The following is a 72,089-nucleotide window of genomic DNA, read 5'->3' on the forward strand; positions in this document are numbered from 1 at the left end:
TTTGGGTTTTCATGTTTAGGTTTAGGTTTAGGTTAGGGAGTTGAGATTAGGATTAGGTGTAGGGGATTTGATAATACATTTAGGTTTTATGTTTATGTTTAGGTTTAGGTTTTAGTTTATAGGTTTAGGTTATAGGTTTAGGTTTTGGTTTTTGGTTTAGGTTATGGGTTATAGGTTATGGGTTATAGGTTATGGTTTAGGTTAAGGTTATAGGTTTTGGTTTAGGTTTAGGTTTAGGTTTTAGGTTTAGGTTAAGGTTATAGATTTAGGTTATAGGTTTTCGTTAGGTTTAGGTTTAGGTTATAGGTTATGGTTATAGGCTATAGCTTTAACAAATTAAGAATAGGTTTAGGTTTAGGTTTAGGAAATCGGGATCGGGTTCGGGATCGGGTTTAGGTTTGGGTTTTCAAGTTTAAGTGTAAGTTAAGTAGTTGAGATTAGGATTAGGTGTAGGTTTAGGTTTAAGGATTTGAGAATGCATTTAGGTTTTAGGTTATAAGTGTAAGTTATAGGTTTAGGTTTAAGTTAGGTTATAGGTTAAGGTTTAGGGAATTGAGAATAGGTTAAGGTTTAGGTTTAGGAAATCGGGTTCTGGTTCGGGTTTAAGTTTGGATTTTCAAGTTTATGTTTAGGCTAAGGGGTTGAGATTAGGATTAGGTGTAGGTTTAGCTTTAGGGATTTGAGAATACATTTAGGTTTTAGGTTTAGGTTTAGGTTTAGGTTTTAGTTTATAGGTTTAGGTTTAGGTTAAGGTTAGATTATAGGTTGTAAGTTTAGGTTATAGGTTATAGGTTATAGGTTAAGGTTTAGGTTATAGGTTTAGGTTATTGGTTTAAGTTAGGTTTAGGTTATAGGTCATAGCTTTAGGGAATTGAGAATAGGTCAAGGTTTAGGTTTTGGAAATCGGGATCGGGTTTAGGTTTGTGTTTTCAAGTTTAGGTTTAGGTTTAGGTTAGGGAGTTGAGATTAGGATTAGGTGTAGGTTTAAGTTTAGGGATTTGAGAATACATTTAGGTTTTAGGTTTAAGTTTAGGTTATAGGTTATAGGTTTTGGTTATAGGTTTAGGTTTAGGTTTTAGGTTTAGGTTATAGGTTATAAGTTTCAGTTATAGGTTAAGGTTTTGGTTATAGGTTTTGGTTTAGGTTTAGGTTTAGGTTTAGGTGATAGGTTATATGTTATAGGTTATAGCTTTAGGGAATTGAGAATAGGTTAAGGTTTAAGTTTAGGAAATCGGGTTCAGGTTCGGGATCGGGTTTAGGTTTGGGTTTTTAAGTTTAGGTTTAGGTTTTGGTTAGGGAGTTGAGATTGGGATTAGGTGTAGGTTTAGGTTTAGGGATTTGAGAATACATTGAGGTTTTAGGTTTAGGTTTAGGTTTAGGTTTTAGTTTATAGGTTTAGGTTATAGGTTTAGGTTTTGGTTTAGGTTTAGGTTATAGGTTTAGGTTTAGGTTAGGTTTAGGTTTAGGTTATCGGTTATAGGTTTTAAGTTATAGGTTATAGGTTTAGGTTTTAGGTTTAGGTTATAGGTTTTGGTTTAGGTTATAGGTTATAGGTTATAAGTTATAGGTTATAGGTTTAGGTTTTAGGTTTAGGTTTAGGTTAAGGTTATAAGTTTTAGTTTAGGTTTAGGTTTAGGTTATAAGTTTTAGGATTAGGTTAAGGATATAGGTTTAAGTTATAGGTTTTGGTTAGGTTTAGGTTTAGGTTATAGGTTATAGGTTATAGGTTTAGGGATTTGAGAATAGGTTAAGGTTTAGGTTTAGGTTATAGGTTATAGGTTATAGGTTTAGGGATTTGTGAATACATTTAGGTTATAGGTTTAGGTTTAGGTTATAGGTTTAGGTTAAGGTTAGGTTATAGGTTATAAGTTTAGGTTATAGGTTATAGGTTATAAGTTTAGGTTATAGGTTATAGGTTATAGGTTAAGGTTTTGGTTGTAGGTTTTGGTTTAGGTTAAGGTTATAGGTTTTGGTTTAGGTTTAGGTTTAGTTTTTAGGTTATAGGTTTAAGTTATAGGTTTAGTTTAGGTTTAGGTTTAGGTAATAGGTTATAGGTTATAGGTTATAGGTTATAGCTTTAGGGAATTGAGAATAGGTTAAGGTTTAGGTTTAGGACATCGGGTTGGGGTTCGGGATCGGGTTTAGGTTTGGGTTTTCAAGTGTAGGTTTAGGTTTAGGTTACGGAGTTGAGATTAGGATTAGGTGTAGGTTTAGGTTACGGAGTTAAGATTAGGACTAGGTGTAGGTTTAGGTTTAGGGGTTTGAGAATACATTTAGGTTTTAGGTTTAAGTTTAGGTTTTAGGTTTAGATTATAAGTGTAGGTTATAGGTTTAGTTTTAAGTTAGGTTATAGGTTAAGGTTTAGGGAATTGAGAATAGGTTAAGGTTTAGATTTAGGAAATCGGGTTCGGGTTCGGGATCGGGTTTAGGTTTGGGTTTTCAAGTTTAGGTTTATGCTAAGGAGTTGAGATTAGGATTAGGTGTAGGTTTAGGTTTAGGGATTTGAGAATACATTTAGGTTTTAGGTTTAGGTTTAGGGTAGGGTTTTAGTTTATAGGTTTAGGTTATAGGTTTAGGTTTAGGTTTAGGTTAGGTTTAGGTTTAGGTTATAGGTTATAGGTTATAAGTTATAGGTTATAGGTTTAGGTTTTAGGTTTAGGTTATAAGTTTTGGTTTAGGTTATAGGTTATAGGTTATAAGTTATAGGTTATAGGTTTCGGTTTTAGGTTTAGGTTATAGGTTTAGGTTTAGGTTTAGGTTTAGGTTATAAGTTTTAGGTTTAGGTTAAGGATATAGGTTTAAGTTATAGGTTTAGGTTAGGTTTAGGTTTAGGTTATAGGTTATAGGTTTAGGGAATTGAGAATAGGTTAAGGTTTAGGTTTAGGTTATAGGTTATAGGTTATAGGTTATAGGTTTAGTGATTTGAGAATACATTTAGGTTATAGGTTTAGGTTTAGGTTTAGGTTGTAGGTTTAGGTTAAGGTTAGGTTATAGGTTATAAGTTTAGGTTATAGGTTATAAGTTATAAGTTTAGGTTATAGGTTATAGGTTATAGGTTAAGGTTTAGGTTGTAGGTTTTGGTTTAGGTTAAGGTTATAGGTTTTGATTTAGGTTTAGGTTTAGGTTTAGGTTTTAGGTTTATGTTAAGGTTATAGGTTTAAGTTATAGGTTTAGGTTAGGTTTAGGTTTAGGTCATAGGTTATAGGTTATAGCTTATAGGTTATAGCTTTAGGGAATTGAGAATAGGTTAAGGTTTAGGTTTAGGATATCGGGTTAGGGTTCGGGATCGGGTTTAGGTTTGGGTTTTCAAGTGTAGGTTTAGGTTTAGGTTACGGAATTGAGATTAGGATTAGGTGTAGGTTTAGGTTACGGAGTTGAGATTAGGACTAGGTGTAGGTTTAGGTTTATGGATTTGAGAATACATTTAGGTTTTAGGTTTAAGTTTAGGTTTTAGGTTTGGATTATAAGTGTAGGTTATAGGTTTAGTTTTAAGTTAGGTTATAGGTTAAGGTTTAGGGAATTGAGAATAGGTTAAGGTTTAGGTTTAAGAAATCGGGTTCGGGTTCGGGATCGGGTTTAGGTTTGGGTTTTCAAATTTAGGTTTATGCTAAGGAGTTGAGATTAGGATTAGGTGTAGGTTTAGGTTTAGGGATTTGAGAATACATTTAGGTTTTAGGTTTAGGGTTAGGGTTAGGGTTTTAGTTTATAGGTTTAGGTTATAGGTTTAGGTTATAGGTTTAGGTTTAGGTTTTAGGTTTAGGTTATAGGTTAGGTTATAGGTTATAAGTTTAGGTTATAGGTTATAGGTTATAGGTTAAGGTTTAGGTTACAGGTTTTGGTTTAGGGTTAGGTTTAGGTTATAGGTTATAGGTTATAAGTTATAGGTTTTGGGAATTGAGAATAGGTTATAGGTTATAGGTTTAGGGTGTGGTTTAGGTTAAGGGTGTGGTCCTTGCAAATACAGATATAAACACGGCCTGCTCCAATTGGCCAGGCCCCTCCAATGCTGTCCATAGGAAATGACCAGCTTCATCATGGTTATAACAGCGGTTCCCATCTTCCAAGGACCCCCGCTCAACATCCGGATAGCTCCGACGCACATCCGGGTCTACTCCATTAATTTTGAGCAAATACAGATATAAACACAGCTTGCTCCAATTGGCCAGGCCCCTCCAATGCTGTCCATATGAAATGGATAGCTTCTCATGGTCATAATAGCGGTTCCCACCTTCCGGGGACCCCCGCTCATCCGGATAGCTCCGACGCACATCCAGGTCTACTCCTTTAATTTCAAGTAAATACATAAACACGACCTGTCTAAATGGCCAGCCCCTCCAATGTTGTCCATAGGAAATGGACAGCTTTATCATGGTTACAACAGCGGTTCCCACCTTCCAGGGACCCCCGCTCATCCGAATAGCTCCGACGCACATCCGGGTCTGCTCCATTAATTTCAAGCAAATAAATATACACGGCCTGTCCAAATGGCCAGGCCCCTCCAATGCTGTCCATAGAAAATTGACAGCTTCATCATGGTCATAACAGCGGTTCCCACCTTCCAGGGACCCCCACTCATTCGGATAGCTTCGACGCACATCCGAGTCTTTTTCATTAATTTCAAGTACATACATAAATACGGCTTATCCAAATGGCCAGGCCACTCCAATGCTGTCCATAGGAAATGGATAGCTTCATCATGGTCATAACAGTGGTTCCCACCTTCCAGGGACCCCTGCTTATCCGGATAGCTTCGACGCACATCCGGGTTTGCTCCATCAATTTCGAGCAAATACAAATATAAACACGGCCTGTCCAAATGGCCAGGCCACTCCAATGCTGCACATAGGAAAAAGACGGCTTCATCATGGTCAGAACAGCGGTTCCTACCTTCCACGGACCCCCGCTCAACATCTGAATAGCTCCGACGCACATCCGGATCTGCTCCATCAATTTCGAGCAAATATAGATATAAACACGGCCTGTCCAAATGGCCAGGCCACTCCAATGTTGTCCATAGGAAATGGACAGCTTCATCATGGTCATAACAGCGGTTCCCACATTTCAGGGATCCCTGCTCAACATCCGGATAGCTCCGACGCACATCCGGGTCTGCTCATTTAAATAAAATGGATTATCAAGATCATTTAAATAAAATTAGGTCCAATCAACAATCTGACCTGGAGGATTCTGTTAGTATTGTTGACGGCACCTCGAATCTTATTTTAGGGCCTAGAAATTCAAAATTAGATACAAAAATTAGAAAACCCAAAGAAATTTAAGAAAGATAGTCAAAGTCCATGTGCATGAGCACAAGTATGCACCTACATATGAATTCTGAAAAGTTATTGCATATAACAAAATAATAATAATAATAATAATAAATTAAAAATAAAAAATCCTTTCATTTGGATATTTAACAAAATGGGTTAAAATGAATTCATTTGCTTAATTCATGGAAACCTTGCGTTTGGATATTCAACAAAAATTGAATTGTAATAATTCAATTCAGTTCAATAAACTCAGATTTTTGAGAAGGATTTAATGGTTTTAAATCCATGATTTTTTAGAAAAGGTCCATTTCCTGGATGTCAAATTCAACGGGGAAAGTAAGATGGTTAATATTACTTTTCACAGTGCAAAGTTTCAGTTATGTCTCTTCTTTACCTTCCATTTTCTTCTTAACAAGAAAATCCATATTTACTAATATTCCCATTTTTTTATTTTTCAAAAGAATGAGTTTGGACTCCGAAAGCGTCGGCTCCAGCACTCGTACTTTCAGCCCAAACCCTAACCATGGACTCTAAAATTACCAAGTACTCATAAACATTCATTGCAAGCATTTTCTGTCTATGTGCATGATGACCATACTGTTAAGATCAATCCTCTTATTTTCTTTACAGAAACTAGTGGATGACAAATTATGTGTAACATACAGAGATGGTTCAGCCACTTGTGCAATTAGGGAAGGTTCAAAAGGACATACATATTTAAAAGTTGGTCAAATCATAAACAGACGTATTATGGACGGAGACATTGTTTTCATTAATAGGCTACCTAGTACTCATAAAAATTCAGCATGTAGTGGGTCAAAATGTAGCATGCATGTGATATTATTGTATATGTATCAGCCTCAATAATTTAAGCATATCATGGAATTTGAATCCTTGGGCATTTGATATGTATGCTTACCCTCTAGAGTGCATATTCTCTAAGATTTGATATGTGTTTGTTTTATTTGAATCGTTTGGCATACATTTCTAGGTTTGGAACTATAAGAAAGAGGTTCTCCACAACTACGAAATTAAAATGACGTATGATAGTGAAAATTTTAGCCTACCAACAGCTGTTCAGGCAAATAAATTTCTCGGTGTGTAAAGGTACTTGTGGAGAGAAATACCAATTCTACCATTCCCAAGAAACATAAAAACCAGGGAATGAATTCCCTGGCAACCAAACAGGCCCTAAGGGGCACTTCTTGCATTTATATTTTTTACTTTTCTATAACCAGACCTTTTTTTTTCTGGTTATAGAAAAGTAAGTTGACCTTTCTTTTGACCATAGAAAGCAGACCTCTCTTAAGCCTTTGACTTATAAATGGTGAGGAAAGTCTGGGGGTTTCTTCTTTAAGTTACTCAACATTCATGGTCATTACAAAGTAGATTGTGGATCTTTTAAATGGTGGATTGTAGGGTCCTTCCAATTGAGTCGGTGAGTTGTATGGAGGTTGCTCCCTTTAGCTTGTATGTGGGGAATATGGAAAGAAGAAAGTAGGTGAGCTGCTGGTCGAGCAGAAATTAATAAACAGAGAGAGAGAGAGAGAGAGAGAGAGAGAGAGAGAGAGAGAGAGAGAGAGAGAGTGAGTGAGTACCAAAGTAAGAAGGAGAGTGGATGAGTTGCTAGTCGAGCTTTGAAAGATTCTGTTAGCATGATAATCTTTCTTCACTATATGGATAGACCATCTCCTTTTCAGCTTGCTGTAGCATGAGATGGAGAGAGAGAGAGAGCTCTCCATCTCATTCTCAGATTTTTATAGCATGAGAGAGAGAGAGAGGGGTAGAGAAAGGGAAGAGCCCGCGAGAATGAAAATGAAAAGGAGAGTTTTTGGGCGTAGACGGGGTATTACACCCACCGCACGGAGCTAGAGACGAGCGCTCCTACTAAGAGCTCTGTGGGTCCCATAGTGATGTTTGTGGTGTATCCACGTTGTCCATTAATTTTGACAAGTAATTTTAGGACATGATCCCAAAAATGAGTCATATTTAAGGCCTAAATGGGCCACACCATTACTAATAAAATTTTAACGGTAGGTGCTTAATATCCACTGTTTCCTATAGTGTGGTCCACTTGAGCCTTGATCTACCTCCTTTTTTAGGCTTATGTCCTAAAATGAGCTGTTAAGATGAATGGATGGCTTAGATAAAACATATACATTGTGTTGGACCCATAGAGCCCCTTATGGGACCGCCCACCTTTAGATATGACTCGTAAAGTGAGATAGACCGCTACAAAATCAGCTTAAAATAAATTTGACTAAAAAAGAAATATTATAATAAGCCTATGGCTCATCCTTTCACAACCATACATTTGTTCGGTGATCATGAGGCGAACGACTTAATTTTTGCGACAGGGACTCTTTGTATTTTCCCTTCATATAAGTTTGGTTGACCTTATTACGGTCTGTAAGCCCTAGGAAGTTCTTGGCTGGTGAGCATTCGATCATCACAATTTCCCCTAGATGTGGAACCATGTCTTAGAATGGACTGGTAATACCACAATTTCTCTCGTTATGTGGTCTACCTGATATTTGAATCTGTTCAATTTTTGGAACCAGAATGGACTGGTAACACCACAATTTTCCCCTAGATGTGGTCCACCTGATATTTGGATCTATTCAATTTTTGGAACCACGACCTAGAATGGATTGGTAAAATGAATGGACGATGTAGATATATAACCCATCTTCAAGGTGGGCCCCACACTAGGGCCGGGTCTGTTTAACATTATGATTTTGGTTGGCACGGGCTCGGATCAGTTGAAAATAATGCAAGAAAACCTCACAGAGAGAGCATAACAGATATGAGAAACTAGGCTGACCGATGCCTTGAGTACTTGGTATATGCCCTGAAGAAACTCCTCTCAACAAATATAGAAAATCCACATGATTGTAGTTTTTCAAAGTATGGAAAATCCGCATGATGGTAGTTTTTCACAAAGGGTGATCAGAAATGCAATAGTTAGTCACTTGGATGAGTATGACTTGGTATATGCACTAGTTAGTGACTTATAACAGAGTTCATGTTTTCTTTCATCCTTATATTGTGTATGGGAAATGATTTTCCCCTGTAATTCCAACCATTTATTTTGGTGGGTCTCATTGTGAAATAGCTACAGAAGCTACCCTAACCAAACAATCCTGACCATATCAGAGTTGATTTCCTTCTTATTTGTTATATATGTGTTGGTGATTTTTGTTTTTAAATATCCATTTTCAACCCATAATATGGATATTTAGGATAATCCAATTGGTGTTTGTTTTTAGGTAATGGTGCATTTGGTTGCATCATGAAATTTCTTCATTAATTAGCATAATTTTGTGTAAACACCCACTAAACTAAGTTAGTAGCAGTCCACTCAATGAGCTCATCATTCATCTGTAAAATGTGAACAGCAGAACCAAACGATGGGGTGCAGAATGTCCTGTTTTATATTGTTTGTTACAGGTAAAAAAGAAAGTAATGGGCTGGCATTTTAAGTCACCTCCCAACAGATTTCAAAAAGAAACAAGAGAATTGCAAGACTACAAATCTTCGAAAGATAAGGAAAGTTCACAAGTCAGCACAACTATTAGCAAGAAAATCTTAACATATCTTAATTTCTTGTCCTTTGGTGGTAAACTAATTATATAGTTCCGAAACATACTCCGATAGTTTTGCTAATTATATAGTCACAAAACATTTCTTGTGGTTTTTACTTGAACCCTTTGACCAGCTTTACTATTCAATTTCATAAAACAAGTTGTTTTTTGTAGTCTTTTTAACATGCTAGACTTACCAAAGTTTATGTTTATAGAGCTTAATAGCAAGACTTCTTACATTCCTGGTGTGTAGCATCAATATAAGAAAGCGTGAGGGTTTTAAAAATAATAAACTCTATACGACATCATTTGGTTAACATAATAGCAAGACTTCACAGGAGGTCCCCCGCATAAGTTACAACACTCATTGTTCCTCTTCACAGTTCCAACATTCATGCTAAGATGACTGTGAAGGCCACATTGTCGGGTATCAGTCCTTCCCCTAACATCTGTTGGAAGAGCCTGACTGCCTCAGCTCCACATCCATAGATTGGTAAGCCTTGTCTCACTGAATTATTTAAACATGAATTCCAATTTTCATTCCTTATTAGAATAGGTAGTGAAAATCTCATATTTATCTCAAAATACTCACTTAGTTTGGCATTCAAGCAATATAAAGAACTTGAAAGATATAGTAAGGGCCAACATTAAGAGAGAGAGAGAGAGAGAGAGAGAGAGAGAGAGAGAGAGAGTCAGGGCTGGGATCGAAATGAGTTGTAGGGTTTATATATATATATATACACACACACACACACACACACACACACACACACACACACAATCAGAGGCATTGCATCCTGAGAAAAATTCTGAATGGTGCCTTATGCTTTAACAACACTCAAGTTTTGGGCTCAAGCTCATAGGCATTGGGACCATCTGCATGCCCTTGTCTTGGCCCTAACTGTAAATGCCATGGCCCCAAGAATCAGGTTGTGGATTAATCAGGTGATCCACAAAGTGCAAACAAAATGGACGGTTTAAATCAATTGGCAAACAGCCCCTATTCAACACAGGTGCTTAACCCAATTCTTGGGCTATGGCATTTAATTTCTATTTCATACATTAGGAAAACATGGTACAAAAATCAGTTCACTGATGTAATTGGAAGAAAGTGAGAAATACCAAGTGTAACCCAAAAACATATCCAGATCCTAATCTCTTTGATTCTTGGAAGTTTCCAAAAGCTGAGACAAACTATTAGCTACAATTAAGTCTCATCAAACTTGAGGGTTGGGTTGCTATAATTTCCAAAAATTTTCCATGAACCAAAATGATTCTATCTCAAGCCCCAAATCTGCATCTAGCTCTCAACAATTTTTCTCACAAACAGATGTTAGTCACTTAAACTATTGACAATCAGTGAAAATGAAAGGATCTCATGCAAATAGATCTATTGAACAAAATTGAAAAATTGAAATGAAACTATACTTAAAAAATTCTAAGAATTCTTTAGTCATATTTGTGCTGATTTTGATCTGCTGATTTAATGGCAGAGTGATGTTATCACTATCTTTTTTTTTTCTTCGAACGACAACGCCTCATCACCACTATTAAGTGCTAGGCACGAGTGACCTTACAGTCAATTAGATGGCAAATAAACATCATGGTGGGCCCCAAAGGAAGATTTAATGATGGGTGCTCCTCCATCTTGGTGGATGTTCCATCAACATTATTTCTTGGGGCGGGCACACAGCGGTTTTGGATCAAGCTGATGGTTGTGTTGTCCCTTCTACCACGTTTATGTGACCATAACAACAGGTGGAGGGCACATCACCATCACTATGGACCCCACTAGAAGATTCAACGGTGGGAGTCAATCACCGTAACTACCTATGGTAGGGTCCATTTAAGCTTAGATGAAGCTGACATTTATGTCTTCCTTTATTATAGGTCTGATTGAAGAAAGAAAACAACAACAGCATGGTGGGCCCTATAGAAGGGTTTCAACGGTGGACAGAAAAGCACTGTAGCTTCTGTGGTGGGGTCCATCAAGCTTTAGATCTGCTCCATCTGTGGTCCTTACCCCCACATCCAGGTCCAGGTGACCATATGGACAGGTTCGATGACAGATAGACATCACAGTGGGCCTACCGAAAAGGTTTCAACGATGGAAAACCCAACACCATTTTCTGTGGTATGATCCATCACACTCTGTAAAATATTTCAGACATGATGAAACTAAGACAGAGAGAGAGAGAGAGAGAGAGAGAGAGAGAGAGAGAGAGAGAGAGTAGCATACTGCTGCAGCTGTTGGAGAAGGGGAGTTGCGGCTGTTGCTGGTGCTTCTTCCTCTTGCTGGCAGGAGTGGAAAAGGGAGATCGAGAGACGTTGGAGAGAGAGAGAGTCTATTTCGGGATTTGGGGATGAGGCGCGCGATTTGGGAGAGAAGAGGGAAAAAAAGGTTTTGGGAGAAATATTGGCGTGCGTGATTTAGGGATGGGGTGAGGCAAAAAGCCCTGATAACAATGTTTCTAGTAGTGAGAGAGACTGAGAGAGGACAGTAGAGAGATCAGAGAGAGAGAGAAAGAGAGAGAGACAGAGAGAGGGAAGGAGAGGATGCGTGAGAGACAGAGAGGAACGGGAGAGCTTTGGGGAAAAAGAGAGAGAGAGGTGTAGGGCCTCTTAGACGGAAGCGGATTGCGTACTGAGTAACTCAGTACGTTAGTGTACTGAGTAAACTCTGTGGGGCCCACCATCATTCATGAGTTATATCAACTCCGTTCATTTGTTTTAACATATAATTTTAGGGCTTTAAACAAAAAATTAATCATATTTAAAGTTCAAGTAGACCACACCACTTGAAACAGCGTGAATTGAAGTCTACCGTTGAAAAGTTCTTGGGGGCCCACAAAAGTTTTAGATTAAGATGATATTTGTGTTTTCCCTTCATCCATTCTAAGTGTGATATTATGAACAGTTTGGATGACAAATAAACATCACTGGGTGCCTTAGAAAGGTTTCCAATGGTGAAAATCCATCCTTCCACTGTTTGCTTTAGTATGGTCCACTTGAGATTTTGATATACTTCAATTTTGGGCTCAACCCTTAAAATGATATGCAAAAATGGATGGATGGCATGGATAGACTACATGAATTCACAGTTGGCCCAACAAACTTTTGTGCCTTATAAAGTTTTTAATGGTGGGCGTCACTGTCCTACTATTTTTTGTGCTGGGTCCACTAGAGCTTTGGATTTAACTCATTCTTTAGATATTGCCCTAAAATGATCTCTCTAAATGGATGGAAGGTGTGGATATAAAACATACATCATGGTGGGGCCCAAAAATGAGAGGTATTTGAATATTAGGTGGACCATACCACATGAAAGCAATAGTGATTGGATATTCATCATTAAAATTCTCATAAGGCCCACTGTACTGTTTGTTTGGCATCCAATTTGTTTATTAGGTCATAAACAGGAAAAAAAGAACCCCACCAAACATCATATTTTAGACTAACAACGGGTTGGATGGCAAATAAACTCTATGGTGGGCCACTGTCACGTGGGTTAGTGGGACCCACAGCGTATACATGTATTGGCCCCACCGTGGCCCATTCCATTGATAGCCGTAAGGTCCATGAACACCATTAAAAACTTCCTAGGGTCTAATGTAAGGTTTATTTGCCATCTAACCCTAAATCCCTAAATCCTTACATCCCTAAATCAGTATTGAGATTGAGAGAGATTGAGAGGGAGAGAGAGAGATACCTCACGGTCAACCGAGCTTCAGAGAGAGAGAGAGAGAGGGCGTGCGTGGGTAGGGCGTTCGGCAACGGTCAGCGAGAGAGAGATCAAGGAGAGAGGAAGAGAGATACATAAAGAGAGAGAGAGAGAGAGAGAGAGAGAGAGAGAGAGAGAGAGAGGAGGTAGAGGACAGCATGGATTAAACACATACATCATGGTGGGGTTGATTTCAGCCTGGATTTTGAACCTGTTGAGCCAGACCTATTCAAATTACTGATTCTAGCATAGTATTAGAGCTGTCAATGGGCCCGGCGCAGGCATGGCCAGGATCTGTCTAAGTATGGCCCACAAAGTTAAAACGTTGGCCCCAAGCTAGCCTGTAATGACTGTGAAAGACCCCAGCCTGAGGCCAGATCATCTAATTTATACAACATCTGAGCTGTTCATTAAGTGCGACCCATGACAAAAACACATTTGAAATCGTAGATAGGCTGGGCAAAACAAACAGGCCGGGCCGGTAGACAGACATGGTTAATGAAATAAGCTAAACTCGGGATTAGATCCTTAATTAGCAAGCTATGAGAGTAAACTAAAGCTGGAGTCCTTAGCCCACAGGCAATGAACAGACAGACATTGGCCTGGCTCAATTGCAACTTTGTAACAATGGACCCACAAATCAAAGAAATGGAGAGAAGATACCACCATTTGTACTAAAGTAGCCCATGAGTGCAAGATCTAAGCTGTACATCAGGTGAGTCCCACCGTGTACGTCTCTGATTCCAGCCTACCACTCCAACTTTGAGGTGCTTGATAAGGAGGTTTATTCTATTGATACTACTATTGCTTAGGAGGTAGAAGACAAGACGCTTGAGTTATTTGCCCTGACTGCTGAGTTGGTGTTGGAAGTTATAGTCCAGGGGATATCTATTGAAGAGGCATTTGACCTATATCCCTCAGCTTGGTTATGCATACTTGAGCCATATGACCATACTTTCCACAACATGCACAGTTGCCTAGAAAAGGTTGTTCCTAATTTTCTGGTATTGACCATTAAATATTATTTTTCTCTTTCTTCTATGATGGTTGTTGCTGACTAGGTGCTGGTCTACTCCTCTACCTTGTCCTTTTAACTGCAAACAAGTCTTGAGGAAGCATTGTATGTCTTGCTTAACTCATAGAGCCTTGTCCACTATCTTTAAGTATTTCTTGATATCTACACAACATAATTTTGTTCGGATATTCTATCGAAGCCCTTATTCGAATATTGTTAACTTATAATCTTCATCTTCCATTATCTTCTGAACATACCTTTACAAATCTGTGAATTTCACCTCATATTAGGCTATAGACATGGAACCCTATTATAATTTCATAAATTCTACCATCTTTTGGGTGTAGTATGCTTTCAGATAATGCTTCTCGTAAAATTTATCCTGGAATTCATTCCAGGTCTAAATATGTCCAACTGGAACCATCCGCTTAGCTACTCTCCACCACACACCAACTTCACCTTGAAGGATAAACGTCGTAAGTTTGACCTTCTGACTATCAGGGCAGTTCATAGCTTCTAACATCTTCTTAATTCCTTGTAGCCAATCCTCAACAATCAATGGATTGGAAGCTCCATTAAAAATTGGAGGATGCAGTTTAGTGACTTTTTTAAGTAAATCCACTTCTCATGGTTGTTCGGGTCTGAACGGTGAGGAATTCTAATGATTATAGGGTGCCTGCTCAAATTAGTCAATATATCCCACCGGGTAGTCAACTGGTCTAGTTGCTCCATCATTGCTGCAATCTGACTTACTAGCCCAAAGATAGTGTCCTGGGGCTGAGCTCTAGGTTCAATGAAATTACCATGCATTATAGTAAGAGATAACGGGAATTGTGTGCTTGGTCCATGTTGAGTGTGAAATATAGTTTGAATAAATTGACAACTTTGAAAAACAAATAAATTTTGGAAAAGAAATTGGGATTTTGTATTTTGAAAAAAAATTGAAAAGTTCGACAACAAAAATGAGATTTTGAAAATAAAATGGAATTTGAGTAAAGAATTGACAAGTTCGTTAAAAAAAAAAATTGAAAAAGAAAATGGAGAAGTTCGAAAGATTAGAAATTTTGAAGAAAAATTGAGATTTTGACAAAAAACTAACTTTTGAAAAGGAAAATTGAGAAGTAAAAAAAATGGGATTGTGCAAAAGAAAATTGAAAATGTTTGAGAAAAATAGAGAGATTTTTTTTTTAAAAAAATAGAGATTTAAAAAAACACTGAGATTTTGAAAAAAATAATTTGAAAGTTGAAAAAAAATGGTGCTTTTAAAAAAAATGGCGTCTTGAAAATTTTGAGAAAATTGAATAAATTGATAAGTTTGAAAACAAAATAGATTTTTGGAAAAAAATTGAGATTTTGAAAAGAAAAATCAGAATTTGCGTTTTGAAGAAAATTGAAAAGTTTGATAACAAAAATGAGATTTTTGATAAATTTCTTGAAAAAGAAAAAAGAAAAATTAAGATTAATAAATTGACATTTTGACATAAAATTGACATTTTGTAAAAGAATATTTAGTTTTAAAAATTAATAATGATTAAAAAATGAGATTTAAAAAACACTGAGATTTCGACAAAAATTTAACATTCTGAAAAATAAAATTGATAAGTTAAATTTTTTTTTAATGCATTAGCCCACCACAATGTTTGTATTTAATCTAAGCTGTCCATCCATTTTGACATTAATTTTCATGCATTAGCCCCAAAAAGTAGGTAAATTGAAAGCTCAAGTGGACCACACCATGGGAAACAGTGGAGATTAAGTGCCTTTCGTTGATTTCTAGTGTGGTCCATGTGCCTTCTATTTTTCATTTTTTTTGGGATAAAGCCCTAAAGCATTAGTTGAATTTAATGAATGGTACAGATAAATGATATATATTAGGGTGGGGCCGCATTTCATCTCAAATGGGCGGCCACATTTTCTTCTAGCGCCCACATTTCGTGCCCACATTTCATTCCAGCGCCCCACCAAAAGGCCTTCTCATTCCTTTCTCTCTATCTTCTCCCCACCTCTCTCACTCTCTCTCTCTCTCTCTCTCTCTCTCTCGCTCTCTCTCCATCTTGACTCCCCACTTCTCTCAATCTCTCTCCATCTCGACTCCCGACAAAAGCAACCCCATCCTCGACTCCCCATCTCTCTCCCTGCCGATCCTCGTTTGGCCAAGCGGTGGTCCAAGGCCCTCCCTATCCACGCACCACCTTCATTCCTCTCTCAATCATGACCTCCCTTTCTCTCTCTAAAGCTCGATTCAATTAGATTCACGAACCCGAGGTATCTCTCTCTCTCTCTCTCTCTCTCTCTCTCTCTCGCCCTCTCAATCTCAATGTTGATTTATGAATTTGGGGATTTAGTGATTTGTGGATTTCCAATTCGAATGTGGACACTGGGGATTTTAGGGCTTACAGATTTGAATGTGGATCCGGAATTTGGTTTTTCTGATTTTACAAATTGGGGATTGGGGGATTTTAGGATTTTATAAAGGAGACAAACATGGGTTTCATAAATGGAATGTGTAGATTCTTTAAATTCATATTCTTTTGTTCCTCTTTGTTCGGAAATTGATTTTGTGTAAATTAGGGTTCTATTTATCTCATTTTGTAGATTTTTTGCTCAGGGCGTGTTTGGTTACAACAAATATCATGAAATTCAGGATATTTGTTGCAGCCAAACGCACCTTTCAAAATTGGATTATTTCAGTTGCAATTAATCTAGGGCAGTCGTTATTGTGATTAGGGATGTCCATGTTATAATTTCTAGAAATTATGATGTTTCTCAATGTAGGTGAGTATAAGATAATTTTGTTATTGGTGGTTCCTTTGTGTCTATGGGTGTTAAGTGCCCGAATTCAGGCCAGGCTGCCACCTGTTATTTACTTGGTCCTGAAAGTCAGGCCTAGGCATGGCCTGTAGATTGATTGAGCCTGAATTGAGGTCCTATGTCTGCTATAAATGGTTTATTGTCTGATGGACCGAATGGATCATGGGTCGCGGACACTTTCAAAGCCAAGAGGGATAAAAAATAGTCCCGACAAAGTGGGTATTGAACGCCCACCATTAAAAATAACATTCATAGAAGTTTTGTTGAATGAGTGCAACCATTTAAAGCATTCAATGTTGAATGAGCACAACCTCACATGCTTTGACCTGAAAAAGAAGCAAATCATTCCATATAAATGGTACCATTTAACAAGAGAAGCTCTGTTTCTTACTTGTTTTTTGCTAGGAACAAATTGAAACATGTGAGGTCTTTCCTGCATAACAAATGGTAAACAATCTTGAAACTAGACCAAGGAAGATGATCATATAGTGATAGTCAACACAAATTAGTACATAAAGATGATGCAAGTATATCATGTAACTAGCAATTTGGCAACTGAATAAAATTGTTTATGGAACACAAAATCTCATTTTCTAAAAGACTCTAATTGTCCAAAAGAAAATAAATAGTCTTGCAAGTCTGCACCGTTCAAATACTAACTGATACTACAGTAGAATTATAAAACTGTAACACCCTGAAATTCGGGGGTCGAGCATAACTCAGCTCCCGAGTTCCAAAACATCACTTATTCAACATATTTAATGATGGATGTATGTTGTCTATATTAGTGTATAAAACATGGAATAGATTAAGCCAAAGCATAGATATAATTCAGGGATAAGTGAAGAAAGCAAGCGGAAGACTTATAGAAATATATGTGTACAAGTGCAAATCCCTGAAGTACATATACATACCAGGTCGTAATGAAAGTGTTACTTATCAAAATTTCAAGTATTAGATTACATCATTTAATTTTCCAAAAGAAATCCCAGCATCCCGCGCATCAGAACGGGGCTCACTAGAACCTGTCTGAAAACTGCATAAAAGAGAAAGCAGCCTCATCATCACCATCTCCCGCTCTACCTCAGAAGTCGCATCAACATCTGCAACATCAGAACCTAAGACAGAGTCTGGTGGGTGTTTAACACCGCCCCAGAACATGGGAGTGAGTGATCAACTCAGTGGAACAATAAGGCAAAGGTTAACATGTTATCAGTTCAATCAAGCAGTAATGATAAAGCAGAACAATTAAACAAGTCCTAAGTACTCTTGTTAATGCAAGGATGCATGCAGAATGATGCGTGCCCTCACGCGTACACCCTCAGCGTCTTCATCTTACGTTACGCATGACACCACCTCAAAGTGCGCCATGTCTACAAAGCACATGCAAATGCGGTGCATGGATATGATTACCAAGTTATTATTAGTCTCTTTCATACAGCAGGATTGGGAAGCTAAGGTACCTTCCTCATATCACCATCCAAATAGTGATCCATTCTAGGGTCGTCAATCCTAGACATCTCATACGATCATATGATTTTAGGTCGTTGCAAAGGGCTTGTCACCAATCAATGCACGCCTATCACACCTTTATTACCAAAGTTCGGCTCGTCACCTCAATGCGGTATTCAGGTATGCTCGAGGTCACTACAAAGGGCTCGTCACCAATCAATGTAGGCCGACAGCACGAATATAGTATCCCATACCACCATAATCGACTCAAGAGTTTAGTTGCTCACTGGTCGCTACGGGGAGGCTCGTCACCCCAGCGTAGGCCGCCAGCTCGACCACGGTGTCCCATACCACCATGTCCGACTCATGGGTCTTAGCAGATCAAGGTACCATGGTTAATAGGATTCCATTGGTAAGTTCGGTACCCTAGATTCATACAGTAGCGTCCATACATGGTGAACATACATCGGACAATCGGGTTACTTGACGAACTCGACTAGCACGAGCACACATTGGGTTGAACGACATAGAGTGCGCAAACACTCCGCGTGGCCAAACCATTGCCACCAACTCTAATACGACTCGGGTTCATCTAATACGTCCTACGTGGCGAAAGCAACCTCAGCCACGATCTTAAGGTCGATTACCGATTCCCTGGACTAATACATAGTCCCACACACATAACACTACAACAGAGATTCGTATTAAATGTAGAACAGTAATGGAACAACAACTTCAATCAGGTGGTACTCCAGCATTTGAAGAATATCAACTTAACATAAATGTAAGCATAAGTAATGCTTGAATTTAAACAGCAAGGAATGTAACTAGCAAGGAGGAAATCATACACACTAGTGGGAGAGTTGAGAATCGCTCCTCAACACCCATACTAGGTTCAAATATCACACTTTAGTTCATTCAGACATTTCTACAAACACTTAGAATACATAATACAACATACATGACGTATGTTGAAATACACACACTTGGACAATTCCTTTTGTCAAGGAGTTGTCGTACATACCATTAACATAAGTACACGACAGATAATCATGGCAATCACATGTTCATATTTTATACACATACGGTACTTTATACATACACATAGAATACACAAATCTCAATATAACACATGCATATCAGGAACGCAAAGTAAACACAACATTTGGCATGTGAAATCTCATCCATAACAAGAATAAATCATTCACTGGCATTGAAAGCCTTGAAAACCATAACCTATACACTTAAAGTCCTCACCTTAAGCCAGAAAAGAACACCAAATTGACTTCAGATGAGTTGTCTTCGTCAACGGCGATAGAATACCTTAAAGCAAGAATAGAAATGAGATACAACAACACCAAGACTATTCTAAGCTCTAACACAGATTAGGGTTAGGTTAACTTACCCAAAGATGAACTTAGAATCACCGGAATAACGATTTAAAGTGAAGGTTAAAGGATGAAGAAGAACAGGAAAGAATCTAAGATGATTCACCAACTTCTCTCTCACTTTCTCTCTCTTTTCCACTCTCTTTCTTAGGTAGGGTTAGAGAAAATTCGTATGGAGAAGAGAGCTAGGGTTTTAAGGACTATAAATAGGCCTAACATTGATGAAAATAACCCCAGGGCCAAGGTATACTTAGGGTATAACCAAAACCTGCCTCTCGCGATCCAACGAAGCACTTTTGGTGGGCCTATTACCACGAAAGGTCGGACTTAAGCTCACTGACCATGGATCTAGGTCGAGCTGAGATTTCGTACCAACCAGATCTTCAGATCAGCCGTGGCGGACCACACTCAATTTAACGGTCACTGAATCTCGATTAGGTCCACAACCACAAGGATATGCCCGGGCCACCTTCCCTGATCAGAGGGTGAATTAGGTCAGAATCCAATGGTCAGATAGCTTAAAATTGTCGTGCAAGCGACACGACTCAGATTTCATAAAAGCTTAATAAATTTCCAACCGTTCTCACACCCTTCACTCTGAACTCAATCAAATCGACCCAGAATATCACATGGACTTGATTTTCGAGGTGATAGTCAAGTCCAACATGGTGACCGCAACAGCCTAAGATCATCGCTATCGGACTTTCGACGCGCGATCCAGGTCTGATCCAGAACTTTCAAAAATTTCCAAGAACAACTGGATTTAGCGATGAATCCCAGATTTTAGAGTAACATAGCGCTAACTATTCTATAGGTTTTGAGTCATGCAGATACAATTTAAAGTGATTGATGCAGATTTCACAAGCAATCGAGTATAGCGCTAATTACCCCAAAAGCAACTACTAGGGAAAGAATAGCACAAAATTTTCAGGGTCATTACAATACATGCAGCTTTGTTAGATAATATGTACTATAGGGAAGGTGGAAGAGAGTCAATCATCTGCACATAACTTATTCTACTCACAACTATAGAGTCATTCTAAACCTCCTTGAGTTGTGGATGTCTTATGGTTAGTTTACAATATTCTTGAAAATGTCACATCATTTTGTTATTCATTGCTAAACTAAGAAATCTCACATCAAAACCTTTCTCATGAGTCTCATGATCTTGCTCTTTAAACTGTAGAATCACAGATAGATTTAGATATAGACAACTTACAATAATTGAATCAACAAGTAGATTGTAGTCCTTTTAAGAATTTTTTTTATATATGTGTGGACCAGTTGATCAACAAGTGGATTTTCTTAATCATTTTTATTAATTGACAGGATGGAGTGGAGGACAATTTTGCCATTGTTTTTGAGCTATGGGAGTCAAAATGGAGACATCTCAGTTCTTCAAACGTGATTTTGAAGAAAATGGTTCAATGAAGAGAGTGACCCTTTTTCTAAACCTGTTATCTTGATTGGCTTTAATATAACCCATTATCATGGTGTTTATATTATTATTACTGTATTAGCCATTGACCATCTTATGTTTACTTCAATTGTTGCTGATTAATGAAAAGATGCTGATTAGTTGTTGGGTTGAAACTTGCTTTTCTTGATGTCTGCTTGTATTGTTGCTTGCATAATGCCTCCCTTCAGTAATAGGATTGTTCAAAGTGGCTTGGCCTCGAACACCTACAAGTACATTTTAGTTACTCATAAGTAGTTTCATATAATTTACTTACATTAAGTTCATGCAACAAACAAAATAAGCTTATATATTGCCCACTTCCTACTCAGTTCATATCAATGAAGAAAAATAATCATTTAATATGAAATTTGACAAAGAGGAAACTAGATGAGTATATAGATAAACAGATTTTGGCTTAGAGGATTCAAGTGATTTGTTAGACAAGATCTACATTAGCTGACCAAAGTTAATCTACAGCAAGTCATTATGGTTTCAATGTTTACGTCACTACTTGATGGGTTTCTACAAGAATTGACCTTCAAAATTTATTAATATCTGATAGTTATCGGCTTCTGATACTTTCATGACTTGTTTTCACAGTCACATTTTACTGTCTTATAATTATATGCTTTGCTCTCTCTCTCAGTAATTGATCTATTTCCAATGCTACAACACTAATTTCTTTTTGGATTTTTATAATTTGTTTGATCTTCCCATGATTCTTTAACTTTTGCAGTTGTGTTTTTTTTTTTTTTTGGCTTAAATCCAAATTGCAGTCACATGTATTTTGAAATATAAAATATCTTAGAAAATGATCTTTTTGGACGTTTTTAGGTTCCCTCTCTTAAATTATAGAATAAATGGCTTGAATTTTCAGGATGTTTTCTGAATCAAGAATAGTCCGCAATTTAAAAATTGATGAATCTGGCAAATGCAGACTGTTTCTCTTGTAATGTTTTCCTTTTGCCTGTCAACAGATGTTATCATGTATTTATTTCCAAGTGGATAAAATAAAAAATTTGATGTCCTGGTTTGTGTCCTTTATATATGTGGACATACTAGTGCATCTTTCCCACATGGTAGTGAAGCAACCGTTTATGGAAAAATTGAAATCCCTCATAATTTAAAAAAAATAAATAATTTTTGACCAAAAAAGATTGAAAATTAAATAATTCTGACATTCTTGTGTCATTTGTACTATTTAGGTACCAATTCTCTTGGAGGCTTATATTGGGGTTTTTGCCCAAATGTATCTTTGGTTCACATTTTACTACAATTTTTTTTTTTTTTTTTTTTTTGGAATAAGAATTTTAGGCTGAAGGCCAGTTTGTGTAACGCCCTGAAATTCGGGGGTCGAGCATAACTCAGCTCCCGAGTTCCAAAACATCACTTATGCAACATATTTAATGATGGATGTATGTTGTCTGTATTAGTACATAAAATATGGAATAGATTAAGCCAAAGTGCAAATATAGTTCACGGATAAGTGAAGAAAGCAAGCGGAAGACTTAAAGAAATATATGTGTACAAGTGCAAATCCCTGAAGTACATACACATACCAGGTCGTTTTAACAAGTGTTATTATTAAAATTACAAATATTAGATTACATAATTTAATTTCTTAAAAGAAATCCCAGCATCCCGCGCATCAGAACGAGGCTCACTAGAACCCGTCTGAAAACTGCATAAAAGAGAAAACAGCCTCATCATCATCCATCTCCCGCTCTGCCTCAGAGGTCGCATCCACATCTGCAACATCAACAGCTAAGAAGAGTCTGGTGGGTGTTTAACACCGCCCCAGAACGTGGGAGTGAGTGATCAACTCAGTGGAACAATAAAGCACATGTTAACATGTTATCAGTTCAATCAAGCAGTAATGATAAAGCAGAACAATTAAACATGTCCTAAGTACTCTTGTTAATGCAAGGATGCATGCAGAATGATGTATGCCCTCACGCGTACACCCTTAGCGTCTTCATCTTACGTTACGCATGACATCGCCTCAAAGTGCGCCATGTCTACAAAGCACATGTAAATGCGGTGCATGAACATGATTACCAAGTTGTTATTAGTCCTTTTCATACAGCAGGATTGAGAAGCTAAGATACCTTCCTCATATCACCATCCAAACAGTGATCCATTCTAGGGTCGTCAATCCTAGGCATCTCATACGATCATATGGTTTCAGGTTGTTGCAAAGGGCTCGTCACCAATCAATGCACGCCTATCATACCTTCGTTACTACACCAAGGCTCGTCACCTCAATGCGGTATCCAGGCATGCTCGAAGTCACTACAAAGGGCTCGTCACCAATCAATGCAGGCCGACAGCATGAATATAGTGTCCCATACCACCATAATCGGCTCTTGAGTTTAGTTGCTCACTGGTCCCTACGGGGATGCTTGTCACCCCAGCGTAGGCCGACAGCTCGACCACGGTGTCCCATACCACCATGTCCGGCTCATGAGTCTTAGCAGATCAAGGTACCATGGTTAATAGGATTTCATTGGTAAGTTGGGTACCCTAGATTCAAACAGTAGCATCCATACATGGTGAACATACATCGGACAATCGGGTTACTTGACGAACTCGACTGGCACGAGCGCACGTTGTGTTGAACGACATGGAGTGCGCAAACACTCCGCGTGGCCAAACCACTGCCGACAACTCTAATATGACTCGGGTTCATCTAATACGTCCTACGTGGCGAAAGCAACCTCGGCCACGATCTTAAGGCCGATTACCGATTTTCTAGACTAATGCATAGTCCCACACATAGTACACTACAACAGATAATCGTATTGAATGTAAAACAGTAAAGGAACAACAACTTAAATCATGCGGTACATAAGCATTTGAAGAATATCAACTTAACATAAATGTAAGCATAAGTAATGCTTGAAATTAAACAACAAAGAATGTAACTTGCAAGAAGGAAATCATACACACTAGTGGGAGAGTTGAGAATCGCTTCTCAACGCCCATACTAGGTTGATATATCATACTTTAGATCATTCAGACATTTCTACAAACACTTAGAATACATAATACAACATACATGACGTATGTTGAAATACACACATTTGGACAATTCCTTTTGTCAAGGAGTTGTCGCACATACCATTAGCATAAGTACACGACAAATAATCATGGCAATCACATGTTCATATTTCATATGCATACGGTACTTTATACATACACATGGAATACACAAATCCCAACATAACACATGCATATCAGGAACGCAGAATAAACATAACATTTGGCATGTGAAAACTCATCCATAGCAAGAATAAACCATTAACTGGCATTGAAAGCCTTGAAAACCATAACCTATACACTTAAAGTCCGCACCTTAAGCCAGAAAAGAACACCGAACTGATTTCAGACGATATGTCTTCGTCAACGGCGACAGGATAACCTAAGACAAGAATAGGAATGAGCTACAACCACACAAATACTATTCTAAGCTCTAACACAGATTAGGGTTAGGTTAACTTATCCAAAGATGAACTCAGAATCGCCAGAATAACGATTCAAAGTGAAGGTTCTAGGATGAAGAAGAACAGGAAAGAATCTAAGATGATTCACCAACTTCTCTCTCACTTTCTCTCTCTTTTCCACTCTCTTTCTTAGGTAGGGTTAGAGAAAATTCGTATGGAAAAGAGAGCTAGGGTTTCAAGGACTATAAATAGGCCTAACATTGATGAAAATAACCCCAGGGCCAAGGTATACTTAGGGTATAACCAAAACCTGCCTCTCGCGATCCAACGAAGCACTTCTGGTGGGCTTATTACCACGAAAGGTCGGACTTAAGCTCACTGACCATGGATCTAGGTCGAGCTGAGATTTCGTACCAACCAGATCTTCAGATCAGCCGTGGCGGACCACACTCAATTTAACGGTCACTGAATCTCGATTAGGTCCACAACCACAAGGATATGCCCGGGCCACCTTCCCTGATCAGAGGGTGAAATTAAGTCAGAATTCAATGGTCAGATAGCTTAAAATTGTCGTGCAAGCGACACGACTCAGATTTCATAAAAGCTTAATAAATTTCTAACCGTTCTCACACCCTTCACTCTGAACTCAATCAAATCGACCCAGAATATCACATGGACTTAATTTTTGAGGTGATGGTCAAGTCCAACATGGTGACCGCAACAGCCTAAGATCATCGATATGGGACTTTTGACGCGCGGTCCAGGTCTGATCCAAAACTTCCAAAAATTCCCCAGAACAACTGGATTTAGCGATGGATCCCAGATTTCAGAGTAACATAGCGCTAACTAATCTACAAGTTTTGAGTCATGCAGATACAATTTAAAGTGATTGATGCAGATTTCACAAGCAATCGAGTATAGCGCTAATTACCCCAAAAACAACTACTTAAGGAAAGATTAGCACAAAATTTCCAGGGTCATTACAGTTTGATAGATATCTACATGAGTATTTTAATTACTTGAGATCTAATTAGGAGATTTGCCTTCCATCCAGGTGGGCCACAACTCTATAAGTCACATTGGAGAATCTCCTTCTGATCAACTAGAGGAAGATAGATAATTCCATCCAATACAACGAACTTCCCATCATTTGTATTGGATGATAGGTTGCAGATGCTGGTTATGATAGACAGGGTGTTGCTGATCATACAAATAATCTAGCTTAAAAAATTCGTAGTAACTTGACCAATTCAATGGTCTACCACGGAGTGTATCATTGGCAAAATGAAGGTGGGAAATCTAAAAATATGCATGCTCCACCATCAAATTTCGACTGTTGTTTCAGCTTTTTCATTTTTGCCTGTTTGCAAACCATCAGTTAAGAAAATAGTTAAGAAAAAGATGCAAGAACAGTCCATGGTTTAGTGAGCTAGGTTGTTGATCCAAGCCTGCTACGGATGTGCTGCAAACAAATCATTAAGAAATTGCTGCAACAATATTCCATGTATGCAACAATAAGACTTTCTACAAATTGGTAGAAGTCTAATGCCAAAGAAATCTGTGTAAGTGTCATTTGGTTCTGAAATTGCCATTTCTTTATTTCACCTAATGGTCAGTCTTAAAATCACAATGTTTCTAGAAAAAAACTCCTTTGTTAGCTACATTGTACTTAGTGCTCTTTGCCTCCCGATATAAAGCAATCGTTGTAATTTCTCCATATCTCTGTGTGTTGTATTCATTGTAACTTAGCTGCACTGGTCCTTTGCAATACTATTGTTTGGTTTTTGGCTTTTTGCCAATCCTTTGCTTTTGAGATGACTCAACATTAGGGAGATAAATGGACCCTCCTTGAAACCATAATGATAATTTTGTTTAAAAATCTTAACCATTTATTTTTATAAGCTGGCTTATTGTCATTTGGTCATGTTTCTATTCTTAATAACTTCTCTGAACTCTGATCAGGTACACGAATCCTTGACTTCAGGTCCTTCTCATGCTATTGACATAACAAGGGAGGTACACATTTTCCTTGAAAGTATGATACATGAGCCTAGTTCATTTTTGTCAAATTCCATGTATGATAGTGATGTTAATTTTTTGTTTTTGTGTTACCATTTTACATTTGAACCATGACCATATGCAATCTGAGGTGTGGGGAGGCTTATGAGGTTCCTTGGAGATCTTTCTCGGTTGTCTCTAGCATCCCTGGATTAAGTTGAGAAAATGACCTTTGTATGCAAGGTTGGTCATCTTGTGCACAATGTATGAGGACGGAGATGACATTTGTATACAAGGTTGGTCATCTTGTGCACAATGTATATCAATCATTTACTTTGTCCTTCCACAAAAATTGGACACATGCCATGATGGTTTGTGATCTGAATTTTTGGTGAGGAAACTTGTTTGACAGTTATGTTGAAGGTGGTACTTTTGTCCTTCTATATCATATGTATGCAACTGATGCTTGATGTGGAAATCTGGCCCTTTTGAACCTTCCCTAATTGCATAAGTGGCTGAACCAGCTCTGTATGTTACACATAATTTGTCATCCACTGGTTTCTGTAAATGAAGATAATAGGATTAATCTTAACAGTATGGTCATCATGCACATAGACAGAAAATGCTTGCAATGAATTTTTATGAGTACTAGGTAGCCTATTAATGAAAACAATGTCTCCGTCCATAATACTTCTGTTTATGATTTGACCAATTGTCAAATATGTATGTCCTTTTGAACCTTCCCTAATTGCATAAGTGGCTGAACCATCTCTGTATGTTACACATAGTTTGTCATCCACTAGTTTCTGTAAATGACCATATGCAATCTGAGGTGTGGGGAGGCTCAGACAGAAAATGCTTGCAATGAATGTTTATGAGTACTTGGTAATTTTGGAGTCCTTGGTTAGGGTTTGGACTAAAAGTACGAGTGTTGGAGCTGACACTTTCGGAGTTCGAACTCATTCTTGGAATTCGTGTTTTAATAATTTGAATATGACAAAAAAGATAGTGAGATGTTTGGTCTTTGGCTCGATTGCTTTGACAAGACATATCTAGTTTTTGCCTAGCATCAGCTGAACTTCTATGAACAGAGAATTAAGAAAGATCCAATTAATAAAATCATAATTCTTGCAGTCCAACCTTATTTCATATCAGTTACCATGTAAGATGTGCAATGTGAGGTTAATGTGTCCAACTTGACCTCACCTACAAAGAACAACAAATAATTTTAGAAAAAGAAAAAAGAAAAAGAAAAGAACCATTTCACCTCCAATCCAAAAGGAAAATCGAAACATGTTTAGGCTGCATTTGGAAGATACTATTATTTGCGAAATAGGGCCTCGAATTTTGCCACAAGAACACTCTTGCAAGTAGGCTTAAATAGGTTTCTCCTTTTTCTTTGTGGAAGATATTATTATTTGCGAAATAGGGCCCAAAAAATAGGTTTCTCCTTTTCCTTCTAAATCTCTTGTAACTCCTTTGGAATAATTAGATAATTGCTTTGCTGCAAGTAGGACATGGAATTACTCAGGCATGATTTTGGGGTATGTCGATTATTTTTTTTGTTTTTGGATGTGGTCACTGAAAATCTTAATTTTTTTGACCCATTTCACAACATTAGTTGATGCAACTGCTCAGAGTGGATGTCATGCAAGAGTGGATCATCTTCTTCAAATTGAATATGATGTAGTGTATTTCTTTAACTTTGATTTAATAAAATGATGAAAGTTGCATAAGACTTTGAAAGGTTTGGGCATTATGTTCAAGTAGAGATTTCTGGCATTGATAGTTCTTTGAAAATAAAATGTATTGATGTGTTTAGCAGTACAATACTTGATTTATTCTTCAATTTGGTATTGTGCCTTATATTTAAATTGGGAATTTGGTGTGTTAGTGTAACACCCTGAAATTCGGGGGTCGAGCATAACTCAGCTCCCGAGTTCCAAAACATCACTTATGCAACATATTTAATGATGAATGTATGTTGGCTGTATTAGTGCATAAAACATGGAATAGATTAAGCCAAAACACAGATATGATTCAGGGACAAGTGAATAAAGCAAGCGGAAGACTTATAGTAAAATGTGTACAAGTGTAAATCCCTGAATTACATATACAATCCAGATCGTGTGAAAGTGTTATTTAACAAAATTTAAGTATTAAGTACATCATTTCAGTTCCCAAAAATAATCCCAGAGATCCTGCGCAACAGACCGAGGCTCGCTAGAACCCGTCTGAAAACTGCATATAGGAGAAGGCAGCCTCGTCGTCATCCAGCTCCCGCTCTGCCTCAGACGTCGCATCCACATCTGGAACATCAGGGCCTAAGACAGAGTCTGGTGGGTGTGCAACACCGCCCCAGAAACGTGGGAGTGAGTGATCAACTCAGTGGAACAATAAGGCACTAGTTAACATGTTATCAGTTCAATCAAACAGTAATGATAAAGCAGGATAAGTAATTAAATCCTAAGTACTCTTATTAATGTAAGTATGAATGCAATATGATGCGTGCCCTCACGCGTACACCCTCAGCGTCTTCATCTTACGTTACGCATGACATCGCCTCAAAGTGCGCCACATCTACAAAGCACATGCAAATGCGGTGCATGGATATGATTACCAAGTTGTTATTAGTCCATTTCACACAACAGGATTGGGAAGCTAAGATACCTTCCTCATATCACCATCCAAACAGTGATCCATACTAGGGTCGTCAATCCTAGATATCTCATACGATCATATAGTTGAGGTCGTAGCAAAGGGCTCGTCACCAATCAATGCACGCCTTTCATGCCTTTACTACCACAATTTGGCTCGTCACCTCCTTGCGGTATCCAGGTATGCTCGAGGTCACTACAAAGGGCTCGTCACCAATCAATGTAGGCCGACAGCACGAATATAGTGTCCCATACCACCATAATCGGCTCACGAGTTTAGTTGCTCACTGGTCATTACGGGGAGGCTCGTCACCCCAGCGTAGGCCGACAGCTCGACCACGATGTCCCATACCACCATGTCCGGCTCATGAGTCTTAGCGGATCAGGTACCATGGTTATTGGGATTTCACTGGTAAGTTCGGTACCCTAGATTCAAGCAGTAGCGTCCATACATGGTTAACATACAACGGACAATCGGGTTACTTGACGAACTCGACTAGCACGAGCGCACGTTGAGTTGAACGATATAGAGTGCGCAAACACTCCACGTGGCCAAACCACTGCCGACAACTCTAATACGACTCGGGTTCGTCTAATACGTCCTACGTGGCGAAAGCAATCTCAACCACGATTCATAGGGTCAATTACCGATTTCCTGGACTAAGGCATAGTCCCAAACACTTTACACTACTACAGATATTCATATGGAATGTAAAACAGTAATGGAACAACAGCTTAAATCATGGTACACCAGCACTTGAAGAATATCAACTTAACATAAATGTAAGTAAAGGAGATGCTTGAATTTAAATAACTTGGAATGTAACTGCATAAGGGAAATCATGCGCATCAATAGGAGTATTGAGAATCACTTCTCAACGCCCGCATTTAGTGTAATCAGTTACACTTTAGATCATTCATGCATTTCTACAAACACTTAGCATACATGGAACAACATACATGATGTATGTTGAAATACATGCATTTAGACAATCCCTTTTATCAAGGAGTTGTCATACATGCATCTAGCATACATACATGACAATTAATCATGGCAAACATAAGTGCATATTTTATACGTATACGGTACTTTTTAAATACACAGAATACGCAAATCTCAATATAGCACATGCGTATCAGCAAAGCAATGTAAACACAACATTTGACATGTGAAATCTCATCCATAGCAAGAATAAATCACTAACTGGGATTGAAAGCCTTAAAAACCATAACCTATACACTCAAAGTCCGCACCTTAAGCGAAGAAAGAACCGCCGAGCTGATTTAGACGAGTTGTCTTCGTCAACGGCGCTAGAATACCCTAAAATAAGGATAGAAATGAGATACAACAACACCAAGTCTAGTCTAAGCTCTAACACAAGTTAGGGTTAGGTTAACTTACCCCAAAGGAACTCAGAATCGTCAGAAGAACGATTCAAAGTGAAGGTTCGAAGATGAAGAAGAACAAGGAAGAAACCAAGACGATTCACCAACTTATCTCTCTCACTTTCTCTCTCTTTTCCACTCTCTTTCCAAGCTAGGGTTAGAGAAAATTCGTATGGAAATGAGAGCTAGGGTTTAAAGACTATATATAGGCCTTAAAATGATGGAAATAACCCCAGGGTCAAGGTATACTTAGGTTATAACCAAAGTAAGCCTTTCTCGATCTAACGAAGCACTTCTGGTGGGCCTATAACCACGAAAGGTCGGACTTAAGCTCATTGACCATGGATCTAGGTCAAGCTGAGTTTTCATACCGACCGGCTCTTCAGATCAGCCGTGGCGGACCACACTCAATTCAACAGTCACGGAAACTCGATCAGGTCCACAAGCACTAGGATATGCCTGGGCCAATCATCCTGATCAGAGGGTGAAATTGGGTCAGAATTCAACGGTCAGAATGCTTAAAATCGTCGCGCAAGCGACATGACTCAGATTTCAATAAAAGCTTAACAAATTCCAACCGTTCTCACACTCTTCACTCCGAGCTCAAGCAAATCGACCCAGAACATCAGATCGACTTGATTTTCGAGGTGAAGATCAAGCCCAACTCGGTGACCGCAACAGCCTAAGATCATCGCCATCGGACTTTCGACACGCGGTCCAGGTCCGATCCAGATCTTCCAAAAATTCCCCAGAACAACTGGATTTAGCGATGGATCCCAGATTTTAGAGTAACGTAGCGCTCACTAATCTACACGTTTAGAGCCATGCAGATACAATTTAAAGTGATTGATGCGGATTTCACAAGCAATCGAGTAAATCGCTAATTACCCCAAAACAACTACTTAAGGAAAGATTAGCACAGAAATTCCAAGGTCATTACAGTTAGCTAAAGAACAATTTTTTTCCATATTTCAAATGTTTCCTTCTTGGTATGCCATTACTTTATTTTGAATTCATGTATGACTTGATGTTGAAGTTTTGTTTTCTCCATGCAATAATATTTCTAGTGCAATTGGAGATCTAAAATGCCTACTCTCCATGTACGTGTCTTCTATATCTCAATTTAGTTTCTAACATTTATATATAAAATCATTGTTTTCTCTAATGTCAACAGATGGGTGATTTTGTTGTAAATTATGGATTTTTTGGCGTTATTTTTGTTGCAAACATTTTATGAGTGGGTTTGTGGGTGTTGCCCTCAGGATTGGTCTTTCAACGACATCTATGGGGATATACCATTTTCAATTTCAAAGTTGAAAAAGTTGGAATTCATGTAAGTCACATTCTTCTATAGTGTGTTTTACTTGCATGGGAAACCATTGTTTCTGTAGAAATTTTTATTTTGATTTACGTGTAGCAGGAAACCGGCGTCGACTGAAATCTCACTACTCGTCGGGCAAATCAAATCACTGCACTAATTTCTCTTCCTCGAGAGGGCCAAAAGTCACCTCACCGCCATTTCTCTCTCTTTCTTTCTCTTTCTCTTTAAAATGTACTCATTCTAGAGTGAGCGGCGGTGCAAGCTCTGCGTGTGAGTTTGATTTCGACCTTCGTAGCGTCGCTCGCAAGCATGAATCTTTTTACTAGATTTACAGGGAAAATGGAAGTCGATGGTGAAATTTTTCCAAAGGTCCTTCCGGGTTTTTCGGTTGCCAGAGGTGTCACCTTATTGAGGGTTGATGATGACGATCTTATTGAAGAAGATGGCCCTTTAAAGGTGTATATATATGTATATATGCTCACACACATAACTAATGGATGAGAATTTTAGGTGTGATACAAAAATGTTCTTTATCATTAGGGCTGCTTTCGCTGGGTTTGATGCAGAAATCGTCGCCAACTTCACAGAAAGACAAATAGCATCAGTGGCCACAGATTACAACCTGGATTTAAACAAGGTTCGAGGTGCCATCAACAATGCTAACAGAATCCTCGAAGTCAGATTGTTGATTGCACTTGATTTTATTTAAATGATCTTAATAATCCATTTTATTTAAATGAGTAGACCCAGATGTGCGTCAGAGCTATCCAGATGTTGAGCGGGGGTCCCTAGAAGGTGGGAACGGTTGTTATGACCATGATGAAGCTGTCCATTTCCTATAGACAACATTGGAGTGGTCTGACCATTTGGATAGGTTGTGTTTATGTATTTGCTTGAAATTAATGGAGCAGACCCGGATGTGCGTCGGAGCTATCCAGATGAGCGGTGGTCCCTGGAAGGTGGGAACCGCTGTTATGACCATGATGAAGCTGTCCATTTCCTTTGGACAGTATTGGAGGGGCGTGGCCATTTGGACAGGCCGTGTTTATGTAATTGCACGAAATTAATGGAGTAGACCCGGATGTGCATCGGAGCTATCCGGATGAGTGGGGGTCCTTGGAAGGTGGGAACCGCTGTTATGACCATGATGAAGCTGTCCATTTCCTATGGATAACATTGGAGGGGCCTAACCATTTGGACAGGTCGTGTTTATATCTGTATTTGTAGGGACCACACCCTTAACCCAAACTATACCCTAAACCTATAACCTATAACCTAAACTTATAACCTAAACCTGTTCTCAAATCCCAAAACCTATAACCTAAACCTAAACATATAACCCATAACCTAAGCTTATACCTAAACCTAAAACCTAAACCTAAACCTAAACCTAAACCTAAACCTATAACTTAAACCTAAACCTATAACCTATAACTTAAACCTATAACCTAAACTTAAACCTAAACCTTAACCTATAACTTAAACCTAAAAACTAAACCTATAACCTACACTTATAACCTAAACCTAAACCTATAACCTAAACATATAACCTTAACCTAAACATAAAACCTAAACCTAAACCTATTCTTATAACCTAAACCTATACTTATAACCTAAACCTATTCTCAAATCTCAAAACCTATAACCTAAACCTAAACCTTAACCTAAACCTAAACCTATAGCCTAAACCTAAACCTAAAACCCAAATGTAAACCCGATCTCGAACCCGAACACGATTTCTTAAATCTAAACCTTAACCTATTCTCAAATCCCTAACCTAAACCTACACCTAATCCTAATCTGAACTCCCTAACCTAAACATAAACTTATACTTGAAAACCCAAACCTAAACCCGATCCCGAACCCGAACCCAATTTCCTAAACCTAAACCTATTCTCAATTCCCTAAAGCTATAACTTATAACCTAAACCTAAACCTATAACCTAAAATCTATACCTAAACCTAAAACCTAAATGTATTCTCAAATCCCTAAATGTAAACTTACACCTAATCTTAATCTCAACTCCCTAACCTAAACCTAAACCTAAACTTGAAAACCCAAACCTAAACTCGATCCTGAATCCGAACCAGATTTCCTAAACCTAAACCTTAACCTATTCTCAATTCCCTAAAGCTATAACCTATAACCTATAACCTAAACCTAAACATAAACCTTAACCAAAACCTATAACCTATAACCTATAACCTATAACCTAAACCTAAAACCTAAAACCTAAACCTTAACCTAAACCTAAAACCCAAACCTTAACCTAAACCTAAAACATAAACCTATAAACTAAAACGTAAAACCTAAACCTAAACCTAAAACCTAAATGTATTTTCAAATCCCTAAACCTAAACATACACCTAATCCTAATCTCAACTCCCTAACCTAAACCTAAACCTAAACTTGAAAACCCAAACCTAAACCCGATCCCAAACTTGAACCCGATTTCTTAAACCTAAACTTATAACCTTAACCTAAACCTACTCTCAAATCCCAAAACCTATAACCTAAACCTAAACCTAAACCTAAAACTTAGCCTAAAACCTAAACCTATAACCTATAACTTGAACTTATAACCTAAACTCAATTCCCTAAACCTTAACCTAAAACCTAACCTAAGCCTATACTTATAACCTAAACCTATTCTCAAATCCCAAAACCTATAACTATAACCTAAACCTTAACCAAAAACCTATAACCTATAACCTAAACCTATAACCTAAACTCAATTCCCTAAACCTTAACCTACACCCTAACCTAAACCTATACTTATAACCTAAACCTATTCTCAAATCCCAAAACCTATAACCTAAACCTAAACCTTAACCTAAACTTATAACCTATAACCTGAACCTATAACCTAAACTCAATTCCCTAAACCTGAACCTATAACCTAACCAAAACCTAAACCTATAACCTATACTTATAACCTAAACCTAATCCTAATCCCAAAACCTAAACCTAAACCTAAAACCTAAATGTATTCTCAAATCCCTAAACCTAAACCTACACGTAATCCTAATCTTAACTCCCAAACCTAAACTTAAACCTAAACTTGAAAACCCAAACCTAAACCCGATCCCGAACCTGATTTCTTAAACCTAAACCTTAACCTATTCTCAATTCCCTAAAGCTATAACCTATAACCTAAAACCTAAACTTAAACATAAATCCTAAATGTATTCTCAAATCCCTAAACCTAAACCTACACCTAATCCTAATCTCAACTTCCTAACCTAAACCTAAACCTAAACTTGAAAACCCAAACCTAAACCCGATCCCGAACCAGAACCTAATTTCTTAAACCTAAACCTTAACCTATTCTCAATTCCCTAAAGTTATAACTTATAACCTAAACCTAAACCTTAACCTAAACCTATAACCTAAACCTTAACCTATAACTTTAACCTAAACCAAAACCTATGACCTAAACCTTAACCTATAACCTATAACCCATAACCTAAACTTATAACCTATAACCTAACCTTAACCTTAACCTAAACCTAAAACCTAAACCTTAACCTATAACCTAAAACCTAAACCTAAATGTATTCTCAAATCCCTAAACCTGAACCTACACCTAATCCTAATCTCAACTCCCTAACCTAAACCTAAACCTAAACTTGAAAACCCAAACCTAAACCCGATCCCGAACCCGAACCCGATTTCCTAAACCTAAACCTTAACCTATTCTCAATTCCCTAAAGCTATAACCTATAACCTAAACCTAAACCTAAACCTTAACCAAAACCTATAACCTAAACCTTAACCTATAACCTATAACATATAACCGAAACTTATAACATATAACCTAAACCTAAAACCTAAATCTAAACCTATAACCTAAACCTATAAACTAAAACCTAAACCTAAACCTAAACCTAAAACCTAAATGTATTCTCAAATCCCTAAACCTAAACCTACACCTAATCCTAATCTTAACTCCCTAACCTAAACCTAAACCTAAACATGAAAACCAAAACCTAAACCCGATCCCGAACCCGAACTCGATTTCCTAAACCTAAACCTTAACCTATTCTCAATTCCCTAAAGCTATAACCTATAACCTATAACCTAAACCTAAACCTTAACCAAAACCTATAGCCTTAACCTAAATCTTAACCTAAACCTTAACCTAAACCTTAACCTTAACCTTAACCTTAACCTAAACCTAAACCTAAACCTAAACCTAAACCTATACTTATAAATCCTAATTTATTTTATAAAAGTTCATTTACGGTTAAGTTATTTTCTTAATAAGTTTATTGCCTTAATCTATTATTTACGAAATGCAGGATAAATTTGACTTGGATTTGAGTGTTCCGCACATCTCCTATGCTGTCGACGACATGATCAAGGAGCGGGTTAAGGATTATCGCTGTAAGTTGTTTCAGGGTCTCGCTGCACGCTTACCCACCAATGCCCCACCACCTCCGCTTTCATCTTTGTTATTTTTTGTATTTTTGTTTATGATGTTAAACTTATATGTATTTATGCGTGAATGAATGTGATGTGGATAAGATTGTTTGTGTTTGGATGAATGTACTTTTATGTTTGGATGGATTTACTAGCTTGGGTTTATATGGATGTGAATGTGAATGTGAATATGATGAAATATATTATATAACAGGTGTATTTCAGGAAGAATATGATGAAATATATTATAATAGGTGTATATATTGTAACAAGTTAATATCAGGGAAAATATTTTTTTGTGCAATTTTGTGTTGGAATATATTTTTTTAAAAGAGACTTTTAGCTACGAAAATTTTCGTAGGTAAACGTTTTGTAAATATTTTTAGCAACGAAAACTTTTGTTGCTAAAAGTCTAACAACTTGTTTTTAGCAACAAACATTTTCGTTGCTAAAAGTTGAAAGAATATTTTTTAGTAGCGAATATTTTCGCTACTAAAAGTCTTGTAAAGGTTTTTTAGCAACGAAAATATTTGTCTCTAAAAGTGGAACGAATATTTTTAGCAGCGAAAATTTTCGCTGCTAAAAGTCTTGTAAAGTTTTTTTAGTGACGGAAATTTTTGCCGCTAAAAGTGGAACGAATATTTTTAGCAAAGAAAAAGTCTTGTAAAGTTTTTTTTAGCGACGAAAATTGTCGTCGCTAAAAGTGGAACTTATATTTTTGGCAGCGAAAATTTTCACTGCTAAAAGTCTTGTAAAGTTTTTTTAGTGAGCTAAAAGTGGAACGAATATTTTTAGCAGCGAAAATTTTTGCTGATAAAAGTCTTGTAAAGTTTTTTTTAGTGACGAAAATTTTCGTCGCTAAAAGTGGAAGTTATATTTTTGGCAGCGAAAATTTTTGCTGCTAAAAGTCTTGTAAAGTTTTTTTAGCGACGAAAAGTTTCGTCGCTAAAAATGGAACGTATATTTTTGGCAGCGAAAATCTTCGCTGCTAAAAGTCTTATGAAGTTTTTTTAGCGACGAAAATTTTTGTCGCTAAAAGTAGAACGTATATTTTTGGTAGCAAAAATTTTCGCTGCTAGAAGTCTTCTGAAGTTTTTTTAGCGACGAAAATTTTCGTCGCTAAAAAGATTGCTTTCGGCAACGATTCAAATTTTTTGTCGATAAAACCCTTTAACGCCCACTTTTAGCGATGAAAATTTTCGTCGCTAAAACTCTTTAGCTATGAAATTTTAGCTTTTAGTGATGAAAATTTTTGTCGCTAAAAGTGAGATTTCTTGTATTGGAGGCCATGGGCCCACGATACGTTTGGCTTTATGAGAGCCACCCCTTGGGAGTAATGATGATTGAATGTTCACATTGATGGGTAATGATGGTTAAATTTCCACATTATGACCTTCCCTTAGGCCCTTTGCGGGGCCGATACCAATTGTTAAGGCTGATTATTGAGGCCGATTCCGATTGTTGAGGCCGATTCTGATTATCGAGGCCGATTCAGATTGTTGAGGCCGATTTTAATTGTTGAGGCCGATTCCGTTTATCGAGGTCGATTCGAATTATCGAGGCCGATTATTGAGGCTGATTTCAATTATCGAGGCTGATTTCGATTGTTGAGGCAGATTTCGATTGTCGAGGCCGATTCCATTTATCGTGGTCGATTCCGATTGTAGAGGCCGATTGTTGAGGCTGAATTCGATTATCGTGACCAATTTCGATTGTTGAGGCCGATTCCGATTATCAAGGCCGATTTCGATTGTTGAGGCTGATTCTGATTATTGAGGCTGATTGTTGAAGCCGATTTGGATTATCGAGGCCAATTCCGATTGTTGAGGCCGATTCTGATTGTTAAGGCTAATTTTGATTATCGAGGCCAACCACCGAGGCCGATTCTGATTGCCGAGGCAGATTGACGAGACCCAATGTGATGTATATACGGCCCGTATTTGAGGCCCATTGTGATGTGTATTCAGCCTATGTTGAAGGTCCATTGTGATGTATATTAGGCCCATGTGATGAGGCCCATTGCGTGCATTTGAGGGCCAAGCGATGGAGTCCATTGTGATGTATATTAGGCCCATGGGAGAGGCCCATCATGATGTGTATTAAGCCCTTGAGTGGGGCCCATGGTGTTGTATATTAGGCCTTTTGTGAGGCTATGGGTCCACTATACATTAGGCTCTATGTGGGCCACTCATTGGGGGCAATGTTGGTTAAATGTCCACATCGTCGAGGCCGATTGTAGATGTCGATTATCGAGGCTAGTTATTGATACCGATTATGAGTATGTGACAGCATAACATCATGATACATGCCCATATGCATCATTTGTATATTTGTTATGAGATGTGATTGACCATTACATATGCCATAGTGTAGGTGGTTTATGGGACACACTAATAGACAAAGTTATCCCACATGAGCACACGCTATCCGCAAGATTGATGCATGATTGGACTGCATGACTCATGCATCTCACATTGTGTGATGGTGATTACTGTACACCCTAGCGACATCAGGGTCGTAACCTCCACAGTCATGTCATGGATGACCAGATGGACACCAAAAATCTATTACTAGCATCAGGCCGCCATAGATGGCCCTTGGTGAAAATCTCTAAACCCTCTTGGTACCAGAGGACGCCCCAACATCGAGACCGAGTGGATATATATATATATATGAGCACATGAAGGCCGTATACCAGTAGGTTGCATCTCCCACTGTGTCGTAGTCAGTTGGGAGGGGGTGTGGCCTTACCTGCTCTGGGGAGTACGTATAGCTAGGATGAGTCTGACCAGCTCCTAAATGGGTCCGCTATCGACAAGCCAAGTAGGCATTGGTATACTGCTGGTAGGCAGGTAGTGAGGTCTTTTTCACTTGCTGGGCTGTGCGGCCTATAGGGGCGGTAGCCAGTTTGGAGTATACTAGACCCCGGTGATGATCCTAGAGATATACAGTATTGTTATGTGGACTTATTGAGTAGAAGTTGTATACTCATTTTTACATTCATTCACTATTCACTCGGGCTGGTTGTGCGCAACTATTTGTTATGTGTACCTTCGTAATGGCCAGGATTTCGGTTGGGGGCATGATTAACCTGAGATCAGGAGTTTATCACATTGAGTCTGACTATCCAAATTAGGTATGAGACTAGTTTGGATAGTAGTCCCTTGTGATGGACCCCATAGCCTGTGATACTGCGTACTATCATCTCGACTTCACACTCCAGCTTGGTCATTTCAATCGCATCGCATATTGCATTACATCCGCAGGCATACGGCATTTTGGGTTGCTATGTTTCTGCACTTATATGTCTTAGACAGACTTAGTAGGATTTACATATTGCATTATATCCTTGACATCTGATATTTGGCTCTCTATAACTCCTCATTTGCATAGCTGATCTGTATTGTGTATTCTGATATTGTATGATTTATAGACTTGCAGTATTTCTGTTTACTCTGATATTGTAGGATTCATGATCTTGCCAGTAATTCTGATATTGTATGATTAAGGCATTGTATTAAATACTTAGCACTTATCTTATGTACACACTTACACCACCCTCTAAGCTTTCTATTAGCTTATGCACGATAGATGCGTGCAAGTGGCATTAGGTTGTAGCAGCATCGAGCTTGGAGCGTGTAACTGACTTCTGGAGCTTTGATTTTTGATATATGTATTTCCCTTTCAACACTATATTCAAATGTTTATATTAGTGGATATGTGATGATGATGTTGCCTTTGTGATTTGGGTAAACTTGTGGTTATGCTTATTACAAGTTAAATGTACATTGGAAAAAAAATCCTCCTTTTGGATCCCAGGATCAGAATCTGGCGTATGAACACTGGGATCTGAGAATGGGAGACTATGGAGGCTGGCGACACAGGATTCAGTGATCAAAAATTTTGTGAGCGCGGTTTTCGAGTTTGGGGCGTGACAATCAATCCCAAACACAAGCATGTATATTGGTTCAATATCCCTACTCCACTCCTGCTGGACGTACTCTTCTCGAGTATATCGATATTCGCTATTGGAAGTTTTAAATCAGGTTCACCACTAACCTTTACAAGCGTACACTCCAATCGAAGGCCTATAAAAGAACCTATTACTTTTAGGTCACAAACTCTTACACTTAGTCTTACATAAGGAAAGACTTTATGGGCTCATACTTGGTAACTTGTCGGATTGAGCCCTGTTTTAACGCCTTCTTTGAGTTACTTCTTCAAAACTCTCCCATGCTTGAATCCACTCCTCAATTTCTCCTTCAATTGTTGATGTTGATGCTTCAGCTCCTATGAATGTTTGCCTTGCATGTGATGTGCTGATGAGGTGACTAAGACAAGGGAGGTGGTGGAATCTTGTACAACTTATAGGAATGTTCTAAACCTAGGGGATTCACATAGATGAGTGTTTTAGAGGGTTTAGACAATGGTTTTACCAATAAGATTTGGTCTAATCTCTAGAACAAGGTAGAGATTGAGTTCATCTTTATTGTGGATGTTGAATCCTCATTAGAGTAGTAAAGCTCAAAAAGATGAATAAAATTTCATAGGTATAGAGGCTTAGGATGTGGGATATGAGTGAGAAATAACATAATTTCTATTTGCATAAAAAATCCTTCTAAATGTTCGAGAACCAAATGCCCATTTTATCGAAATCATATTCCAAAGACTATAAAATGTTTAGATAATGGCTTTCTTGATATGATTGAAAGGCCCTTCGATGGGATTGAAGGTCATTCGATAGGATCGAGCACACTATCAATCCCATCGAGAAACTCTAGGATTTTTCTGTTTAAGTTGCTGGATTGTTTATTCGATTGTAACGAGTGGGTCCTTTGATGCCATCGAGACCCATTGACAGACTGTCGCTGGGATTGAGGACCACTTGAAAACTGCTATTTTGGGCAGGTATGTTTATAGTGGCTATGTACCTCTTTTAGCCTTACTTATCATGTTTTAATTTGGCTCCTAAGGTTAAGGGATGATCAATTAAGGTTTACCTATTAAGGTTAGGATCATTTAGAGGTTAATGTTGTTTTGGGTTTAAGGGTTAGGGTCACCAAGGCACCTTATTTACCTGTTCTTCACTCCTTGTTGCTCCATGTCCACTTGTATCTTCGGTCCTTAGCTTCTAAGGGCTTAATCGACTCCCTAACACATGGACTCACGTGATTGAAAAAAAAGGTGCACTAACGATCTCCTCCTTTGTCAATTACGTGGCAAAAACCTAACTTAGACTTTGTCATGGTCCATGCCAATGACAAACCAAAACAACTTAAAAATACTACATGTCAATTACAAATAATTTACAACTCGAATACAAAGATATGTAAACTTGCATTACTCCCCCATTGTTGCTCCCTATCTTCATCAATTCCCTGCAACAACAAACAAATCCTTCAAAACAAAATTTAACTTGTTTTGTTAACACTTGATCTTTCTCTCCATTTTGTCAGTATTTGACAAATAAATAATTTTATAGATATACCAATTAAGCACAAAAGTGGAAACCTCTATAAATCATGGATATACCAATAAACACATACTAACAAATGTATAGGGTGCATATTACATGAATAATATGGAGCATGCATACATGGCCATTTAAAAAGATATATAAATTGAAATAATAATGACCAATGATAGTTTAGCAATAAACATGTGATATTGAAATCAAGCAACTTTAAGGCTAAACTATAAAAAAGACAATGAGATTAAAATCCTTAAATATACCTATTAATCATAAAATGAGATTTCAATTCCCAGGTTTACCTATATGCTCAAGATTGAGGTTGAAATCCGTTGATATTCCTATTGGGCTCACCAATGAGGTTAGAATCATAAGATTTATCTATTAAGTCTACACATACCTTCTAAGGTCATCTATCCCTTTGTACAACTCACTTGGGTGTGAATTTCCTAACACCCGGACTATGTTCGGGAGGAAAAATGATTTTCCTATATATATATATATATCCCTTAGGTGAATTCCTAGTTGGAGATTTATGTTCGGTAGGTGATTTAACTATGTGAGTCCTACCCTGATTATCATTGACTTTGCCTTTTCATTAAGCCGAATAATTAGTTTCAGCAGCACATTCATACGGGTGGTCATTTTAGGAGGGGTTAAAAATTCTCTCTCTCTCTCTCTCTCTCTCTCTCTCTCTCTCTCTTTTGACAATCCTCCTGGGATGCATCTCTATTGGTGTGCTAATTTTTCAGTCATGAAAGATTTAATAGTTCAGTTTGAGACTAAGGTGGATTGGGCCATTTTTAAGATTAAACATTTAAAATTGAGGTGTCCAACATCTCTACAAGCATAACACATAGGAAATGATCTCGATCTACTTTCTAAAGCAGACGAGCCCTTTTAGATTACCAGAAGGATAGAGGCAAAAGTGTTCCCGTTAAGTTTAATTCCTCTATTCTCTCCAAAAAGCTTATCCATACCAAGAGATTTACAAATTAGTTCATTTCTAACTCCATGCCCCTTCAAGATTGCAGGAGTGGCACCTTCTCGAGCCACGTCTGACAAATGTCGACCCTCTCGAGGGACGAAACATGGATTGGCTGACCGACAAGAAGGACCAGCCTCATTCCTACCGTGGTGAGGCATTCTACACAAATAAGATCCATGGGTAAGTATCCTTCTCACCATAAAGTCAAGGCCTAAGGACAAAATCAAAGGTCTAAGTCAAAGTCAAGGCCCCAAGTCAAAGTCAAGGTCCAAGTCAAAGTCAAGGTTCCAAGTCAAAAGCCAAGGCCCAAATGTTCAAAGCCCATCAAGGCCCAAATGTTCAAATCCCATCAAGGCCCAAATGTACAAAAGCCCAAAAGCCCAAGATCCAAATCTTAAAGCCCAATGGGCCCAAAAGTCCAATGAACTCAAAAGATCAAAGGGCCCAAAAATCTACCAGAGGTGTAAAAGCCCAAAACCATTGTCCAGGGCCAAGCCCATTTCATGGCCCATCTGTTTAGATAAGGCCCATGTCCTCAATCCATGATCCAAGACCCACCTACGAAACCAATTCCATACATGGCCAAAATCATGCAGAAAAACAAAATAAGATCCACTCCACAAGTGATGGCCGTCATTAAGATCCAAACCATCAAAGTGCTCAAGTGGGTCCCAAATTACCCATCCTATGGTCCAGATCACCCAAAAAAAAAGAAGAAAAAGAAAGACAAAAATTAAATAAAAGAGTGGGGCCCCCTTTCTTATCACACCCCACTCTAACAAAACAACAAACTCCTGATCATGGTTCTTATGGGCCCAAAAAGAAGATCCAAACCCATCAATGGTCCCTCCAAAAACCCTACAAAAATGGTCCAGCAAAAATCCAGCAAAAACCCATTGATCAACCACCTGAAAAATGAAGAAGGATGAAAGGCAATGAAGGGCCATAAAAGAAACAAAAATCCACAACTAAGATCTTCCCGAGAGTTACAATGGCTTCCCTGGATCGAATCAAGAAGAGATGATATAGAAAGAAGGGGTGCAATGACCGGACCAGCGCACACACTGGACCGCTAGACAAAATGGGCGACCGGTGGCAGACGGACTGTCGGCGGCAGCAGTTAGACTGCCACCTCTGTCTAGATTCCCATGGGACAGCGAGCCTATCTCCCTTGAGTTGATGGGATGACCGGACAATTATTGTATCCATTGGGTAAAGCCTAAAAAGTTTAGAAAAAGGTCCTCTCATGAGAAGCTCCAAAAATCTCACGAGAAATTCAAAATCTCTCAAGATATTGGAAATCTTGATAATTTGGACAATAAATTGCTGAAAAAAATACAAGAAAAAAAATCCCAAAAAAATACAATAAATCATGGTTAATGCCCCATTAATTTATTAGTGGAGGCCATCTAACCACTTAATCTGGATCGTATCATCATTAATGCCCCATTAATTTATTAGTGGAGGCCATCTAACCACTTAATCTGGATCGTATCATCATTAATGCCCCATTAATTTATTAGTGGAGGCCATCTGACTAATTTGATCTAGATCATACAAATAAAAACAAGATGATCACACGCGAGATCAGACAGATCTTTCAAAAATCCAAAAAATATTTCAAACCATTAGCCCCATCAGCTTATCAGTGGAGGCAATGCAATTTTCACAAATAAAAACTGAACAATGACGCCCACCCACGAGATCGAACGGATATGTTACAAAATCCAAAAAAAAATATTTCAAATAAAATCTCTAAGGAGTCTAATTCTAAAGAGATTTGTTTTCAAAAAAAAAAACTTAAAAAAAAAAATGCACGCGGCACGAAATACACTAAGGAATCTTCTATATTCTCCAGTTGCGGTCAGTGCAAACAGCAAAATAAGATTTGATCTCTTCCAATTTTCCTAGAGGATGATCGAATCCGTACATGATACATGTATGATTCACCCGATCCCTATATCTGGACAGTCGTACGAATGCTAGTAAAAATGAGTGGATCTATCTCTAGAAAGAATAATCAAACTCGAAGTGATAAGAATCCATTACAACCAAAGTATTAGAATCAGCAGACTGCATGGAAAAAGATTACCTGCACATACCTAGTTCAGGATGGTTAAAATTTTTGATCGAGTCCAAGTTGGTGTAGTAAGTTTCCCGTAAGGCTGCACAAACGCGCAGGGCAACTAACCACTTTGACGATCAAATGGAACAAATACTCCTGGGGTGATTACGCAACAAAGGAAATGACAAATCAAAATAGTACGGGAATCCTCATAAAGCCACAACGAATGTGCAGAAGCCCTACTTTTCAAACTTACTCTCTAATGCTATTAACAATCTGATGTGAAAGGGTTGTGATTGGTGACCCCGTAATGCCGCACGAACGTGCAGGGACAATCATAATGTTTTCCTCAACTCTCATGATATGTGTAAGTCATCTCTTTTCCAAACAGTTAATTGACAATGATACAATGACAGGTAACAGATTCAAATCACTACCCTTTCTAACCAGAAGGGTGAGGTGTCTACTCGCTTTGGCACTCGGTTGCTCACAACCTCGGCCAAAGAAGGGCATTTGTAGACACCCCACCTAGGCTAATATCTTGAGAAGGCTAAGACAGTTCAAGAACCATGACCTTAATCTGCACCTGAAACCCTAATTCGTACCCAAAACCCTAACCCGCACCCCAAAACCCTAATTCGAACCCCAAAACCCTAATCTGAACTGTTAAACCCCACCTTAACCTCAACTTAAACCCTGAACCTAGCCAAACCCGAATTCCAGTACCAACCTAAAACCTGTTGGAATCAGGATCAGCATGAAATACACCTAGTTGAGAAAAAAACTGAAAAGAAGACCATTAGACGAACCAGTGCACCAAACGAGGCCCACATGCTCTAGCCTGGCCTGAGCTCAGCTCGAGCGGAAGTCTGACTACCGCCGGTGGTACTTCGACTACTGCCGCTTGCGGGACGGGTGTATCCTTCAAGCAACAGCTGTCACAACGTTCGAAAGTCAACTTTCTTTCAAAATTACCCCTCCAGCTGATCTTATTTACCCTTTTACCAAACCAAGAGCTAATGGGAGCGCGCCACGTGGCGTTTATCTCTCCTCCACCACTCACAAGCTACCACATCAGCTTTTGCCCCTCATAAACCTTACAATTACCATAAAACCATTGGAGAAGTCTATGAATAACCCCTCTCCTCTTCTCATTTCAACAACAACAACTTCACTTTCTAAGTGAGAGAGAGAGAGAAGAAAAAGAAGAAGAAGAGAGTGAGAGTGAGGGTGAGGGAGAGCTCCCAAGCCTCCAAGATCATATTTTTCTAGCAATCTCTTAGCCTCCTCCTAACCTCCTCAATCCCAAGTCTAGCCGGGATTGATCATGGTGCAATCATGTCTTAGCCCACTCAAGTTCAAGCCAAAGATCTTTCCATTTTATATACAAGCAATCACCATGACATCTATTCCCTTCTCAACCCCCTTGCTTCTCTAGATCTTTAGTGAACGTATGCTCTGTGACTTGCCGTACATCGAATCTTATCACATAAGAAATTCCTAGTGATCTAGTCCTCTTTTCTCTACCTTTTGCATAAGCATCATCACATCCGCCTTCTAGACACATTGTTGGACGTATGCTCTATGGCTTGCCGAAATCTCAAATCTTGCCGCATCAGAAATTCGCGTGTGCCTAGTCCTACTTTGATTACACCATTCATCCCTTGAGATTTTCTTACCACACCGAGTAGAGACCGTACATTCGTATGGGCAGAAAGGGTGCCTAACACCTTCCCTCTTTGTAACCAAGGTCCCTTACTTAGAATCTTTAAAATCGCAGATTCGGAGTCAATTTGAAGTGAGAGGGTCTTCGGATTCTCTAACTTTACATATTCTGCAGGTTCTAGCCAATTGCAGGATTTTGAGTTAAGTGGCTAGTGGCAACTTGAAGTCTACATTGCACCACCAATTCACATCAGTCAAAACACCCCACTGAAAACCATAAATTTATGTGGGCGCCGATTTCCAGCATTCACAGGATCATTATGGCATCTTCATAACATTTTAACTGCAGAAACAATATCAAGGCACGTACATGCCTGAATATTTCTCAAACCACATGCTGTAGAAGCATATGGAATCTTTTTCATTCCTTTATGTTTTAGGTCATTTTTGGGATATTAATATAGGCTAAACTTTTCACCTTTTCACAAATGGTATATCAGTAAATAAGTAATTTTGCATCCCATATCTCTCTCTAAAACTCTTTTGATATATGTATTTTGAGATTGCCCAATTATACCTTGAGATCCATCATGTTATATCTCAATACAAATAAGAAATGTTACTTTACCCATATCTTTCATTTTAAAGTTCTTTATGAAAAATGACTTAATCTCATATAATAATGCCTAACTACTTACTAGTAGAATATCATTCCCATACAAAACCAAGAACATAAACTTATTTTAATATATTTTTAGCTTTATAAATCGATTAAGTCCATATATTGATTTCTAAGTATACACACTCAATGCTTTTAGTCATTTAATGAAAAAAATTAGTCATCCATATAGACTTCTTTTAGATTCTCATTAAAGAACGTCGTTTTCATATTTATTTGATGTGGTTCAAGATTAAAATGAGCCACCAATGCCATGATTATTTTAAGTGATTTTTTTAATAAACAAGAGCGAGTGCCTCTTTATAATTAATGCCTTGGCATTTGATGTATCATTTGGTCACTAATATAGCCTTAAATTATTCCATGTTATCTTTGGAATCACATTTGGTATAGACTCACTTACGATTAACATTCTCATGATCCTCGTGCAGTTTGATGAGATCATAGACTTCATTTTAACTCATTGATTTCATTCTAACTCATCTTTCATGGCATCAATGTACTTATAAAAATCTTAGCATTCGATATACTATGAAAACGTGGTCGGATTGTTACTTTCAATGGTCATGTCATGTTCTAAAAATACACCACATAATCATCTAAAGTAGCAAGTCTCTTTACTCTTTGAGATATTTTGAAAATTTTAAGTTGTGATGCCTCATCCTTGGGTATATCAATATTATCCAGTGTGTAAAAGTCAATTATTTTTGTTCCAATTGGTCTTTATTGTTAATAGAATATATTATTTCTTATTATCCATATTTACAAGAAGCATTATGCTCACATTCCTCAAATATTACTCGCACTTATCTACTAATGTTTAGGGAATCTGGCATTACTAATCTTCATGATTCTCGTATTATGTCTAGGTCAATAAAACCTATACCATTTTCTCTGTAGATATATAACAAAATATTTACTAACAATTCTAAAATTATTTTCCTTTTATGTTACTCGTAAGCTCTTACTTCGACCAGGCATCCCAAACATGCAAATGCATTATATTGGGTTTCTTACTTGTCTACAACTTAAAGGACTTTTAGGGATGACTTTATTGGAAGATTGGTTTAGAATATATACAACTGTCAAGAATACTTCATCCTGTATCGATTCAATTAAGGCAAAATTGTTAATCATGCTCCTAGCTACATCCATTAATGTAGGATTATGAATTATTTGTTACACTATTTTTCTGTGGTGTTCCAGGCATTGTGCACTGACCAATAATTTTATGTTACACTAAGATTTTAGTGGGCAAACTCCCCACCTCTATCTAATCTTATAACTTTAATTCTTCGATCAATCTAATTTTCAACTTTAGTCTTGTACACTTTAAATGCTTCAAGTTAATCAGAATTTTCACAAAATAAATAAATGTACCAACAGCTAGAATTTTTGTTTACACATGCATTCACACCCCACACACACCCACGCACTCACATCATATTGGTTTTTCACCACAATGGGTACTCGAACCCATAACCTCGTATTGAAACTCTTGTAAGTCTACCACTGAGGCATGAGTAAGGACCCTACCCATATCTAGAATGCTCGTTTATACTTTAGCATAACATGTGGTAGGAAAAACACCACATATATTTGTGTGAATTATTTGAAGAAGCCTAAAACATATTGTGACACTTTTCTTTATGTAAATAGTTTCCTCTCTTTTAATATTATCTACACACACACACACACACACACACACACCATGAAGTCCAAAGATTCAAGGATTTTGTCCTTCACCAACCTTTCTATACTTTCATTGGAAATGTGTCCCAATCATTAGTTTCATAATATAGAAGAATTCTCCTCTGACATGCCATGTTTCACTCCATAATCCAAATGTAAGGCGAGTAGAGTATGAGCAAATTGGGGATCCAAATTCAATTTATATAAACCATAACATACATCATCGAAAGAAATACATTTGCCATACTTATAAAGATTAAATCTACTATTATCAATCTAGTAGTATAACAATTTATATCGAGTTTAGGTATATAAACTGTCACGCCCCAAACTCGGAAACTAGATTCAAAGAATTCCTGATCGCTGAATCTGGTGCCGACAGCCTCCGTAGTACCCCATTCTTAGCTCCTAGTGCCCATACGCCAGATTTCGATCCTGGGATCTTACAAGGAGGATTTTTCAACATACATTTATCTCGTAAGAAGCATAACCATAAGTTTACCTAAATCACAAAGGCAACATCATCATCACATATCCACTAATATAAATAGTTGAATATATTGCTGAAAGGAAAATACATATGTCGAAAATCAAAGCTACAGAAGACAGCTACACGCTCCAAGCTCAACGCTACTGCGACCTAACGCCATCTACACACATTTATTGTGTATAAGCTTATAGAAAGCTTAAAGGGTGGTGTAAGTGTGTGCATAAGGTAAGTGCCAAGTATGCAATATCAGAGCAATGCGAAAATATGCTGGTAAGTTCATAAATACCATCAGCCTTATCCAGGCTATGCGATGCAAAAACATAATAAGCCAATATCATATACTGAGGAAGTAATGTAGATCAGCCATGCAATACGGAGACATAGTAAGCCAAGTATTATGTATTGAGGAAGCAATGCAATATGTGGTGCGAATGAAATGACCAAGCTGGAGTGTGAAGTCGGGATGATAGTACGTATTATCACAGGCAATGGGGTTCATCACAAGGGACTTTTATCCAAACCAGTCCCATACCTAAATTTGGATAGCCAGACTCAATGTGGTAAACTCCTAATCTTAGGTTGGTCGCGTGCCCTAATCGAAATCATGGCCATTGCAAAGATACACATAACAATTAGTTGCACACCACCAGCTCGAGTGGATAGTGAATGAATGAATGAATGAGTTTGCAACTCCTGCTCAGTAAGTCCACATATCAGTATCATACATCTCTGGGATCATCACCGAGGCCTAGTACACTCTACGCTACTTGTCGTCCCATCAAGCGCATAACTGGGTAAGTGGAAGAGACCTCACCATCCACCTACCAATATCAGTCCGGCTTATCGATAGCGGACCCATTCCTCAAGTTGGTCAGAAGCCTAACATTACCTACTCTCTCAATGGGTAAGGCCACACCCCCTCCCAATTGACCACAACACAGTGGGAAGGGCGGCCTCCTAGTATTCGGCACTCAGCGCTTATGTCTTCTACTCGGTCTAGATGTTAGATCATCCCCTAGCCACGGGAGTTTAAGGACTTTCACCCACGGACATCTAAAGTGCCCATATGTTAGAACTAAATATTTTTAATTTCCCATCTGGCCATACACAACATGCCTGTGGAGGCGAGGACCCTGATGTCGCTAGGGCGTACGGTGGTCATATCACAAAATGCAAGATGCATGAGTCATACCATCCAGTCATGCAGCAATCCTGCGTGTACCATGCGCTCATGTGGGTAACTCCTCCTATCAGAAGTCCCATAAGAATCCGCCCTATGACATATGTAATGGTCAACCACATCTCATAACAAACATGCAGATGATGTGTATGGGCATGTATCTTGATGTTATGCTGTCAAATACTCATAATCAGTATCGATAACCAGCATCTATAATCTGCCTTAATTATCGGCCTCAATAATTGGCATTGATAATCGGCCTATATACAAGGCGGGATCCATAGATGAATGACCGATCTAAATTATAATATAAGGATCGACCCTCGGCCGTGGATATGCCAAAATCCGGTAGCATAGAGCCATCTGTCTACGACGATGATGGACCATGCAACATCAATGGGGCCAAAAGATTTGGGTTAACCTACTTAGAGAATGATGAGAATGGGCCTGACAAGGCCTAAGGGAAGGTCATAATGTGGACATTTAACCATCATTACCCATCAATGTAGACATTTAACCAACATTACTCTCAAGGAGTGGCCCACATAGAGCCTAACATATAGTGGGCCCATGGCCTCACATAAGGGCCCAATACACATCCCATTGGGCCGTATCACATAGGCCTAATACATATCACAATAGGCCTCATACAAGGACCTTATATACATTACATTGGGCCACACTCATGGGCCTTTTATACATCACAATGGGCCACGATAATAGGCCTCTCATACATCACATTGGGCATCATCATATGGGCCAATATACATCACATCGGGCCTCATCATATGGGCCAATATACATCACATCGGGCCGAATATCTGGGCCTTAAATACATCACAATGGGCCTCACCTGGACCTCATGCCTGGGCCCCAATTACATCACATTGGGCCTCAAATACATCATAATGGGCCTCAAATACATCTCAATGGGCCTCATGCCTAGGCCCTAATTACATCACATCGAGCCTCATCAAATGGGCCTCACAAATGGGCCACACAAACATCATATTGGGCCGCACTATGTAGGCCACACAAACATCATATTGGGCCGCACTATGTGGGCCACACAAACATCATATTGGGCCACTCATATGGGCCACACAAACATCATATTGGGCCGCACTAGATGGACAACTAGGATATACAATGCATATAGCATGGGGGGGGGGGGGTACATCATACATCACGGTGGGTCGCACAAGGAGACGGTCATAGATATACAATACATACATCACGGTGTCTCACACTGGGATGAAACACATACATTCAAAAAACAGACATAATGGATGTAAACCACTTACATTAAAGGTAAGGTCCACGGGTCCAAATGGACGGTTGGGAGAAACAGAAACATCATGTGGCCCCCACACCACCCGTCCAGATGGATGGTACTGATAAAATACATAAATCATGGTGGGTCCCACCTGCCCTAGACAGATGGACGGAGTGGATATATAATAAATACATCAAGGTGGGTCCCACCTGCCTTGGATAGATGGATGGAGTGTATAAAACACATACATCATGCTGCCCCACAGCACCATCCCAATCCATGGATGGTGCAGATGCAGAATATATACATCAACGTGGGCCCCACCCCACACATGCAACATGTGTGGGTGGGCCCCACAGTCTGCCCATGGATGGACGGTAGGATATAATACATGTCTCATGATGGGGCCACAGAACTTACTGACGTGAACAACAGCTTAAGCTGCTGGGGCCCACCATCCCTTGGATGCTCTGATACAACATTACATCATGGTGGGCCCCATAGAACTTGCTGACGTCAGTGGGCAGCAGCAACTGCTGTGTGGGGCTCACAACAGATGGATGGTGTGGCTGTAGGCCGCATGCAGAGAGGTGAGTTCCCATCGTCTAAGGTCTGGACGGTGTGGATGAAACCTATACGTCACATGGGGTCCACGTGTGTGGGCCCACTAGCAACGGACCGGGTTGATGTCTATGTTTTACCTTTGTCAAGGTCTGTTCAAAACAGATAGTCTGGTGGGCCCTGACCACTGGACGGTGGGCCTAGCTAGCCGCTGGCCTTTGTAGGCTGGATGGTGTGAACATCGTACATACATCAAGGTGGGGATCACGCAGGTGGGCCACACAGCTCCATGATAGAGATATCAATAATGCTTTCCCGGCGTCCAGGGTCCGCTCAAGGACGGGCAACAAGGTGTTGTTGCTGGACGGCCAGCAGGGTGGCCCTGCTTGGTGGACAACATGGATGCGATACATATATTAAGGTGGGGTCTAGCCGAGTGGGCCACATGGCCTCATCATCACCATAAAAAAATATGAAAGAGAGGGAGAGAGGGAGAGAGAGAGAGAGAGAGAGAGAGAGAGAGAGAGAGAGAGAGAGAGACGGCATAGTGGAGAGACCCCGCCACTATGGGCCCCTCTTTGTTACAACACATACATCAAATGGGTCCCATCACAAGTGGGCCTTACATCAAAATCAAGATCTAATGCTATGAACACCTACTGATTATCTTCTTCTCGGCTCCTTGATCTTCCAAGCTCCTAAGCTCAACATTTGATGGTAGAAGATGAGGATTGAAGGGTTGGATTGGGAGGTTTAGGGGTAGGAAGTGGGTCACAAACTTGGCTATCTTTGGAGCTCCATCTCCATGGATGATCCTCTCTCTTGGTTGCTTGGGTAGAGAATGAGAAGGAGAGGATGGGTTGTAAGGGAGATTGGATGGAGGGTATGGGTTCTCTTGACTTTTTGGTAAGAAGGGATGAGATAGATATGGGTGTTATTAACTTTTGAGTGAGAGAGGGATGAGTGTTGTACATGATTGATTGATAGGATTGATTTAATAGATTGTAGAGATTCTCTTCTTCGGATTGCAATGTGCGGCATTTTCTCGAAATAAACGCGGGCCCACAACTCTTGGCCTGGGTATCGCATAGGTGTGTTGCATTGGAACCATAGCGATGGTGCGATCGCAAGGGTATAAGTCTCGTGTCGAGCCGACTTAGATCAACAGGATTCTACTTAGGGTCATGCGCAAATGCTATCTACGTGTCGTGGGTGGTCGAAATTCGACCGGGAGGACCGCAGGAGTCTAAGGAATGGTACAGTCTAGGATATGAGCCTGACAAAAATTAAATTGCATAAAATCATTGATGTATAAATTGTATTTGCTAAATCTAATTATACCTAATGCTCAAAACTAATCTATAGATTTTTACTACTTTTACTTTCCTCTGATATAATTTTTATCTAAATAGTTTGCTCAGCTTTGCATGGGTTTTAAACTGAAAGAAATCTCTATATAAATTTAAAAACATATACCATAACACTAGAATCAATCTGCCAATTGTTAAAAGGTATAACAATAAAATTACTTTTTAAACATGTGAAGATTAAAAGCTTTTACATTCTTTTTTTTTTTTTTTTGAACTATTTCTTCCACTTTTGACGCTCTCTTTGTGTGTCCATTCTTTTTATAAAAGTGACACTTTGGGCCTTAGGCTTTTACATTTTTTAAAAAAACTATTTCTTACACTATTGGTGCTCTTTTATATGTCCATTCTTTTATAGAAGTGATACATTAGGTCTTAAGCTTTTACACTTTTAAAACTATTTCTTGTGCTTTTGGCACTCTCTTTATGTGTTCATTCTTTTTATAAAAGTGACATCTTAGGCACTTATGCCCCTTCTTTTCTTTAATTTTCTTCACTTGAAAATTGTTAGTAGACAAAGATGCATTATATTGTGGTCACTTTTTTCCTTTATTGTGCCTTATAGACTCTATAAACACACACACACACACACACACACACACACACATACAAACTACCCTTATTGCTTCCTTCTAGCCTCTTCTTGCATATAAGCTAGCTCACAAGAGGTCCATTTTTTAATGTATTTTGTAATATATTTTGAATTGACCAAATTATGAGGAAAAGAAGGTTAAAATGAATTAGACCATGAATTTTTCATCAAAAAAATGTGATCATGAACACTTAGGATCTTATCATACTTCATGGCAGTAACTTGGGCAATTAAGGTGCTCGCCAATGATTTTATACTGGAGTAGAAGTATTCCTCAATATTTTTCAGGTTTATCTTTGCATAAGAGGAATCGTCTAATGAGTTGCTGATGTTCTTTGCTTTATCTTCCACTCATCATTTTAAAGAAAATTAAATAAAAATGATTTGATCACTTTTATTAATTATACAATGTCTTATCTTCTACAAATTTGATGTTAGATGGTACAAGGGGAGGGTCAATTATGAGAGGAGGATTTACATCAAGAACTCTTAATACAAATTGAACTTACTCAAGCTGGTAAGACAACTTCAATTTATTGAGCTCAAAACATTCAATGCATATCCAATTAATGAAGAATGTATAGGTACTGGAAAAAAAAACTCATATAATTTAGTGGTTTGAGAATTAGAGTAATAAACTAGGGTACTTTCATTAATGCCTCTATAGAGGACACAATGTCTCATTATAACTCCTCATTCAGGTTGAAATTGTAACACACTAATTGTCCTCTCAATGGAAAACAATATCGGTCCACAAGGTTATCTTGAGAGTACACCTCTATAGTTAGTAGACTATGAAACTTTGACCCATTAAGCTAGTCTAGATTTAGTTGCATATGTACCTTATGTCATTACCTTATCCAAAATGCAAGAATCATACCTTTGGGCTAATCCTTTCTTTTCAAGGTGTATAACAGGAAGTGTTTTGAAAATATAATTACCCAACACCAGATTATGGTCTTAAGGACCCATTTATATGATCTACAAAATCCTTAATTTGGCATTGATTGAGTCACTTCCATTATTACCATATTAATATTAAATATTAGATCTTGAATCATAATTGACACAATTTGTATTGATCACATCCTCACTTTTCAAAGTCTATGATCACATGCACTATGACTAGTAATAGGGTTTATAAGACCTCGTCCATTCCATGCCCTTTTCATGCATGATTACGTGATGTCTGAAGCCCTTAGATGAGCTTGGACTACCTTTGCATAGTGTACACACAAGTGACAGAACTCCAAGACCCCTACCATATCAATCGCCCCGTCGCCTCAGTCATGGAGGTATAACTCGCGCATCCATGCGGTGCCCCATTGGCAGGATATACTATGAAGAATCCATTGTATTTCATATGTACATGGAATTGTATATTCCATATCTACACTATGGGCCACACATGCCTCTTACACCCCACATGTGCGAGAGAGAATCTCTACCATACTCTATAACATTACCCCACATACCTCCCTCTCCTATTACATCATCTCATGAGTAACAAAGTCAACTCTCTCCTCACCTATTCATATCACTCCATACCTATGACCTAAGTAACCCATACTCTTCAATGCCCATTTAATCCATCATTAGTCCCTAATCATGAATTACTTATACTAATCTTAATCTAATCCCAACTATGGTTAAATTTCTAACTTAACCCCAAAGTCACCCTCTGCCTTAGTTAACTCTCTACAAATCCCCCATCCTTAGCTATTTCTCACCCATTTTCCATTCTAAGTAAGAGAGAAAAGAAGGGAGGGAGAAAGAGAGAGTAGGAGTGGGTCATCCATCAAGAGATCCTAACCATTTATTTAGGGGACCAAGGTGAGTGCACCCCCTCACTTTCATTCTCTTTGTTTCTCTTATTTTCTTTCCTTATAATAGAGGTGTGGGACCCACTGATGTAGGCCCCACTTTGAGGATCGTATGTTTGCCAGACCGTTCACAACATCCAATGGTTTGGATGAAGGGAGAAATACAAAGATCGACTTGATCCAGTCCTTTTGTGAGACCCATTGACTGTGGACCCCATTGTGATATTTACAGCCATTCAACCTATTATTAAGCTCACAAAGACTTAGATGAAGGATATACATAAATTTCAGCTTGATTTGAGACTTATGGGCCCTTTTGATCAGCCCCTCACCCTCTCATGCACACATATATATACATAAATACACACACACACACACACACACACACACACACACATATATATATATATATATATATCAATCAGCTATGCACAAGTTCTTGGGAGGACTTTTTTAGAACTCATCATGTCACGCCCTAAACTTGGAAACTGGGTTCACAAAATTTCTGATCACCGAATCCAGCGCCGACAACCTCCGTAGTACCCTATTCTTGGCTCCCAACACCCAAATATTTGATTCTGATCCTGGGGTCCTACAAGGAGGATTTTTATAATAAAATTTCATAAAGAGAAGCATAACCACAAGTATAACCCACAACAATAACAAGAAACATCACCACATATCCACTATAACCAAAAACTTTGAGTACAAGGCATGAAGGGAAATACAATATAAAGATATCAAAAACTCCAGAAGCTCAGCCACATACTCTTGCCTCAACTCGACTGCATCTTAGCATCATCTACATGCATCTATCATGCATAAGCTTATAGAAAACTTAAAGGGTGCTGTAAGTGTGTGCGTAATATAAGCGTGCTCAGAATGTAATATCATAGTAATACGAAAACATACTGGCAAGTCCATAAATACCATCAACCTCATTTAGGCTATGCGATACAAAAACATAATAGGCTAATGACATATCTAGGCCATGTAATGCAGAATCATAGTAACCCAAATGTTATATGCCGAGGGTGCAATGCAAATGAATGACGAAGCTGGAGTGTGTAGTCGGGATGATAGTACGTGGTATCGCAGGATGTGGGGTTCATCACAAGGGACTTCTATCCAAACCAGTCCCATACCTAAATTTGGATAGCTAGACTCAATGTGGTAAACTCCTGATCTCAGGTTGGTCGCGCGCTGTAACCAAAATCCTAGCCATTGCGAAGGTACACATAATGATTTGGTTGCATACCACCAACCCGAGTGGATAGTGGATGAATAAATGAATGAGTCGAATGTTGAGTACGCAACCTTTACAGTAGCTTGTCAACACAGTAGCCTTCCAATCACTGGTAGCTCGCCCTGGCCCTAAGGCCCCACCCACATCAGCATCCACCCATGTGTGCCCGCCCACATGTGCAACAGTGACGGGTGTCATAATATCAGTACCGTACATCCTTGGGATCATCACCAGGGTCTAGTACAATGCTGTCAGCCATACCAAGGCTATGTGATGTAAGGCCTATGTGGCTAACGTCATATGCAAGATATAATCACAAGTCATGCCAGTCCTCATCTGAATCCACATATAAGTACAGTTCCTCTTTGGACAATCACTGAGGTCTAATACACATAACACCAGATTGCCGCCCCAACTGGACAAGCAACAATGCAAGTGGAAGAGACCTCAATACCCGCCTAACTAGTAGTCTGCAAATATTTACCCGGCATGTCGATAGCAGACCCATTTACGAGCTGGTCAGACTTAGCCTAGCAATGCCCCCTACCCTCGGGTGAGTAAGACCACACTCCCTTCTAACCGACTATGACATAGTAGGAGACGTGGCCTGATGGTATTTGACACTCATGCGCTCATACATCTACTCGGTCTTGACGTTGAAGCATCCTCCATGGTACCATAAGGGTTTGGGGACTTTCTCCCTGGGACATCTATGAAGCCCCCGTGCTAGAACCAATATTTTCGGTGTCCAATCCTATCATCCATGATATACCTATGGATGCTACGACCCTGATGTCGCTAGGGCATATAGAAATCATGGCATAAAATATGAGATGCATGAGTCACATTATCCAGTCATGCAAAAATCCTACGCGTACCGCATGCTCATGTGGGGCAACTCCATTTCTCAGGGAGTCCTAAAAACATCTAGCCCAATGGCATATGTTATGGTCAATCACTTCTCATAACAAGCATACAAATGATGCGTATGGGCATGAATCATGGTGTATGCCATGTATGATTATCAAACATAACAATGATCAGTCTCACACAATCACAATGGGCCTCACACATCACAATGGGCCTCATCCAGTCACAAAGTGCCTCATACAATCACAATGGGCCTCATACCATCACAATGGGCCTCATATAATCACATTGGGCCTCATACAATCACAATGGGCCTCATACCACCACAACACAATGGTCCTCACACATCGCAATGGGCCTCATACAATCACAATAAGCCTCATACAATCACAATGGGCCTCACAAAATCATGATGGGCTTCATACAATCACAATGGGCCTCACACAATCACGATGGACCTCATACAATCACAATGGGCCTACATATCACAACGGGCCTACATATCACAATGGGCCTACTTATCACAATGGGCCTACATATCACAATGGGTCTCATCTCGGCCAGAAGATGGGTTCCAAGGTTTGAGTAGTACTACAGGGTATGGTGGAAAGCATTATTCTCAATGAGTGCCTAATAAGGGGAAATGGAAATGGTCTTAACAATGGGCTCTAAGGAGTTTGCAGCGTGGATATTTAACCATCATTGCTCCTAAAGTGCGGCCCACCTTAGATTCTAACTTACAATGGGGAATGGGCTAGTGATGGGCCCTAGGGAGTTTACAACATGGACATTTAACCATTATTGTCTCCTAAAATGCGGCCTGCTATAGAGACTATCTCACAATGGGACCCATGGCCCTTAAACTAGTTAAAAAAATGGATGGGCATCATAAGCATTAACATATACATCATGGTGGAATCAATGTCATAATTGGGCCTCACACCAGGGTCTCATATATATCACAGTGGGCCTCACCACATAGGCCTCAAATACATCGCAATGGGCCTCACCACATAGGTCTTGTATACATCACAATGAGCCTCATCACATAAGCCTCACATATATATTACAATGGCCTCATCATATGAGCCCCACATACATCATAGTGGGCCACAACCCATGGGCCTCACATAGATCTCATTGGGCCACATCCTGTAGGCCTCACATACATCTCATTGGGCCACATCCCAAGGGTCTCATATACATCACATTGGGCCTCATACAAGGGTCTCATATACATCACCATGGGCCTCATACAAGGGCCTCACATGCATCACATTGGGCCTCATACAAGGGTCTCATGAAGCAGCCCATGGCCCACACAACAACTAGAAGATAAATGGGCAGCATTCACAATATTCCACACATCCTGTTCGGCCTTAAGCAATGGCGCAAGGCCTAACTCCATCAAGGTGGGCTACATGAGGGGTAGCCCATGGCCCAAAAATATCATGGCCAAAGAGAACATCCCATTCATGCATTATGTTGGGCCTCATGGACAACCCATATGCCCCAATTAAATAGCCAAGGTATAACCAACATCCACCAATGTGGGCTTTATAAATCAACCCAAAACTAGGCAAGTTGTATGGGCAATAAATATTCAATCACATACATCATATTGGGCTTACAAGCAGCCCACAAGGCCTAGCACAATGGATGGGCAGCACTAGCATGTGGAGGGACACTAAGGCTGGACGTCCACCCCATCTGGGCCTGCCTGACGTCCAAAAATCTAGATAGCAAGCTCCTCATACAATCAGTTGGTTAGTGGGCCATGTAAGGTATAAACGGGACCCACAGTCACATAGAAACACAGGCATAGAGAGTACTCAAAACACCTTCAATCTGGTGGGCCACACTACTTCAAAATAATCAAGTAGATGTAGAATTTTCTGGGCCTTTGCTTGACATCCAGCCCACCCAACTTCCTGGGCCTACTGGGGTCCAGCAAATACATTATCTGGGCAAAACAATTAATTCATGGCTGCTCATAAATATCATAGTGGGCCCCACCAGATGGAATCATGGATAGAACTCATAAAAAAATACAAGGTGGGCCTACTGCTGGACTACAAGTCCAGCAACACCCCAATCAATTTAGGCATCCATAGGGCCTGGATGGCTAGCCCATATCAGCCACATAGTGGACCCCAACACTGGATGTCCCACCAGGGGTGGCCACATCCAAGTGGGCCACACAAAATGGGGGAACGGCTTTGCACAACACATCATCAAAGTGGGTTATATGGGCCAACCCTTAGACCAGGAAAATGGTGGGACAAGATTTTATATAGCACGTCCATCATGGTGGACCTCTTTGGGTAACCCATAGGCTCTAGAAAATAGCTAGGCAAGGGAAACAACACATGCGTCATAGTGGCACCCACACAATCCACCATAATGGATTGGCAACACATACATTAGAGTGGACTCTAAGGCTAGTTATCTAGTTCATCTAAACCTGTTGGACGTCCAAATATCTGGACTGTCTGGTGCTTATTCAATCAGATGAAAAGTGGCCTTACACGGCACTAAAGGGGGCCACAATTTCAGAAAAATAGAGGAATGGTGTGTACACATTATACTTCCAATATGGTGGGCCTCAATTTTTCCAAAGGGCATTAACATGCAGCAAATTGGGCCCTTGCTGGTCATCTAGCCCTTCTAGGCCTGTTGGACATCTAGCAGATGGATAATCTGAATAAAATACATACATCTTAGTGGACCAAACACACCATAGGGGGGCCCACCAGCTGGACATCATAAATACAACACACACTAGAGTGGGCCTATTGCTGGACGGTCAGTCCAGCAGCGTCCTGGGCCATCTGGGCATTCATTGGATGGCTGGACGGTGTGGATATCACACATTTGGTGGGTCCCACACATGGCAGGTGGGCCTTACATGCAATGGACCGCGTGAGTATAGAATACATACATCAGGTGGGTCACACGTCCCACGGACGGTGTGAATTCAGCACATAGATCATGGTGGGTTTCCATGTCCCGCCCATCTCGACGGACGACATGGAATAAAACAGATAGATCATGGTCGGTCCCATGATCTGGATGGTTTGGATGACCACATACACATGATGGGGCCCACGTTTAGCAATGGATGGTGTGGATATACATCATATGGGCCCTACGTGTCCTAGCCCTAGACGGCATGGGAAAACACATACATCATGGGTGCCTCACGTCCAGGCCCCTGGATGGATGGCCTGGATATAAAACACATACCTCACATGGGTCCCACCGTCCACGTGTGGATGGTGGACTGCATGGATGAAACACATACATCAGAGGTGGGTCCACACATGTGGCCCACCTCAGCTTTGAATAAAGCTGATATTTGTGTCCTTCCACCATCCAGACCTGCTGGTAGGCTGGACGGTGCTAATACAACACATCCATCAGGTGAGTCCCACTGTCCAGAAGGCTAAACGGTGAGGACAAAATACATACATCAAGGTGGGCCCACACGGGTGTGGCCCACCAGCTTGAATCAAACTGATATTTGTGTCTTCTCTTCTGTCCAAGACATTCTACTGATTGATGACTTGGATGGACACATCATCAAGATGGCCCCACGTTCAGCAGAATGGATGAACGGTCTGGATGGCACACATACATGGTGGGGTCCACAGAAGGGTGGGCCACCCCACGGACCAAACTGATATTTATGTTTCCCTTACAAAGCAGGGCTGCATGACCAACCGGTTATGCAGGCCCACACCAAGCAGCACAACGAGCCCTATTACTGGACGCCATAGATAAAATGCATACATACAAGTGGGGTCCACGCATGTGGCCCACTAAGCTTGGGATCAAGCTAATATTTGTGTGTTATTTCCCTCAACCAGGCCTGCATGGTCTAACTAGCCATGTAGGTCCAATCTGGGTAGCAAGATGGGCCTATTTGCTAGACTGTGGTTGTCCCACTGGATGGATGGTTTAGATATCACATGCATCAGCAATGGTGGGCCATCAAACCAGGGAAAAAAGGAGAGAGAGAGAGAGAGAGAGAGAGAGAGAGAGAGAGAGAGAGAGGGAGAGAAGCACCCACTTATGATCTTCTCCTTCTTCAACCCTATGCTCCAATGCTCCTAGGAAGCTCTTTTAATGGTGAAGATGACCTCTAAATGGTTGGATTAGTGGGGAAATTAAGTCGAAGATGGCTAGATTTTGAGCATTTGCTTGGACGTCCTAAGCTCTCTCTAGCAATGGGGAATGGGAGAAAGAGGGAGGGAGAGAGAGGTAATGATGATGGTAGGGCAATCATAGCTTGTAAGAGCACGGGGAAGAGCTTGCCATCATGGCTTGTAAGAGATAAGCTAGCAATCATAACTTGCTAGGGTAGGGTGGCTATAGCTATGGTGATGTCATCACCCTTATGATTACCTAGGGAATGGTATCATATGGAATAGGTGGGTCCCACAATGTGCGGTCCACAGCCATTATAATGCACGATCCACATCTTACGATCTAAGCGTCGGATTGGCACACGAGACACGGCGTTAGAACCATGGTGACGGCGTGGTCACAATGGCATAGATCTCGGGTTAAGCCAACTTAGGGTCACAAGATACGACTCTGAGCCGCACGCAAACACTATCTATAGGTCGCGGGTCATCGAAATTTGACTGGGAGGACCATGGGATTCTATGAAACAGAATGGTACTAGGACACCGGCTTAACACATCACACATAATGTGAGCCTAAAATTTGAATGGTCCATGTGATGTAGCATCCCATGAAATCCCTAATGTCCAACTTTTACCCTGATCCAAAACTTTGGTGGGACATGACAAAAAAAGTTTCTTCCCTTAATTTACATGTCTCTTTACTTTAGCCCATTAGAGTTTTGGATCAGGGTCGGGTGAAAATTGGTCCCTGGGAGTTTCATGGGTTGCCACATCACATGTACCATTTAGATTTTCAACCCATGATGTATGCAAAGGTGCGCACGTGCGCAGGTGAGCATACCTCTCTCTCTCTATATATATATAATATTAAAAAACAGCATCTCGGTTGATGTGGTTGTTGTTAGCTTGCAGCAATGTAAGCTAATGCATGCAACAACCAATTGCATTGCTTTTCTTGGGCCGAATGTTGTGGGGCCCACAGTAGGCATCACCATGATGTATAAGTAGGATCTACACCATTCATCCATTTTACTAGCCCATTTTATGGCATGGTTTAAAAAATTAGGCTGATCCAAAGCTCGGGTGGCTTATTTCACTTGAACAATGGGGATTTAACTGTAGCTGTTGAAATCTTCCTGGGGGCCACCTTGATGACATACTTCATATTAGTGCCATCTATCCAGTCCTTCAGATAATTTTAGGGCCCATATTAGAAGCATATCCAAAATTTCAGGTAGACCCCCACCAGAAGAAATAGTGGTTAAACGTTCACCATACATTCATGCTAACCAAGCAGCGTGCTTCAGCACACTGCCTTAGAGTAGCATGGTTCTCCATGATGTTGGGGCCCACCATAAATGTATGTACTTTATATCCACTATGGTCAACAAGTAGGGCCTTTTGTGGTCATTGTGCCATATGGTTTTGGCCACCCATTCATCACGTGGGCCATCTCAAATGAAGCATATCTAAATCCCATGTGGACAGCACCACAGAAAACAATGTTAATCTAACATCTATTGAAAAAGGTTAATCTTTATTTGCCATCCAATTTATGTAAAAGTGGGGCCCATTGTAGACCCTACTGAAGGAGAGTGTGTTTGTAGGGAGTGAAGTAAGAAAACCGAACCACTATATATGCTTATATTTGTGATTGCCATTCGAGCATAATTCTATTTATTCTTATGTGTTTAATTAATTAAACTATATGAATGTTTGGATTGGATTGTATGCTAGGTACTTAACTTGTAAGCACACACAAGCTCACTATCTTTACAAACAAGTTGCTTATTGTGTTGAGACCTAAATATTCCACATTTATCCCTTCAATTACATTAACTTTCCTGGCATTTAAGTGTTAATTTGATATAATTATATATGTTTTCATTATGCAAGGTGGTTTTGTACCTAAAGATGAATATGCGCTTAAAAGAATGAATTTAGAGCTTAAAAGAAGATAATAAAAAATTAGAGATTTGGAAGTCATTAATGAAGAATTCACATCTCAAATATCTAAAAAAAACCAAATATAAAGGAGATCGAAAAGACTAGAAAATTCACAAGTCCTACAACAGAAACAATAGACTGTTCGCTCCCACCTAAGGTCAGTTCAGTCTGACTGAAAGTGCATAAAATAGTTCAGTAATAAATTGTGACTTTAAGGATTAATTCGGCTCAACTTTCGGTCTGACAAAGCGAACTTCGATCCTACCTAAGGTAGACATATTCTGCACAAACTTTTTAGATGTAATTCGGTGAGATCGAAGTTAACTTCGATAAAACCGAAGTGTAACAAAAGTATGTAAATTTAAAGTTGGTGCAAATTTAGTGCAATTAAAGCTTATATAAAGGGGTGTTTTAGGACTTTTTAAGTATGAATTAGAGCTTGGGAAATCGACCAAGGGGTGGTCTCCCTATAAAGCCGTTCTTCTTCGTCGACGTCTCAATTCTACTTTGTCTTTCTAGTTTTATTTTGTTTTTCTTCTAGATTATTAGCCATGTTAGGCTAATCTCTTAGCTAAGGCTAAGGGATGAAGCTTGTAGTTCTTCTTAATGTTTATATTTTACTTTAATTTAAGTTAATTGGTTTGCATGTTGAACAATTCATTAATTTTTTGTTTGAATGAAGAAGTATTTTCAGTTTACTTTGATCCATTGTTGACTCTGGGCACATTGGATGCTTAAGAAGACTATTGATATTATCTTGCATATTTTGCAATTGTTTGATCTATAAAATCCATTGATCGATCATTAACTCCGGGCATGATAGATGCTTTGAATTTCCTGCGATCAATACGTTGAGGCTTTATGAGGGAACCAATTCAATGAAGTTCAAATATGTTTTGAAGTATATGAATGATGATTTAACAGCTCTATCTTTTGATTGGATAGAATAGGACTTCGATTCCAATTGAGTTATAATCATTGAATTAGTAAAATAGATATTGTGATTGCTATAACTGGATTCCTGGATCCTTAGTTTTTTTTGTTTATTTATTTTAAAATCTTTCTTCTGAATCACTAGATTAAAAACTCAGACAACCATTGGACTTGGATTAGTTCTTGACTATGTTCTCCATTCCCTGTGGATTCGACCTCCATCTCATCGAGTTACTACTACTTCGCAACCCTGCACTTGGGGTCCGTGAACAAGTTTTTGGCGTCGTTTCCAGGGAATGGCATTGAACATAATTATGTTTAGGTTTTCTAGGTTTGATTTTATTGTATGTTAGATTTTTTTAGTTTTCTGAATTTTTTTAACCTAGGGCTTTTAGAATTTTTAAATTTTTTTTAAAGGGTTTATCCTATGTTTTCTAAGATTACTAACATTGTTTACTGTTTTTGTTTTATAGGATCTTCATTCTAGTTCCTCTCTTTTGGTAACATCCTCCCTTACCCCATCTACTTGCTTTCCTTATTGTTATAGGATTTTTCTATATTTTTTTAGGGTTTCATCATGTTCATGTAAGAGTGGACACATGAATACTGTAATAAACTTCTAATAGAAGAGAGATTAGTTGAAGGCTTGTCTGATGATTATGTTAGGAAATGCCCTACATCTTGTAACTTAAATGAATCTATTATTGAGAATCGACCGAGATATGATGATCCACTGGTTCATAAATTACTACGTGAATATAGGAGGGAGAACAATTATCATTCATCGGTTAAGAAGACAATGCATGATCATTATATGGATGGTAACACTTCCCAACAACCATCAAATACTCCCACATATGACCCATATGACTTCAATTGGTGGAAACATTAGATCTTAAATTGGAGAGGTGAACCAACCATGCATTCTAATGAATATCCCCTTAGATCCCATACTTATGAGTTCGAACCAAAAATAATCCAAGATGATTCATTTCAGAAATTCATGGATGCTCAAGAACTAATTAACCAACATATCACACAATTATTCGTAAACATTAGAACATCATTAGAGTTTCTTAAATCCTCCATTTGAAGAATTCAGTCATAGGAAGAAGCTAGTTTAGCCTGACCTCAGCCCAATCTAGAAACACAATGCGAGGATAGTGATCCGAAGAGTTGATCTTAATTATAGTCTAGGTTAATGATTAAGAAGCACAATTACTTTTCAAACATAGTGATGGTGCTCCACTCCACCCACACGACACGCTTGACCTCAATGTGGAGAATGAGTCCCTTTCAATTGAATGTCTTGACTCTTTAGAAGTTTACTTGGCACACTTTGAGGATTCTAATGATATTATGATTAAAGAAATAGTGGATACCTTGCAAGACAATACCTCGATAGTTGATACTAACCGATGTGATTATTGTTTTGAAACACCTCTTTCCATATATTTAGAATATTTACCATTAAAGGTGGAGGTGCTGGAATTTGGAACTGAAGTATAAAACTTCAAAATTTGTAGAGACTACATTGCCTACTGAGAATTTTTCTGAATTTCACCTACTTGTAGTATCTGATTCACCATGGTGTACTAACATTGAAAATTTCTCTATCAAAGTTGAATCATACATTCTTTGGACACCTCACGATAATAAAAAATAAATTTTTAATGAGGTGTGTAAATTTCTCTAGCCGATCATGGTATAAGACATCCAACTTACTCTAAAGTAGGTTTACGAATGATCTTGTTGAAAAGTTTGTTGAGAAATTTGTTGAATACTTGATAGAGGAAGAACTGATACCTCTAGATGATTGATAGTTAAGGATTAGGATTTTATTACTTTCTTAAGATTAGTTTGATTTATATTAGTTTAGTTTAGTTGTTAAAACTTCTTTTGATAGAAAGTTTTCACTAGCTTATCTGTTATCGCCTTCCAGGTACTCTTCATCTACTCCCCTTTACGTTCGTTGCTTTCAATTTTTCTCTTATTGCATATGCTTATACATGGAGGAAAATGTAGAATTTAGGTTGGGGGTAGGGTTTCCTATGGAAAATTCTTTAGATTCGTGATGAAATTTTTTGTTTTTGAGCTTAAAATTTTCAAAATTTTCTATGAAGTATTTTGAAATACTCCAGAGATTAGAATTATAAGATACTTAATGTTGAGAATTTTTTCTCTTAGATTCTAGTTATTTGATAGATTTTAAAAAATAAGTTTGAATTTTTTACTCATTGAATTAACAGTTTTTAAATATTGATTAAGTCATGATTTCACATATCACATCTAGCTTACATATTAAAGTTTAAGTTTGATATTGAATTGTTAACTTGATTATTAAAAATGATAGGAACCAAACCTGAGGAATTTGTCCATCATATTCAATAAGAGGAATTAAAAAAGGAAAAAGAAAAAAAAATACCCGGCTAAAAAAACAATTATCATCGAAAAGGGCTACCTATCGAAGTTCCTTGAAAGGACTGTAAAGAAAAAAAGTGAAAATACTGTGAAAATCGTCGATGGAAAAATCAAAAGATAGATGAGTAGAATGTTGAATTGTCAGGTAAGTTTTGGTTTAGGTTTAGGTTATCCTGAATGTTCTTTGAATAATAAATGTTATCATGAAAGTAGAGAACTAAACATTTGGTTGTGTTAAGTTTAGATTTCACTATACACATGAAACTCAATATTTAGAAACTGTCTAATTATAGATTAATACTAAGAATTTGATTATGATATTTACCAAGTGCTAAAGTTTAGGTATAAATTATGCTTTACATTAATATACCTTGGATATTTAAAATATGGACTACTTTGAGAATTGCTTGACTTTATGAAATTTGCTCATTTAGTTTTGAAATATCTTTCACATGTTTTGCTCGGGACTAACAAAATGCTGGTTAAGGGGATGGGTTAAGACTTAAATATTACATATTTATCCATTCAATTACATTATCTTTCCTAGCATTTAAGTGTTAATCTGTCATGCCCCAGACTCGAAAACTGAACTCATAAGGAATCCGATAGCCGGTTCTGGTCGCAATAGCCTCTGTAGTACCCCATTCTTGGCTCCTGAAGAAGATTCTGATCCTGGGATCCTACAAGGAGGATTTTCATAAATCATATATTCATTCCAATAAGAGCATACCCAAGATCACAACAAGTACATCTCTAAAATAACAAAGGCATACATTGCAAAATCCACTATGAATTTGAACTTTTCAAGTACAAGGCTGAAAGGAAATACATAAGGTAGCAGAAGAAAGAAGGAAAGATCTGCAACATTGGGTCTTGGCTCAACTCCTATCCAAGCTCCGCTGCTACAATGCTGACCCAGGATCTCTTGCACGCATCAATCATGCATAAGCTTATTGAAAGCTTAGAGGGTGATGAAAGTGTGTGACAATAGTGCGTAGAAGAATAATAGGGAATATAGGAAGGAAACTTGATCAAAGCCAACTCCACTAGCCTTACCAAGGCTACCATGAACACAAGAAGCTATACCAAGGTAGTACAATAATGCAGGAAGTCACACCAAGGCTATATAATGCAACGAGTACTGGGCATCATGCCAAGGCGATGTAATATGAGGCTTATACAGCCGATGCAAATGCAATGCGAAGTAATGCCAGTGCTCATATCCAAACCACATATCAAGTACATTTCCATCATAAGGAAATCACTGGGATCAAGTACACTTTAGGATGACTGCCGCTCTCTAGATCCACACAATCAAATGAGCATAAGAGACCTCACTACCCACATGTGGTCAGCCAATCACTAGCAAGGCTCGACAGTAGCAGACCCATTCACGAGCTGATCAAACTCAGCCTAACTATTGCCCTCTTTCTCTCAGGCTGGTAAGGCCACACCCCAACGTAATCGACTACATGAAAATGGGAGTCGCGGCCTAACGGTGTAAGACACTCGTGCGGTCATGGTTCCACTCGGTCACGGCGCTGGGGCAGAACCTTGGTACCATGAAAGTTTTGGAGTTTTCACCCAAGGGCATCCTATGCACTCCATATGCTCAGGTAACATTTTCGGTGTCCAATCATGGCCATCCACGATGAATCTGTGGAGGCTACGACTCTAATGAAGCAAGGGTGAATATTCACATACTATGGAATGTCAGATGTATGAATCACACAATCAACCATGCATAAATTCTAAGCATCCAACTACTCAAGAGGGGATGCTACGTCCCTCAGAGAAGGTAACATGCAATGCCCAATGACACAACCATGACCACACACACACAGTGTCAACCAAGCATGCAATGATGTACATGAGCCGAGGATGAATCTAGATACACTATGTGGCGATATACAATGTATTACACTCTTCCTATCAAGAAGGAACCAAGACTAGGTACTTAGACAATATCCATAAGGAATCCCACCTCTAGTGGGGGCCCATTTACCTGGGCTAGCCCACGAGACTAAGTATACAAGCTATGGGTCTAAGTAATACAGAAGGAGACTAGTAAGAGTCTAATATGAGCATTTAATCACACTTAGATACAACCGGGCCTAGAGGCGTCCATAATGGGGACATTTAACCATCATTCCCCAAAAGGCATAAGAACCATGAACTATATAGATGGAAGGCCTAAGGCCCACAATCAAGATAAAAAAATAGGTGGCCACATACATATATCCCTCATAACGGGCCATAAGAAAGAGGGGTCTAATGCTACATTCAACAACATAGGCCCTAAGAGGGGAATTAAGGCCCAAGGCCCAATTCCCAATGGCCATAGAATTCCATACATTAAGTTGGACTTGGTGGGCAGCCTACGTACATAATGTATGGCCCAAAAATAAGTTTAAGTTTGGATGAAATGGGCCCCACTACATCAGCCCAATAACTAGCAATTTAAGCGGGCAACCAAGGGCCCAATACCATCCTTATCTCGGCTCACAAGTCCATCAAAATGGTGGGAGTTGGCCCAACATATGGCTGGGCCAAGCTGGGATGTCCTTGCCCACTTTGGGCCCACTGGATGTCCCAAAAATCTAATCTAAGATAGGGTCCTCATATGATCACTAAAGGTGACCCAAAAGAGTGCACTAATTAAGCCTGAAGATTATAAAAAAATATAAGCATGCAACACGTACACAAGTTCTCAATATGGTAGGCCCCACATCCAATAGAGTTTCAACCATAACAATGTACATTTAAGGCCACTTGATAAACTTTCAGCCCACTCAACTTCCTGGGCCTGCTAAAGCCCAGAAATTGGTCAACTATGTGGGAATAATCTCATGAAGGCCAACAATACTCACAGGAGCCCCACCAGATGGATGGTGTGTATATATCATAAAAAGATCAAGCGGGCCCGCTACTGGATTGCGAGTCCAGCAACAGCGCAAGACAGAGAGTGTCCCCATAATCGGGCGATCCAAGGCTTGGACGGCCTGGACCAAACATATGTTAAGATAGGCTCTACATACATTCATATTAAGCCTCAATAAATGGCTTAAGATCTATGGTGGGCCTTTAACCATCCATAGAGGAACCCATAGGCCTACCTTAGGGTCACTAAGGAGGACATCCAACCTCAACTAGGTCCCAAAAGGTAGCCCGCCACTACTCGAATATGAAACAAGGCCCAATGCCTAAACAACCCATGGCCTAGTGGGCTATACACCAAGACCAACATATAGGCGATATGGTGGGCCCTTAAGCAAGGTTTGGGCCCAACCATAAGGTCATAAACCCACATATTGTGGGCCTAATGGGTAGCCCGATAATCCAACCATGTGGGCAATTTCTATGCTTTATTCAAGTGAGTTAGGCCTCACAACTTGGCCCAAGTACAAGGTTATTTTGGTGAGCAACCAAGGGCCCAACTACTTGCACATTATAACCCATAAACCCATCATAATAAGTACTGAGATACAGGCCCAAAGTTCAGGGGACCTAACTAGAAGATTCCAAGATAAATGGGCCTACAAAGTCCAACCAAAACTATGAACATAGATCCAAAATAAAATTCAATTGAGGTGGGTCTCCTAGTGTGCATAAATGAAGCCCAAATGCACCTCAAGAAATGATAAGCTTATGTGTGTAATTCATCCATAAATCTAGTGGGCCATGCTACCCTAAATCATACCATTAGGGGCAGTCAATATGGGCCTATTGCTGAATTTTCAGCCCACCCATTTCTGGGCTTGCTGGAGTCCAACAATAATAAATATAAATTAAGTTATGTTCATTGGTGGCCCACATATGTCCCTGTGGGTCCCACCAAATGAGCGTAATGGGTCACATACATAAATCAGGTGGACCATGCTACTGGACTGGAAGTCTAGCAACAGTCTAATGGGCCTTGGCGTCCCAAGGTGGAAGGTCCTATGGGCCTAGGCAATTAGCCCAAAGACACACCCAAATCGGTCCCAAAAATGGATGTCACTGGGGGATATGGTCATGTCCCACATGGACCACAAATGGATGGATGGTGAGGATAACAAATACATCAAGGTGGGCCCATAAAGAGGTCGGACGACCCAGCCATGGTTGGACGCCCCAGCCTGGCCGTCCCAGTCTGGTGGGCCGGTCCAACCCGTACCACGATTAGTACAGGAGTCTGTTGTCCCTGAAAATTTGCAGGTAGGTCCTACCATGGGTGGGCCATACCTCTGTAAAATATCACAATTTTAGGATTTACAAAAATATTTTAATTAATTTAAGCAATTCAAACTATCTAGAAAATCTGCTAAGTGCAGAACTTTGATAGACCCTAATCTGAGCCTCCAATGGGGTGGATCAATGGCCTCAAAAAATTTAATAAAAATAGGTTTCAAGTCCCCTCATATATGTAATACAAGGTGGGGTCCATGGATGTGGCCCACTAGTGGAAAATTTATTTTATAATTAAAGATTTCCACTCCGATAAGTTGCTGGAAACGGTCCAGAAATTTCTAGCTAACCAACTCACTTGGGCCACACCTTTGGTGCCTCAATCGGGGTTGGATAGGGCTAAAATTTGGGGGACATCAAGATGAGATCCCCACATTTCAGAAAAAAATATTTTATGGGTACAAAAGGTCCCCTGATCAGTCCCAAATTCAAGCCCAACGTTTAACAAAAATCTGCTCTAAAATTTCTAGAGAGCAATACATGCATGGAATAAAATAAATGTATGGACCTATTAAGGA

At 39.1% G+C, this 72,089-nt stretch overlaps 1 protein-coding gene and 1 long non-coding RNA gene across 4 annotated transcripts; both read left to right on the forward strand.

The window, feature by feature from the left end:
* Positions 1-25,134: 25,134 nt before the first annotated feature.
* On the forward strand, positions 25,135-36,084 carry LOC131225750 (uncharacterized). 3 transcript variants are annotated; one of them, XM_058221341.1, is made up of 3 exons: positions 25,687-25,705; positions 32,016-32,181; positions 35,808-36,084. In XM_058221341.1, the coding sequence occupies exons 1-3, from the start codon at positions 25,689-25,691 to the stop codon at positions 36,015-36,017; spliced, it is 393 nt and encodes a 130-aa protein (XP_058077324.1). In that variant the 5' UTR covers positions 25,687-25,688; the 3' UTR covers positions 36,018-36,084. The 3 variants fall into 3 exon arrangements, 1 of the variants encoding a protein (XP_058077324.1); XR_009161508.1 differs by lacking the exon at positions 25,687-25,705 and adding an exon at positions 31,141-31,517 and having other exon boundaries at positions 31,605-32,181; XR_009161507.1 differs by lacking the exons at positions 32,016-32,181; positions 35,808-36,084 and adding an exon at positions 26,106-26,225 and having other exon boundaries at positions 25,135-25,705.
* LOC131225751 (uncharacterized) lies at positions 26,219-27,584 on the forward strand. The gene is made up of 2 exons (XR_009161509.1): positions 26,219-26,292; positions 26,974-27,584. It is a non-coding gene; the product is annotated as an uncharacterized LOC131225751 (long non-coding RNA).
* Positions 36,085-72,089: the final 36,005 nt, after the last annotated feature.

Source organism: Magnolia sinica, chromosome 14 (genome assembly GCF_029962835.1).
Source record: "Magnolia sinica isolate HGM2019 chromosome 14, MsV1, whole genome shotgun sequence".
Lineage (NCBI taxonomy): Eukaryota > Viridiplantae > Streptophyta > Magnoliopsida > Magnoliales > Magnoliaceae > Magnolia > Magnolia sinica.

Bases quoted from the DNA above. Each gene is read 5' to 3' on its own strand.
- LOC131225750 (XM_058221341.1), top strand. The intron at 32,182-35,807 runs GTCAGATTGTTG...TACGAAATGCAG, and splicing joins ATGCTAACAGAATCCTCGAA to GATAAATTTGACTTGGATTT.